General features: G+C 44.7%; 2 protein-coding genes across 3 annotated transcripts; one reads left to right on the top strand and one right to left on the bottom strand.

The window, feature by feature from the left end:
* Positions 1–5,182: 5,182 nt before the first annotated feature.
* On the bottom strand, positions 5,183–17,259 carry NOLC1 (nucleolar and coiled-body phosphoprotein 1). Of its 2 annotated transcripts, none has more exons than XM_068398671.1 (14): positions 17,134–17,259; positions 16,981–17,036; positions 16,714–16,835; positions 15,064–15,179; positions 14,145–14,280; positions 13,516–13,619; positions 12,675–12,825; positions 11,657–11,797; positions 11,149–11,238; positions 9,677–9,823; positions 8,864–9,451; positions 8,087–8,199; positions 7,615–7,695; positions 5,183–7,329 (listed from the first exon to the last, which is right to left on the bottom strand). In XM_068398671.1, exons 1-14 carry the CDS (start codon positions 17,242–17,244, stop codon positions 7,171–7,173), a joined length of 2,115 nt encoding a protein of 704 aa, XP_068254772.1. In that variant the 5' UTR covers positions 17,245–17,259; the 3' UTR covers positions 5,183–7,170. The 2 variants fall into 2 exon arrangements, with proteins under 2 accessions (XP_068254772.1, XP_068254773.1); XM_068398672.1 differs by having other exon boundaries at positions 8,885–9,451.
* Positions 17,260–21,559: 4,300 nt separating this feature from the next.
* PIK3AP1 (phosphoinositide-3-kinase adaptor protein 1) lies at positions 21,560–68,910 on the top strand. The gene is made up of 17 exons (XM_068399412.1): positions 21,560–21,643; positions 27,466–27,882; positions 43,877–44,025; positions 44,875–45,019; positions 46,584–46,726; positions 50,425–50,557; positions 51,281–51,477; positions 53,783–53,972; positions 59,422–59,517; positions 60,963–61,142; positions 61,839–61,901; positions 62,893–63,098; positions 64,694–64,766; positions 65,104–65,259; positions 67,004–67,074; positions 67,261–67,370; positions 68,438–68,910. Exons 1-17 carry the CDS (start codon positions 21,631–21,633, stop codon positions 68,490–68,492), a joined length of 2,397 nt encoding a protein of 798 aa, XP_068255513.1. The 5' UTR covers positions 21,560–21,630; the 3' UTR covers positions 68,493–68,910.
* The last annotated feature ends 1,633 nt before the right edge of the window (positions 68,911–70,543 follow it).

Below are 70,543 nucleotides of genomic sequence, written 5' to 3'. Positions count from 1 at the left end.
ACATCTCTGCTCCAGTACCTTGTATTGCCTAGTTCCTGCCAAGGACCAGGAAACCCATATCCATGGGGCTGAATTACTTCCCCTCCTGCACCTTAGTCTCTATCCAGCTCTTGTCCACAGTAAGAAGTGTTTTCACTGTAAACATCTCAAGAGTTAAGAAAGCAGCATGATTCATTTGAAGCCAAAAGGAAAAGGCATCTTCACTTGGATGCTCAAAACTCTTCCTGGAATAAGAAACCAAAGTTTGCCTCATCTGTTGGCTATGATCCAGAAAAAACAGGACCCTCTGCTACCACCAAGTTGATGACAGACAACTCAGTTGTGGCTAATTGATGGAAGCCAAAACTCCGTTCAGGCAGGCAGGTGTGCAGCTCTGAGAGCAACTCTGCCACTGCAGGAAGGTGTCGCACTACAAGCAGGAGCTGCCCAGGAGAATCTCTAGTAAAAACCTAGAAGATACAATGCTGTATACAGTAAACTTAATAAAGCATATACTGAAGTAGGGAAGTCTCACTATCTGTCACGGTTCAAAGCTGGGCTGGCTACTAAATGGAGGAGAGATGGTTTCTATTAACCCTTTCTTTCCCCATAAGGGAAAAGGAAAAGAGAAAAGGGAAAGAGACTTACAGGTTGGAAAATTAAAACAGCTTTAATAAAACAATAGCAATGAAAAGGAGTATAATAATAATAATGGAAATAATTAAATGTACACAAATATACATAAAACCAAGATCGAGCTACCCTTATGATGATAATGTCATCACTGATGCTGCAGGGCAGGCACTGGGAAGTCCCAGACTGGACTCGGTGGCAGACGGGAACTGGACTCAGGAACACACAGATTGGGATCAAAGGCAGAAGAACAGAGTCCTCTTCAGACGCTGGCCACAGAAGAAGAGAGGATGACCCTTGTGATCCCTCAGCTTTATACCAAGAATGACACGTATGGGACGGAATACTTCGTTGGTCAGTTTTGGGTCACCTGTCCTGTCCACTCCTCCCCACAAGCGCAACCCTTTTACGGTCTTTCACTTGTTGAACATAAGAGATTTAGCAGTGACCTTGGTTTCTATAGGAATAAGTATGAGCTAGAGCCTTTCTGCATACCATTCATGCTGTTACCTTAGTAATAACTATAAACTTCAAGAGTTATCAATTCTAGGAGTGGACACTGTCTGACAAACATGTAGTCAATTTCAGAAAGTGCAGTTACTTAGAAGAAACTTAACTGAAAGGAAAAAAATTACTGAAATGAGAATTGGTTCTGTCCCAGTCCAAACCAGGACACCGTCAATCACATCCAACCCAGTGCTTGGTGGGCTTCTGTGCTCTGGTTTTGGATTATCACAGACTTGTGCTTCACCAGAGTCACCTGGGTAAACAACACTAACACTAAAATACTAACACTCATATTATGGTATACTAATATTAGTATTACAGTATACTAATACAAGTATTAGTATTTTAGTATAGAAAACACTGAGCAAGAAAAAAAACCTCCCTTCAAATATAAGCCTTCCCAGGCAGCCTACAGTCCAGAGTTTTTTAAAACACTGTTCGCACACAGAGCGAATAGTGCACAGATGGTCTGCTCAAAACAGCGTACCTTTCTAGCATTTTTCATTCCACATCTTCATGGCGGCCTGCAAGAAACACAGAGAGTAAACAAAGCCCAGATCCCTAAAAGACCAAAGAGAACAACCACAGCAGTGATGAGGTCAGCATCAGAATAACTCATACTTTGCACCACACTTGGTGCTACTGCTTCCACGCAATGGCGTCAGAAGCACTCTGCTCATCCTCATCCATTTTGGACAAAGATTTGATGTAGTCCCAAATCAGTTCCAAACTTTTGGGACCTTAGGCCATCTTCAACATCCTTCCTGGATCATTGGAGTTTTATGGAGGAAGCTCTATAGGCAAGGTGGGAATCTGCGGGCCAGCAGGAGGTCAGCAGTCCACGGTACTAAAGAAAATACTGGTCCATAACAACTGACAAAAGAAATACAGATCTGTATCTCAGCTTGTCAAGGCATTTGAAACTACACACATCTTCAAGAACTTGAGCTGAGGGATGGTGTCAAACACCACACATCTGCATCCCCACCTGGCCTCTCATCATACATTAAATCTGTCTGGGTGATAAGCAAGATTCCCCCCACACCATATCCACAGGCTTCCTGGTGGTCTTCTGGAATGGACTGAGATGGTTTGTGACACCACAGTGCTCTGCAAGAGCAAGTTCTTCTGGATAGCCTTTTCCCTTCACTTGCAATAGGGTTGCAAGAGAGAGAAGTAGCTGATGTGAGGCTGTGCTCCTTGTGAGCAGTCTCAGGTCTGCAGCGTGGAAGCACTTAAGAACATTATTTGTAATCCCTGGACGCAAGAGACAGAAAGACTTGGGGCCATTTCCAAATATTCATGTGGGCCATAGACCTCGAGGTGAGAGCATACAACAGTTCAGTGCACATCTTGGTCTCAAGAAGGGGTTATGTCTGTACGACAGTCAAGTGGAACAAGTTCTTGAGACTGCAAAGAACACTGGAGAGATACAAGTCCACCAAACTTTAGAGAAGCACTCAGGAGGGGTGGGGAAGAAAAGTCTTCCATTTTCTGTCCTGTCATTTCAGCCCCTTTCTGCAGAGAAGCGCCGCATTAAAGGAGAGAAGTCATTAAACACCCCAGAAGGTTGTGAAACCTTGTGTAGGAAGCACTGGGGATTGATAAAGTCCCGACAGACAAGTCCGATCACATTTGACAGAATTACAGCAGTAGAGAAGCTAGAGATGAGTCTTATCTTCAATAAAGCAACTGACGCCCTCGCATTAAAAAAAAAAACAAAACAACAAACCAAACCAAACAGCTCCTTGGCTCCGAGCACACCGGAGAAACGAGACCTGGCTGAGATGCCATAAACAAGGGTTGAGAATGGATACGTAGGAATAGGAGGCAGAACAGGAGGGGAAGACACTCCTGAGATCTAATCGCCTAGAGGAAAACGAAGCAAGTTACACAAAAGCGCTTTGAACATTTGTTCAGGTGCCAAGGCTCTGATCCTGCACAGTTAAGCTGATGCTTAACTCGTGCCCTTCAGTAGCTCCGGTGAAGCTACCCAGGCTGTTCACACACGCGTCCCGGCAGAGCCAGGGCCGAGCTGACAGCTGGGAACCCAAACCGTTCCCCTCTCTCCAGCAGCACGGGAGCATCCAGGTGCCCCTGCCATGAGCTCAGAAAGTTCACCCCCGCCCTTCAGCGCTCACCCGAAGCGCGGCTGGCAGCGTGCAGCACCTGGGGCTGCTGCCACCGCACGCACCCACCGCTCGCACCGAGCCAACCCGCCTGCGCAGCTCACCGACGCCGTGCGGCCGCCAGCACACCGGGGCAGAGGGACGCTCCTCCTCGCACGGCAGCGGGCAGGACGGCCGGCGGCGGGGCAGACGCCGCAGCCCTTGGCCGTGCCGGCACTGGCGGCGGCGGGGCGCTCCCCGGGGCTCCCCAACAGGGAGGCAGCGCCGCACTTGCGAAGCCCACAGCCGCCCCGCCGGGACGGGGGGCGAGGAGCACCGGCCGCAGCCGCTCCCGTGCAGGCTCTGCTCGGGCCGCCTGACCCGGACCCGGACCCCTCCGCCGCGCCCGCCCCGCCGGCAGCGGTGCCGGCACCCACCTGCAGCCAGTCCCGCTGGGAGCGCGGCCCCGAGTGGCGGCGCCCGAGGCGCGGGCGATGGGAGGAGAGCGGCCACCGCCCGCCCGCCTTCCCCTTTCAGGCCGGCCGGCGGCGGGCGCGGGCGGGGCCCGGGCGGCGCAGTCCCAGCCCACGGGCCGCACCCACGGGCCGCCCCGCCCGGCCCGGGCCGGGCCAGGCGCTCGGCCCGCGCGGAGGCAGGGCGAGAGGGTCGGCGGGGAGGGCGCGGAGAGCCGCCCCCGCAGGCAGGGACTGCCAGCGCCCGCTGGTGTCTCCTGCCAGGCCAGTGCGTCCAAACGGTGTCAAAGCATCTCTCCAGTGCCCGGTGCTGGACCCTGCTCAGACACAGGGCCAGGACCCCCCTGCGGGCCCTGGGAGAGGAAGGGAACAGGGGGCTGCGCTGCTCTCAAGCTGCATGTGTATTGGTCAGGACAGCAAAATGGAAAGGATGGCGCACCGGGGAATGAGGTGGCTAGGGACAGTGTCCCAGGGCACCCATACAGGTACAGCACATGCCAGAGGGGGATGTCCTGTTAGTCGGGTTCCAGCATTAACCACAGCTGAAACTGCACCAGTGATGCACTGGGAAACTAGGCCTGAGTGCTCCACGAGGTGTTTCCTTTATACGAGGACAGCAGCAGGGAGCAGAGATGTAGGTTAAGCCTGCCTAGCAGCTGCAAAAGCTTGTGCAGGGAGCAATTTTTCCCTAAGTGTCAAACACACGGAAGAGCACATAGCTTTGGGAATCTCACAAGCCATTTCCTCCCGCCCAGTACTTGTTGCACTTGCTTGGTCAGGTGCTGATCTCCAGCGAGGCTAATGACATTCTTTGCATCTGTGCTGAAACTTCAGTGTTACACCTTCTCTTAGAACATCACGTTCGAGGTGGAAGGCTGTGGCAGACAGCATTGGTTACAGAGCAACTGACAGCCCAATCCACCTGGCAATTCATCCTCACCTTTCCATAGAGGCATAGCACAAGGGGTTAAAATAAGCATTACAGCACACAAAACCTCCACCAGGCCCTACCAATTAGCAAGTTTCTTTTCCCTGCACACATGGCTACAGCAGAGGAAGAGATCTAAGGGGACACAGAAATTACCTCTTTTAACCAGAATTTTTCAGTTATGCCTATTGTTTCTTATTCCCATGGGCTGGTGCTACTTAAGTTATATTGCCAGCTGCCACACAGCTAATTTGGTAGCAATATTTGAGAAGAGCTAACTAGGTATCCTGGTGGGAAGGGACTTGAGCAGCCTGTTTGTCTTGGTATAAGCAAATATTCTTCTAGAGTTTTACCCAAATTTCTTGCAGAGTCACTCGACAGCCAGCTGCCCCTTTCACTTCTGAAGGCCTGTTACATGCACATGAGCACGTAACTAAGGAGACAAGAAGTGGTTGTAGACAGACATAGAGACAGTGCTACATTACCCCCAGCACTGATACCCTCCCTTTTCCCACCCGCTATTCCACACCTTTAACTACCAGATCCACTTCAGGTTACAAAGGCAGCAATCTTTATTTTCTGACACGTTAAAATTCTCACACTTAAAATACCCCCCAAAATATAAAAGTTTTTTAAAGTTTAAGAGTTCCAAAAGTAAATTCCTGACAAACAGAAGAAAGAGGGCAAATGACAAATCAGAAGCATGATGCTCAAATCCCCAGGCAGAAAATACTCTCTTCCCAACATCCTTTGGCCTCTAACCTTTAATTCCTTCTAACAGCTGTGGTCTCCTGGGCCCCTCTGCGCTGTAGCTTAGAATCCAAGCACAGGGCGATTGTGCAAGCCAAAGGGCAAGTCCTGAAAAATGCTCCCTGGAACAAGTTGCAGCTCATGTATATGGGGGTGGCTTATCAAGTCTCATCCAACCCTCAATTAGGTGACACTGCTTTGCACACAGATGTAGCTTCCTCTGACAACAGGGCTCTTCTCATTGTTGCCCTTTGGGAAGGGAATGGCAACATGGAAAGCAGGCCCTGCATAACCTCTCTCAGTGGCCGGCAGTTTCATGAGATGGGGTGGGCAGTTCTCACAGCTCACTACCCATTTCCCAAACATGCACTACCGCTGTTGAATTCATACTGGCTATGGTCTCACCACACTGCTCAAGAAACTAAAATTAACTTAACCAACCCAACAGGGGGAAAAAAGTAGTTGGGAGAACCATTTTCTACCAGATGCGATTGCACCAGAAATAAGGAGGCAGTCACACAACTGGACGGAAAGCAAGCCCTCCTCTCAACAGCAGTAAGCAGTTATCTCAGTTGCTCATTAAATCTGTTTAGGCTGCAAGTTACTGAACTTGTTTGAGGCTCCCCATACCGAACATGTACTTGTAGCTAACACTTCAAACCTTACAGCACCAGGTCTTATTTGCCTTACTGCTATGGGGAAACTGGCATTTTATGTCTTGAGAGGGATTTAACAGATGGAAACCAGCTGAAAGAGCAAGTGATCCAACCCAGAAAAGACATTTAAGGCATTAATGATACATTCATCTCGACTCCTAACAAGCTGCACGGCACATTGCTGGGAGTAAGCGTAAGCTGGCATGTTTTATGTTCAGAGAGAAGTAAAGCCACACTGCAGTCAGAACCTCTGAAACAAACACTGCAAAAAGCAGAGCTGGGTAGAAAAGAGGGCTTTCTCTCCTCTCCCTCCTTACCCATTCCCACTGAGCCAAACACCACAACCTCTATGCAGTCAAGAGCTTCTGCACATCTCCACGCCCCCGCTACATTCCCAATGAACGTGTTATCAAGAGTGCCACAGCAGTACGATAGACCTTGGTCTTTCTGACAAGAGGCCCCAACTTGCAACTGCAAGCAATACAGTTACTCAACTACTAAGGTGTATTTAGACTCTGCTTCTCCAGGTATTCTGGTTAGTGGGTTCAATAGGAGTGGAAGGAAGAGGAAGGTAAGAATTTATTGCAAGGTGAAATCATAAAAGGAGGAAACAGAACAGAGGAACCCTGTAACACTGCAACTGTGAACTTGAAATGTCAGGTGGGGATTATAGCCAGAGGGTTCAAATCACTTGTTGCTCTTAGAGAAACTAGCCAAAGGCAAGTTACAATACTTGCCATGTCACAGGTATCCAAGTTAAACTGGCTAAAGAAGAAGCGGGAGCTTAAGACACAGGAGAATGATTTCTTTCTTCTACTAGATGGGCAGGAAACCGAAATGAAAAATCACTGCCAGCCTTTTAAAATAAGACTGTAGAAATGAACGGCTTGGAGGTCACCCTAGTGATGCCAATAACACCAGCTCAAGGATGGTTCCAAATCAGGGACCTAAACCAGAATTAGAAATAAAAGGGGGAAATAACCAACCATTCTCCCACAACCCCACGCTGGAGCTGCCTGCCCCACAATGGGCTAGGGGAGGTAGCATTCCAGGCAGGCTTGACATCCATAACATCCACATGCCCATCCAAGCCATTCTGGTGAGCAGATGGTTTATGAATTCCCCAGAAAACATTCTCAGTCACTTTCAAACTTGACAGAATTGACTTGGGTCGATATAGTGCCCCCACGGTAGCTGCCTCGTTTTTTCTTTGTCTTCTCATGTCGGAAAGATTTGCCTTTAGTGAATTTCAGGATATTGTTAGCCTTCTCACCCCAGTCACCAGCTGCTCCTTTCTGTGAGGGATGAAGGGGGAGGGGAAAAAGAAATTTAGGTCAGTACCCAAGAGAATAAAGGCAATGCTTTGCACTTCATTCTGCCCAGCAAACACCAGGACATTGACACTGCAGCCGATACCGCTCTCCCACGCACCCCTGCCAGTGCTCACACACTTCCTAACAGCACCTCCTGGTGGAGAAAGTTCCCACCAAAAGGACCGCCCACAAGCACTCCAAGGCTGCTCTGCCAACATGTATTTGTAGAGGCCAAGTGTTACCACTCTGGGCACTACCTAGCCATACCTTTGCTTCAAATGAGTTATCAGCAAAACGGGCATCCAGCTCAATCTCTTCTTCCCTTACTCGGCGGAATGGAGAGGCTGGCTGTTAAAGAAAACGACACAGTAAGCACATACACGTGCATGATATTCCCTTAGTGACAATCTCCTTCCCTCCTTGCCCTGCAAATATGGAGCCCTGTTCACATCACCTCAATCTTTAAGTGTTTCTCAGATGCATAATCCTTTCCCTTCTTCAGATCAGGCAGCACAGGGATGCTCCTGTGCAAGCACATCCAATCAGCCTTTGCCAGAATAATATGATGCACATACATGCACTCCCTAGGGTTCTCCAGACAAGGTTCAAGTGCTCGAGGAGGGAGCAAAAATACAAATAATCCTGTGGGCCCAACCTCCCCCAAAACCCCAAACACGCCTACTTGTTCAGGAGGCAGAGATGCCTCTCCCACCAGTCACTACAGTCTGCCCTCTCTCACCTGTTTCACCTTGGGAACTGTGTGTGGTGTTTTGGCTTTGATCTTTGCCTTTTTACTGTGTGGTGTCTCTGGCTCCTGAACATCTTCCCTCTTCTGCTTCTTCCTGATCGTGCCTGTTAGATGTACAGCAGTAAAACTTCAAAGAGAGTAACTGCAGTATTGGGAAACGTAATGGCATCTCTCTCCCAGAATGCAAACCCAGTGTTGACACACAGTCCCTGCACTACCTCACTCAGAAAACAGACTGTTGTAACAGACACTAATAGCCATTCTGGGTCAGCAAGGGTTTTGCCATCCTATCCTAATGGATAAAGATAATTTTGTGGAATAGGGTGCACTTGAGAAAGTTCTGCTCATTAAAATTTGCCAGTTCTTGGAATCACACAGTATGCACTTGCAAACACCACTAGTAAGTTCAAAGTTGTTTCCCTCCTAGAGCGATAAGGATTGAGACTGTGCATTGAGGCATCATCTATGGTGTCCCACTCAACACAGACAACGTCCTCAAGCAGTCTGCCTTGCTGTCACTAACAATTTTGTGCATGCACAGATGGCAACTGGCAAGAACTGTACAGAAATGTGTTTCATGTTACCACAAATTCCATTGCCAGCAGATATGCAATACAGACAAAAATGAGCACACCAAATTAAAACTAGCCCTTGTCTCTCAGTACTGCACCAAATGGCATAATCTAATAGCACACAGAGATTAGACTAATATTGTTTAGGAAAGGTCCCATTCATGCTTAGCTCAGTAACACTGCCTGACAGACTCACTTGCCAGGCTGTAGGTAATACCTCCATTGGCTTTTCCAGTCTCTTCTTCAGAGCTGCTTTCACTGCTGCTACTGCTGCCACCAGCTGGCTTAGACTTCAGGTTATTTGCTGCTGGTGTGGATGCTTTTGCCTCCTCTGTGGAGGCAGTGGTCTTAGAACTGTTCTGTGCCCCTTTCCCTGCCTTTTTGGGCTTCTCATCCTCTTCACTGGAACTATCAGATGAGCTGCTACTACTACTAGAAGCAGCCGCCTTCTTCCCCACAGTTGCTTTTGCTGCCCCTGTAGTTTTGTTGGTTGGTTTCACTGCTGGCTTCTTTTCTTTTTCTTCTTCACTGCTTGAGCTATCAGAGTCAGAAGTGCTTGCTTTGGGAGCTGGGGTAGAAGGTTTGGACACTGGTTTACCCACTTGGCCACATAATTTAGCTGGAGTGCCTTTCTTCTTCTTCTCATCCTCAGAGCTGCTGGAGCTGCTATCTGAATCAGAACTAGTTTGTGCTTTCTTTGTGGCAGCTTGTGACTTCTTTGCTGCAGGCGTTGCCGCTTTAGTTGTGGGTTTCACAGGGGCCTTCTTGTCAGAGCTATCAGAATCTAGAATGGAAAGGAAAAGAATAATCATGGCTAAGCCCCATTCCTTCAACATGAAGCTAACATGCAGATTCAATATTGATACACAGTGCACTTGATTAGCTGCTTGAAACAACACTGCAATGGGTATTGCTGTCCAATTGCACCCTCATACCCTGCCCAGAAACAGAGAGGTCTGGGCAAGCACAACATGCATGTGGACATTCTCATTTTCTCCCACCCCAATACCTGAGCTGTCCGAGGAGGAACTGGATTCTTTCTTTGCTTGTTCAGACTTGACAGCTACTTTTGCTGGTTTGGAAGTATTCTTTATCACAGGTTGTTTAGCTGGGAGCTTCCTCCCTACCTTCTTCTTATCATCTTCAGAGCTAGAATCTAAACAAAAAAACAGGATGTTCTTTAAGTTAATAAGCTTCTGATGCAAGTTACTTTAGTAATAACATGTATATAACTCATGGGGAAGTGAAAAGCAAAATGGGTTGTGGCCCAAGGCTGAGCCACCAGGTAACTGTTAATAAGCAGCATCTGATGAACACTTCCTGAATGGTGAGGGGACAGCACTCATCTTTCCATGGATCATCTTTGTTGGGAAGAAGTGGAAACAAGCAGTTTAAGTTCTTCACTAATGCACGCACAAGGAAGCACATATTTGGAAAATAGCGTAAGAGAAGAGGTGTGGAATAAGGGACTGGAGAAAGTACAGGTATCACCAAGAACAAACTCAGGGAGAAGAAACATCAAGAAAAGAAGCTATGTGGTAAAGATCAGGGAACAGGCAAGAAATTAGGAGATAAAACTGACAAAGCAGAGAAAGTGAGGCAGCAACAGGGCAGTATCTCGTTTCAGCTTTCTATTTCCTGTACCACAGATGTGTTTAGCAGCAGTTTGAGGATGGACTGGAGACTCCTGTGTACAAATATGCCTTTGTATTGTGTGTCAGCAATCTGGAATGCAAAGCCTGATCTATTCCAACATTTCTGAACACTTTAGTAACAGTAATCAAAACCTTGCCCATTTGTGAGAAACTAGGCAAAAAACCCAGACTCCTGCCACTTGTTGAAGGGTCACACAGTCTAGTGCTAGCTGTCAGCAGACAGACAGGCAGCGGCCACCCACAGTCCCTGCTGTGGCACCAGAGAGATGTTAAGAGACCCAACAGGAGCATTTGCAGAGGAAATGTAGCACATAGGGAACTTGCATGGGAAATACAGCATTGCAAACCTTAAACCTGATCAACAGAAGATACAAAGCACACTGCTACTTATTTCTAGCGTCACGTTAGGAGAATGCATCTTTTGAGACTATTTTGAACTTGGTACAGTGATAATTTGTTTATTTTGGAAATGTCTCCCAAAACCCATTTCTGGCAACAGAAACCAAAAAGCTTGACATAGATCCTCAAAAAGTGTAACCGTTAACCTTCCTGGAGAAACCTGACACGCATGATGCCCCACCCTTTCCATCCAGCAACATGCAGACCTTTCTGCACTTGCCAATGGTCTCCTTGGTGTCTTACGGTCAGGCTCCACTCTGCATAGCAGGACGTTGTTTTTCAATTTCACACCTTGTTAGCTATGGAGACTGTGAAGCTTTCAAGCTCACAGGCTAAGGATCTTGGCAGACACACCGCTATATAGCTACTTGACCAATAAAAACATTTAACAAAAAAAAAAAAATCAAAACTTTATTTCTTGAATTACCTGAATCACTGTCAGAACTGGATTCAGCCTTCTTGGTAGTCACAGCTTTGGTTTTGGGGCCAGAGACTATTTTAGCTACTACTGTTTTGCCTGCAAAAGCAAGTCTAAAATTAACAGGCCACATCCACACCAAACCTCTATCCCAAGACCCAAACCCTTCCAGATGTGAAAAAGCTCCCTCCCAAGTATACCAGCCATTCAGCCAGCAACATCACAAACAAAGCAAGGACCTGGCCAGCTGCAGTAATGGGCCTGGCTCATTCCCACTAAACTAGATCCCGATGACTTTTCAAACCAACATGTCCAAAGTAATCCAACCTGCACACAGTTTGGATCTTGAGGACATTGAGTGTTCTGTTCAGGATGCCTTTAAATTACTCGGAAGCTTCCCCAGAGAAGCAAACAGCAACACAGACCAAAGGCTTTATCGAGGAAAACCAAGAGATTGACAAAACACGGTCCGCATCATGTAGTACTTCCTTTGCAGCCTCCTCTCTTCACAACGTACCTGCTCCTCCCTTTGGGGTCACCTGCTCTGCCTCATCACTACTGTCTGAAGAGTCACTGCTCTCAGCCTTTTTTGCAGGAGCCTTGGCAAGGCCTTTCTTTGTCTGCGTAGCTTGAGGAGGTGGTACAGCACTGTACTGACCTACAAAGAGAGACACAGCATTCAGATACCTGTATGATAACACAAGCAACACATGTGAGATATTTGTTGTAGTTTGAATAAAGCACTTCTGCTATTTGGTTCCATTTATTCCTCTTCTGTAGGTATAGTGAAAGATACAAGATTATAATTTGAAAGGTTACACCCACCCCACTGCTACCTCCTGTTTCTGCTGTGAGTTTAATTCCCCTCCAGGGGTTCAGCTGACCCAAACATCTTTGCAGAAGTTTCCTCTGCAGTTTAGGAAGAATGGGAGCTTGTGTCACCAAACTTTTTCAGAAAAAAAAGAGAGATGTCAGTTGTTTTCTTTTACTGCCTCCTCAAATTGTCTGGTTAGAGAATCAGACTGAGTTTCGATGTCTGATCATCCACTCAGATCAGCTCTCTACCAGAATCCTAAAAGCACTATACTATATTGAACAGAGGCCCATTTAGCCCATCAGCTGGACTACAACTGAACACAGGATACTTCACAAAAAAACCTAAAAAAGCTTCAATTGCTGCAGTTACAGAATAACCAAGCCACTGGCAAGTTATTTCCCAAATCCTGGTAGACTGGAAACCTGCAAGAATGTCCCTAAAGGCTACGTGAATAGAAGACATGCAGCAAACTAAGCAGAGTCTGTCACAATCTCTCCCATTCCCCATGTCTTATGAGAGAGAAGCTGAATTGTAAGCTTAGCCCCAACAGCACACATGAAAAAAGCTGCTGTATTTCTGGTTCACGATACCACCACCAGCACTACCTGGAACCTTGTGTGCTGTAAGACTTGCCTGTGTCCCGCACACGCTTCTCCCGGGACAATGGGACTAGCAGAAAGCGCCCTCCCATACAGCAGCAATGGTATTTAGTACTTACCAGACTTCGGCTTTTGTTTTGCAGGTGGCTTTTCATCGTCTGAGCTGTCAGAGGAGTCCTCACTACTGGAACTTTCCTTGGCACGTTTGTTTTTCCCTGGACATGCTTGAGTGGCTGCAGGTTTTGGCAGAGGTGATTTCTTGGGAACAGCCTTATCACAAGAAGGAAAGAAATACACATTAACAAAAGAAGTTACAGAGATCTTGTGGGGACAGTTGGATGTGGATCTTGTTTCACTCTATACCTCAGTTAAGAGAACAAATTTTGAAGACAAAGACAGCACGATTCTCAAACGCAAATTTTAGGAAACACATGAGCATGATGATCTTTCCGGTCATTCTGCTGTTGTTTTCTGCTGTATGAATTCCTAATGAGGAGCTCCTCTGACTAAGGAGCACAGAACTGACTGAAATGGTAGCAACTGCCACTTGATTAAACACAACTATGATTATTTTTGTGTTGCAGCAAATATTTTTAAACATTTAAACATTGAGAAGACTCAAAGTTACAGATAACTAAGCACAAGAGAGTCATGCAAAAGTGAACATATAATGGAGACTATAATATGGTTATGGCACAATAGATGTTTTCCTGTAAAAGGAAGGAGCAGAGGAAGAAGGAACAAATTTGTATTAGGGAACAAAGCCAGTGCATGGAGAGGCACTAGAACACATAATCCCACTGTATAAAGGAGAAGGAGGTATAATAGCCACACACACTGTGCTCAGCATCTGTGTAGTCTGTGCCTTTGTCTACACATTTCAGTCCCTGCAAGACAGAGATACATCCAGTCTTACTAGAATTCTACAGCGTTCATGATGTTTTTCATAGTCTAATTTACCTTCTTCGGCGCAGTCTTCTCCTCATCAGAATCTTCACTACTGCTGCTACTGCTTGCTGCTTTTCCGTTCTCCACCTTGGTGGTCGCCTGGGCAGCTTTACTTCCTGTTGAGACAAGTAAAAAGAGAAATTAGAAAATATGCTATGGGAGATAAGGGGTAATTACATTCAGCATGAAGTATCATAGAGAGAAAAGAACCACAGGAAGCCAATAGGGCACATTAGGGCAGTACTGCAAAACCGCTGTTTTATCCTACTGCGAGCTTAGAGAAAGTTTTCAGAAAACTCTCTGTTCTAGGTCATCAGAAGTTCCACGACTAAAGGCTAAAGGTCTTCCCTGCTCTTTGAGGCGAAGACATTGACAAAAGCACAACTTCAACAGTTAAGGTTGCTGATTACAGCTACTTATGCAAACAATGCAGCATTTGGGACCAGATGTTTTATTTGCCATCAGTTCTACACATCTTCCATGTCAGAAGCAGACTGGACTGGAGTGCAAATGGCAGTGACAGCAGATTTTCAGACTGCTATGTTAATCCATATGCCTTTGCACATAGATACAGCCCCCATCACTGCTCCCCTGGCTTTTTTGGTTTTGCGCTTTGACCCATGATATTCAGTAAGAGGTACCTGATTTAGGTGTTGCTGGTTTTGGTGCCTGTTTCTTTGGCGCTTCTTCATCTGAGCTGCTTGAACTGGAACTCTCTGCTTTCTTCTGAGGCTGGATTTTGGTTCCAGCTGGCTTCACCACAGGTTTTGCACCTTTCTAAACAACAGGAGGGAAAACTGATTAGCCCTTGTAGCCATGAAAAGAAAAAGAGGCTAATAAGTGGGAATCATGTACAGAGAGTATAAACAGCTGTCTTTCACAGAGGTTACCATTTTGACTTGGAAACACCACTCTGCCTAATGGTTAGGGCCTGAAAATCCCTGGATAACAATTTTGCTCTGGGAAACTTCCCAGTAGCCCATGGGAGACTCCCTTTGCACCTCAGTCTCCAGTTCTGCCTCCTCAAAAGGGGGCAGGCTCTGGGGCTGGCACTATTCTCTTCCTTCTCCAGAGCACAGTAGTTTGAAGACTGAAAACACTGACTGGGCAACTCTGGTTGCTCTCCTCTAGCATACACTGACATCATTCTTCCTTCTCCTCACCTCTCACGACCATGACTGCAGCAAGAAAAAGGAAAGAAAAGATTCTCTTTTTATATATACACATATACGTAGAAAAAAGACGAAATTTATTTTAGCAATTGTAAATAAATCTTTCTCTGCAAAAAAGTAAGCCCTAGCAGTCTTAGCATAAAAGCAAACAGCAGACTTGGATATGAAACAAAGTGAGTGCTGGACATGAAATTAATTTTTCACAGGACCAGTCCAAATGGCACACTGTCCACTACAGAAATGTCTTCTTACCTCGCAGCTGCAGCAGTCCAGGCACTTCACAGTTCAGGAAAAGTGAGTCCAATTTCACAGAGAATTATGCTGGTCAAATTTGCTATTACCCATCACTGTTAATCATGCATTAAAGAGGCTGGAAACAAAAGCTGACCTTTGCTGGCTTCTTCTCCTCCTCTGAGTCTGAATCATCACTGGAGTCCTCGCTGCTGCTCTCTGCCTTCTTGGCTGGCTGAACTGCTTTTGCCTTGGGCACAGCTGCTGCTTTAGCTGCAAATAAGGTACAGTGCACATTGATGATAAGTTAATTCAAACTTTCAACTACCTACATCCTGCACTAGTGGGTATCAGGGCAAAAGGATATACTAAGGTCATTAAACCATGACTGGAGTTTGTAACACTGACTTTGTTTCTTGAGCAGGGCATGGCATGGCAGAAGACTCCAAAATGGGTAGGCAAGAGGATAAAACAAATTCTAGATTTTATCTTTGTCACGTACACAACTAAGCGCAGACTTCTATCACCAAAAAGGACACCCCACAAGGAATGTGTCCCCACAAACTGAGATACCATTAACTGGGTCTGCACACCTTCTGGCTTACAAAAACCCATTGAACAAGCACAGACTTCCAAAGTCTGTGTTAACGTTCCAGACACTTTGCTTAACGTGTTTTAGCCAAATCTACTCCTCCGTGGTTACTGACTGCTTTTTAATAACATGGAGCAAAAGAAATCATTTTGCCTCAAGTTATATTTGCAACTGTCCTTATCAAATAAAAATCAGACCTAAGTTCAAATTCAGCTTTAGGATGGCTCAAGTTGAAGACCAGATTTCTCTCTGTGTGTCTCTCTCTCCCTGTCTATTCCTTCTTTCCCACAAATCTGCTGCTAGATGCACACAAACGTGCGTACACCATGATGAAGGCAAGGCACAAGAACAAATCCAGATAAAAAGGGAAGAATACAGCTCACCACATGCCAAAGTGCAGTAGAGGAATGTAGCAAGTAAAGGAGGGTAGTAACCTCACACAAGCAGCAGGTGAGGATATTTGACATTTCTCTGGAACTCTAGGATACTTTCTACAACTACCCTGCATCGAACGGGTCATGGTGCCCACCAATACACAGAGAGCCTGATAAATCCTGGCCATGCTGGAGTTTTGTCAACTTATGCATATTTTAACAAATGTGAAACCACTTATAAAATCTGAATCAGTTTTCCTATGATAGCAAGATGAGAAACCATTCTTTAAAGCTCTCAGTAAAACTGAGAGTCATTGGAAAATAGCACAGGAAAAAATCATGAGGTACCCACCTCCCATGAAGTGAGTATCAGCCCAATCTACATGCACTCAAAAACCAATTTCACTCAATATTTAAATAAACACATAATTTGAATGTGCCAAAGCAAGTAGGAGTAACCCCATTGAGATATCCTATCAGTGAGTGTTTGGAAAGCAGAATCTCAATATAGACAAGGCAATGAAGGTGCTACTTCAATAGCACCTTCAAAACTCAATACAGCCCAATGCCTTCACCAGCCTCAGCCAAAAGAGACAAACTGAATGGCTAAAGCCTTCTAGTGGGTACAAACCTTGACATGCTTAAATTACAACTGGATAAAGACATCACCCTTAGCTAGGATGAACATATTCTACCTGCCATGGGCAAAAGACCTGCCAGAAACAAGATCCGTCAATACAAACCCAGTCCTTGATAGCCCCTGAAGCGGAGGTCTACATCCAGGTGAGGAGCCAATGTCAAACACAACCCTGGCCTGCCCGAGGGCGCGCACAAACCCCACCTGGTTTCTTGGCTGGGGGCGTCTCATCCTCCTCGCTGGAGCTGTCACCGCTGCTGGAGGACGGTTTCCTCTTCGCCTGGGGGCCGTTGGGAACGAGCTTTCTCTTCTTGGCCGCCGGAGACCTACAGGGAGAAAGGCTGAGCTGGGGACCTCACGAGGCGAAAGTCAGACGGCGGCTGGCGCCCGAGGGAGTCCGGCAGCGCAGCGGAGGCCCGCCCTCACCCCGGGCCCGGTAAGCGCGGCTCTCGCCGCCGGAAGGGCACTTACTTCAGCCAGTAACTGAAGATGTCCAGGAGGGAGGCGGCGTTGGGGTCCTGCTCCTTCTGCCGCAAGAGAGAGGCCGCGTCAGTCAGTCGGTCGGTCGGTCGGCCGGCCGCCACCGCCCCCCCGCCCCACCAGGCCGCCCCCCGCCCCGCTCACCGCCGCCGCCTCTCTGGCGAAGGCGCGCGCGGCGCCCTCGAAGCGGTTCTCGCGCAGGAAGGCGAGCACGAAGGGGAAGAGGTCGCTGGGCACCGCTCGCCACTCCGCCATGCTGCCCCGCCGCCACGTGCCCCCGGCGCGCACGCGCACGCAGCGCCACGTACCGCCGTGCGCGCGGCTCCGCCTCCCCGCCATGTTGGCCGGCCCGTGAGGGGCGGGGCGGGCCGCGTGGTGCGGGTCTCGGTGCTCCGCAGCGGCAGCCTGCAGGAGAGTCTTGCTGACGGGGCGGGCGCGCAGAGCGGGGACCGGCGAGGCACAGCCGTCCTCCCGGCGTGAGGGCATCCGGAAAGGCCCCGCTCAGTGGCGGCGCCCGCGTCTGTGTGAAGGCAACAAGGAGGGCGCTTGTGGCGCAAAGGCAGGCGTAGGGCCCGCAGTGGGGAGCAGGAGGGGGGAGCCCGGGACAGTCTCTGCAAGGAAACCCAGGAGCGTGCGTGTGACATCGGAAGACTTCAGTCCACTTAAACCCCTTCTTCCCCATATCAGTCTGTTCCTAGTTGTAATCCGTTTTAAATGATCCCTAGAAGGACAATGGTATGGAGCAGAAGGAGCAAGGCTGTTCCATGCAGGAGAACAAACCGGTAGCCGTGGGCAACCTCAGTGCTGGCAGTGCCCTCACCAACAGGGTGCAGTCCCACATAGCGTGAACACGACAGGCAGAGCCAGATGCCGACACCACAATTCATCATAGCCCCAGAAAAGGTGAGCAATGAACCAGGTCTAGAAGCCACATGAGGAACGTGTTCAGGAGCAGCAGGATAGGGTGCCAGAGGAAGGGCTGGGGTAAAAGTAACACTGTGGGTCTAAAGGGACTGTCTGTGAGATTGAGCCAGAAAGGGAATTAGGGATAAGGTTACTTACAACATATGTTTGAAGGGCATCAAGGAGGTAGGGTCAGAGATAGAACTTGAAACAGGTACACCTACAAAATGGGACAGGCAAGCACTGAAGCCCCAAGCCTGAGCTTAAATGGACCTCCTGGGCCTATGGGCAAAAGGTGGGTGTGGAAAACCCAGGTGAGGCTGATCAGGACAACCATGTCCTGTTAGTGTACTCAGGACTCTGATAAGTAGGAGATTTCATTCAGCTGTTGTGTATTGCCATGGCTTTAAATTAGTCATTTCTCCAATGAAGTTTTTTCTTCTGTGAAACAGAAGGTTGGCTCTGATGGATGTAATGCTCTGTTCTTGCCTTTGTGATGGGGTTTTTTTTGATTCTCTTTAACAGAGTGTATCATAAAGCTTGCTGAGGGTAAAGGAAGAAGAGAGTCCTATACTGAAAGTCCTGAATTAGGGCTGCTAGGGTCAAACAAGCTGCAGTAGGTAGGTAGTGTTATGCTTTTCACATTTCCCTTACCTAGCTCTCTGCTCTTAACCATCTCTAAATACTGCTGTGCCCTCTTGTGTGCAGTAGGGTAGTGCCTGCTGAGCACATGCTTGGGCAGGCTTTGTGCCCAGCAGAGTACACCTGGAGCTGGTGTCTCCGGAAGGTGACACATTTGCAGTGCTGGGGAAATAAAAGCAGCTCATGTAGTGGTAGATTGTACTGTAAGATTCTGTTATTTAGTACAGATGCTGTTGCCTGTAATGTAGAAAAGGGATGTTCAGCTGAGGGCTTGTTAAGTATGTGTACTTTGTTTTCAGATGCCCCTGATCTTGCCTGCGCCTGTTATGTATGGAATAACTCATGGCTGTGCTGCAGAAAGGAAACTGTTTCCAGGAACTAGTATTTCTTTCAGTTCTTGTAGCTTTCATCCACAGTAAGCTACAGCTGCAAGCTTCATCTGCAAAGCTCAGCACAAGTTCCGTGCTTTCGTCTACATCAGAAAGGAAGAGATGTAGCTATTGCTGGTAAACTGTCCTTAAGTAACTGCCATGAGGAACCAGGGAAATTGCTGGCTGTGTTTGCTTTGCTGGCTAACTTTGCTTCTTGCCTGGTTAGTAAGCATCTCCCTCTCCTGCCAGGCCTTTGCCAGTTAGGTCTGTTCCCAGATGCTGTGTGACTGCTGCTTTTCAGAGGTGTGTGGCTGTCTAGGTGTGTTCCCCTGTGTTGTGCCTGCAACTCTCCAGATCACCTGGCAGGGCAGTAACCATGCAAGGAAAGCTATTTTGTTCTTATATTCCCCAAGGCAGTAGCAGGAGATCCTGGGATCTAAAAAGCAAGCAAATTAACTGATTTATGCTACTGTTTGTGAATTCCTTTGCTCCTCTCACCTACTCCTCATAGGTCTTTTCAGTCCTTCCTCTTGGCTGGAGCATCTCTCTTGTTAAGGCTGCAGGGAGAGCTATTCACTGCAGAAGAGAACATTCCCGTGAGAGGTCTCTGCTCTTCCCGCTCTTTTCGTGGCCAAGAAAAAGTGAAGAGAGATGGCATGGGTGTTGAAACACATAGTGAATCCTTTCCTTGTTACCCCTCAAAAGTACCTAGTGAAAAAGCAGTGGCTCCAGAAAGAGCAATCTAGTCCTTTCCTTTGGACTGGGATAAGATAGAGCCTTGAGAATAATGCTGCGAATGCAACTGTGTTCACATGCTGCAGTGAATTGAAGGGAGGAAGATTAAGGCTTGTACAGTCAGTTTTGGGCAAGGGACAATGAAAAGCTCCCTCTGTTTCCTCATTTTGTTCTTAGTTCATTACAAGCTGTGTAAATCTTTCCTTTAGGCCAGCCTAATGTTCTAGGGTGTGAAGCGGCTTTCACCTCAATTTGTCATCTGATTTTTCAGGTGGAGGTTGCTGAAACAACACACTACCAGTTATTTTACTTAAGCTCCTTTGGGGAGGCAGATTAATTTCACTTTAGTGATTTAGGAAGTTTAAACCCTAAAGAGGTTTCCTGTGGGATTTGCATTGATTAGGTAAAATACATAGCATCCTCAGTGACACTGGTACATATGGAGAAGCCCCATGGGTTCTCACAAAGCAGGAAGCTGACTCTGCTACAGCCCTTTGTATGATACTGCAAGGCTTTAAAGAGTGAAGGAGTTTAGAAGCTTGTTCCAAGGAACATGTTGAAATCCTCATCTAACAACAGAGTTATGATTTTAGTTTTAACTTCTTGTTCTGGAATTTAGAAGATAAACAGCTTTACAAGCGAAATAATGTGGAACATTCATTAAAAAGTCATATATATGGATAACCATCTGTTTTACTAGTTCTTAATATATGTATATTATTCTATAATAGTCCAAGAATTTGGATAGAGACTAGTTTCCAACTAGTAAATTTTTGTCCCTCACATAAATCCCAAGTATATTCTGTATTTGCACACTTCCAGTGCCCAGGTGTTCTTTATTGTATTGAGTCAGGAACATTCAGATGGGAAAGTGCTGGTTTCTTTGCATACCTGGAGTTTCTCATAAGGCTGTATCACCAGGAAGTGGTTTTTATCCTAGTACTTTCATATTGTGGGAGCAAACATGTTTTTGGAAGACAGACTGTGGCACACAGTTTGTAAGCTTACAGTAGGTTTTTAAGTAAAGAAAGATTTGGAGGTAACAGGAGAATTTGACTAACTTCTAAGATAGAGTTGATTAGTAGGAAACAGTCGCTTCCTTACTGTTTGTAACCAGCTCTGTTCTAAACATTAGTGTTGTTACATTAAGTAAGCTGCATACAGAATGTCCTCTGACTGCTTGGGAGTGACTGTCTTGACTGGGAAACCAGCTTGTGAGGAATCTGCTTTTGCTTTACTGAAGTGCGTCAATGAAAGACTTTACTGGTTCTCAGCAAAGAAATCTGTCTGAAGGCAAATTGGTGTAAGTGGTTTTCCCAGGTTTGCAAAGGAATAGCCTGAAATAATTATTTAGGCAGAATCTGTTCCTTTCTCTTCAGTGATAAAATTACCTGGAGTCCTACTTTCTGAACTCCAGCAGTGTCCTTCTTCTGCTTATTTCCTGTGTACTCAAACATGAGTGTAGTCATAGGGAAATCTAAGTTAAAAGACTGCATCTTCTAGAGGAAAACAGAATATTGAGTTGCTTCATGCTTTATATGGAACAACTTGGTTTTTCCTAGGAAAAACTAAAACTGAGGAGGAGACAGAAGTCAAAGCGTAAGTTAAGGGTGTGCATAAAGCAGGTCTTGCCTGTTCTCTTCCACAACCGTGGCTCTCGAGTTTCTCGTGACTGAGGATGAGGAGTTTCTGTATCGGCCTCGGCCGTCTATGGAATATAGGGCTGGAGCCAGCTGGGAAAGGGAATGGCTTTCCTACGGCAGGAGAGCCCCGCCGCGTACCTGGAAGGCGATGCGCCGCCGGCCCGCGCGGAGCGGACAGCAGGAGCCGCCCTCCGCCGCCGAGCCCCCCCCGCCCCGGCCGGGCGGCGGGAGGCGGGGCCGCGCGGCGGGACGGAGCGCCCGGACGGGGTCGAGGAAGTGGCCGCGGGAGGGACGCGCCGCGGCGATGTGAGGGAGGGGAGCGGCCCCTTCCCCGCCAGCCCCAGACCATGGCGGGCCCCGGTAGGTGCCGCGGCTGTTCGCCGCGGGAGCCGGGGGGAGCGGCGGGGGCAGGCTGGGGGCGGCGGGGCCGGGCGGGCGCTGCTCCCCGGGCAGCGCAGCCCCTGAGCGAGCTGTGCCCGCGTTGGTGCCGGTGAGCGGGGAGGCAGCGGAGCGCGGCGCGCTGCCCGCGGGTCCCGCCCCGCTCCGCTCCGCCGGCCGGGCGGTGCTGTGGCACGGCTCTGCTCGCCCCTGGCGCTTCTCCGCTGCTGGGGAATGGGGAAGGAGGGTCCCCTCCCCGAGTTTAGGGGAGCCTTGGGGCTCTTCAGAGCAGCGGTGGCTCCTTCGTTCGCAGCCAGGTTGTTGCGTTTTCTACCTTATCTTGCTTCACTTGGCTTGTGCTCAGGGCAGGTGCTGGCAGAGCTCTCCTGTGTCTTGAGTGCACTTCGGGTTGGCAGCTCAGCTAGCTCTGAGGGAGGGTATTCTGGTGAGGAATCTGTCCCTGCTCAGCCTTTCCCACCTTGATGTTTTTCTGTGATGTCTTGTAGAGAAGTCAGTTCTTCCTAAATACTGCTTTATCTCCCTATATTTGCATATTTCCTTTTTGGGGTATGGCTTGATGCCCCTTGCCAGCGGATCACAAACAAACTGAGCTAGGTTGCCATCAATGAAAATGTTTTAGCTTACATATGTGCAGGTGAAACTGGTTAGAATAGAGCTGCAAACTCCAGGGGGAGAGGGGTTTAGCCTATATTGTGTAAGTCTTGCTAGTGCCCAGTTTGCAAGTTCCCCTGCCTGCAGGGAAGTGTACGTGTTTTATCTAAAAAAGGAAAAACGTGCTGTTCTCAGGGTGTGAAGTAATGTTAGTGTTTCACTTGACGCGTGTCTTCTTGTGATGTAAAAATAAGTAAACGCAGGCCTCGGGAGACTTGTGGGCAAAACTACTTTTCTCCTTATAAACAGAAGGTGATTTCACAGAGACTCTTAAAAGTAGAACAACTTTAGGTTCACATATTGTAATGCAAATCTTGTGTTCCTATCACTGAAGTTTGGTTCGTAAAACTTTTATCTACTTTGATTCTGCTATTTCCTCTTGCTTGTTTGCAGCACTTCATTTAAAAGGAACGTTTTCTATTCCAGTCAAAGTGAGAGGTCTCACTATGATGTTAATAATTATAGCATGTGATCACTGTTACTTTGTTATGCATTCCAGCTAGGCAAAGAATGCACTTATTTCCTCATACATCACTTAAATACACACACTTCAGACACTGAAATATGAAAGGTCCTGTGGACTTCTGTTAATGACCCACCAGCAGCTTCTGACACTTCTTGGAAGCACGCTCTCTCTTAAGAATTTGATTATTAAGACACCTTGGGTTGGGTTTCATTTATATCATAGGCAATTGTCTTTCATAGGAAGTGGATCCCCCTCTATCAAGGACTGATATTTTGGACTGCCATATTCGTGTATCCTCCATACACATGAATCCCAATGCAAACTGGTTAACAGGCTACGTAGCAGTTTTTCATTTAGTCAGAATTTGAGTTGAATTTGATCTAGCAGATTTGATCTAGAAGACAGATTTGCTTGCCACTGCATATGATCATCTGAGTTGGAGTAAAGATTTTGTCTGTCAGTTTTTCACCTGGTCTGTGGACAATGAGAAGTCATGGTCTACTTACGAGAGGGATGTGAAAGGTGACACAGAAAAGCTGTGTATTGTTAGAGACCTTTATAGGACACATGAGTACAATGGAAAACTATGATCTGTAAATTGAAAAAGGTCAAACCTTTTGGCTTGTAGGGTGAAATAATAGGTAATAACAGTTGATGACATCTGATTCAAATTCGGGAAGTGTTGAGTTGAGACTACATCTTGCCCAGACCTGATATGCCATCTTCCCGCAGTATTCTTTAGCTGTTTCAGTGGTAATTAGAACCTTACGATATAGCCATACACCACTTTCCCATGTTTGCTCTGAACTCAAAGATTGTCACCTCACTACTCCCAGACATGGTCCAAAGATGAGCCTGATTTATTTGCTTCCTAGAGAGGGACTATGAAGGCATGATATAGTCTATCACTATAGGATACTTCTCTTGCCATGGGCCTTCTGTGATCTTTACTGAATTGCTTCATCCACTTCCATTCTGTGTGCAGTTTATAAGCTAGGGAAAGCTTTGTATCATGTTCTGTCTGTGGGCCTTCCACCTCAGTTAGAGGTCTTAGGCATTTCTACAGTATTAGTTTGTAAATCATCAGTCTTTCATCATTGCTGTATAATGAAGCGTGCAACTAAGCACTGAAGAGGCAGTTACAGCTGGAAGGGAGTCCAAAGGTTATGTTTTATCATTGCAAACTGCAACAGAACTGCACCTGGATGTTTTGCTATGAAATAAAGAGTTAAACATGCCTTGCAATATTATTAATAGTGCTGACGTTTTGTAAACAGAAGCAAAAGTCACTTTTATACCCTAAGTTTACGAATGCAGAAACAAGGTATGTTTAAAATTTAAACTAGATTACACTTGAGAGTGTGAAAGATTTTTGAAATGGTTGGCTGGCACAAATCTTTCTTCATCTCACTGTTGCATATAATTTTCATATCTTTCTCACATGAATTGAAGGCTTCCTCCTGTTTGTTTTTCCCAAACCAGCCTGTTAGATGCATTGTGAAATCATCCATCTAAGGTGAGGGTTTAAAGAAGTAAAATGCTTGGTGTTCACCTAGGGATTTCCTTGTATGTGTACGATAGGCAGAGTTTACGTTGTGCTTTGAAGTGTGCTCTGTGAGTTTTTCTGTAAGTGATGTGTGAAGAGTTGTGGGAAAAACTGCTCGAAACATTCTGTATTCTCCATTTATTACACTTTTCCCTGAGGACTGGACAGTAGTTGGTGCTGCAAAGGGAGGTATTTGGTTAGACAAATAATAGCATGATCCAGAAAAGTGAGTCCTGTGTCATCCTTCTTTTAAAGGGGCATGTTGCAATCAAAACTATTTCTAGATTTTTGTTTTCTTTGAAACAGTCCGGTTGCGGACTTAAGCTGATTTAGCTCTTCAAGACCCACTTCCAGTATTTTTGCTTATGAACTTAGAGAGTTTCCTTGGCTCTAAAAGTGGAGTCAGTAACTTTATTTCTCAGTTCTCGTTTTAAAAGCATTGTTCCTCAGTTTATCCTGGAAGTGTAAAAAGGCTATAGGAGTTGAGGTAAGAGGGCCTGGGCAGAGCTGGCACAGCTCTGTTAAGGGGAATGACATGCTGGTAGAGCAAGTACTATCTAGAGAATCAACATCTTTCCTAAACACTAGGTGAAGTTCCTTCCTACTGGGTGCAGAGGCTGCACTGCTCTGGGTGATGCTGTCTCTGGGGATATAAATGCTGGCAGGGAACTTGCAGAGGGTCTGTCAAGTTTGCATCTTTTGCCTGCATATTGGAGCAGGGAGGCTTCTTGGATGCTTAGTGCCCCTATAGCACAACGCATGTTTAAAAACAATGACTCCCCCACCCTGTGTCCTCTCCAAGCACAGCTGCTTCCTTTCATTGAAAGACTGGAGAAGGGCCTGTTTGCTAACAGGTTTAGTTGCGGAAGCTGTGTTCTTTTTAAAAATGTGTGGTAGGATTAGGTGCTCCGTTTTACAGAATGTTAAAATGCCCTGGAGGCCACTACCGCTTTCCCCAGAGCCCAGAGGTGGGACTTCTCCCAGAGAGCGCCAGGGCAGGACTGTAGGAGCCCCGGGCACACCCCAGAGAGTCGCTGTGTTGTCTCCCCATTTGATGAGGTTGGGCTCAGCTGGCCGTGCTGCAGTGTGTGGGCTCCGTTCTCAGCGATAGTTGTGCTGCCCTTTCCCACTGTACTGCATGTAAACCAACATGTGGCACTGGAAGCAGAAGTCTCTGGTACTACTCTTTCTAGAATAATCTGACTGACCTGAATTCTGCTTGGTTTTCCTGTTTCTGCTCATGTGATTCTATCGTCTTTGTCAGGTGGTGTTCAGCCGTAAGCGATATTTTGGTGATAGTGGTGTTCTCACTGGTGTGAAAGCCATCTTTTTTCACAGCAGTTCTGCACTCTTAGCTTAGAGGTCCCAAGGCTTTGGATCTGTTTGTCTGCTTTATGAGTTTCCTGGATCTCCTCCATTGAGAATGCTGTCTCCTACAAGCTTCCATCTGGGGTTCAGGAGCTGTATTCACACAGAAACATGCAGCCATCCTAGCGAATACTGCTGAACTGCAGTGTCTATGTTCTCCATAGGTAGGGCATCATCCTTTCACTGCTAGAGACTTCCCATTTATGCAGGTAACCATAACACTATTGGTTGAGCACAGAGTGCATCTCCACACTTTACTTCTCAACTGTACCACTTCTGCTCAATTACAATTTAAAAGTTGATGATTGTATGGTTTAGAGCTGGGGCACTGTAGCCTAGACATCATTTCAGCTTCCATTTCTTAATGAAGGTTCTGGGGAAGCTGGCAGAATGGAGTCTTTGGAGGCTGGTCAATTTTGGTTGAATTTTGATAAGGTGACTGCAAAACTGTCATCTTAAATTCTGGTAAATTCACTCTCTGCAGATGCTCTTTTTGGCATGCCAAATTTTAGGCATTGCCTTCTACTTTAATTAGAAAAATCTGCCTTTGTTTGCTTGCTTCTGGATGGAGATGGGTTGGAAATGTTGACACTTTTATAAAGAATCAAACTGGAATTAGAAGCCGACAGTTTGCTAATAAGATGTGAAATGCTCAGCACTGAAATTTACCATGGGACCAGAGCCGTAATCCTCAAATTTGGGTAAACTTCTTCACAGGTCAATGGGAAAGTTAAATTTAGACTTAAAAGTTTTCTTGAGATTGGTGGGAGAGCACTGCATCATGTCATATTGGTTCAATCTGCATGTGATCTTCTTAGCAAGCCGGAAACAGTTTTAAAAGTGCTTTCATTCCAGAGCACAGAAATGCAGGGTTACGTAGGTAGGAGCTGTCTCTGGAGAATTATGCAATAAGTCAACTTTGGTGACTGTATTTTGGGCTGTGTTATGGCCACCACTATTGTATTAGTTCTATCCCTCTAAAGAGAGGGTTTGTCATGCCAAAATGGTTGGGAAACCTTTGTATGACAGTTCTGGGGGAAGGACTCTAACACAGTCTGGCAAAGTATCTGAAGCCTGAATGATAGAATTGCTGTGCTGTGAGCACTGGGGCTGGTGTACCCTTCAGTTGCATGCATACTTTGCAGGCAGTTTGCTTTCTGCTGCAATGAGAGCGAAAGTCTAACGCCATGGAGGCCGTAGTGACTTCCTGTAAGCGTTGTGGGACCTCATGTAAATAAAGGACTTTCTTATTTTAGGTGTGTGATGTTTAGTGTATACTCTGCTTGAGCATGTAATGGTCTGCAGTTGTGTTGCAGAGACCCTATAGTTGCCTAAAATGGTTTCACTTCAAACACAAAGGTGAACTCCCCTTTTCAGGCTAGTTTGTTTTGGAGGTCGGGTTTTTGTGGGTTTTTTTCCTATCAGCATGCTTTCAATTTGTAAATCTCCACGTGTGGTTTTTTTCACTTGAAACTACATAGGAAATCCCCTTCTTCATAGGAAGGTCTTTGCGAATGAAAAAACTACTTAAATTTTAGTGGGGTAAATGCAAGTAGGAGTTCAACCACCCTTAGAATTGCTCTGTGGCTGTGAACACCTCACTTTGGATATATCTACTGTTCTTTTGAAGCGCTTTGGAGCTTCTGATACGAATTATAGGGACAGGTCTGTGGGTTTTTTGCTGTAAAGCTGTGGATCAGTTCTTGCTTTGAATTTAATCCTCCTCCCTGTGATCATCTTGCACCTCTACAGGAATTCCTGGAGGATATGATGTGCTGATCGTGTATGCAAGTGACGCCACTGAATGGTGTCAGTACCTCCAGAACCTCTTCGTCTTTACTTGGCACGTTCGAAAGCATCGGATTCTGAGCTACCAGCTGGAAGGCAAGTCTGCCATCTCCCACCAGGAGCTGGACCTGTTCAACAGAAGTCGGAGCATCATCCTTTTGCTATCTGCTGAGCTGGTGCAGAGTTTTTATCTCCCTCCCATCCTGCAGAGCCTTCAGGAAGCTTTATGGCCCCCGTACAAAGTAGTCAAGCTGTTCTGCGGTGTTACAGACTGTGATGACTATTTGACCTTTTTCAAGGACTGGTCTCAGTGGCAAGAACTCACAAACGATGATGAGCCTGATGCTTACCTTGCAGCTGTCAAGAAGGCTATTTCCGAAGGTAAGGTAGCAGCCGTGGAGTTGCGCTTCCTGGTCAGGGGTTGGAGAAGGGAGATACGTGATATTGTTTATCCTTGTTTTAACACTGGTAACGTGTTTTACTGAAATAGAAAACTAAAGCAAATTGCACAACCCTTGTAAACTAGGAAGTTTTGCAAGCCAATTTTTCTATGCCTGGTCAATTGGTCCCTAATTCAGGAGAGACTACCAGTGACTCACAGAGAACCTCTGAATTTGGAGGTTATCTTAGGTGCCTGGTTTTGAATGCAAATCGAAAATAAAAACTGAGTGTCTTTAAAGTTCTGCCTGTAAATATTGTGCCCTGCAGTTCATTGACCTTAATTGATGGAAAATGATCTTATCCTTCAGACTTAACGCTTCTGTCATACCAGAACCAAAATAAGATTGTCTAATATGTATTCTCTCACACTGGGCCTGAAGTCAGAGATATAACCCTACTGGCAACAGATCAGCTTGTTACCTATGATAGAATAGCAGAGATTAATTGAAGAATTGCACTGGTGGCCTTAAAAATAACTCAGCCAGTCTGAAAGTGGTCACCTCGTAACAAGCACAGAGGACTTACTAGTGCAAAACAGCTGGAAACTACAGAAGCCCAATGTACTGGGTTTTAATTGAGTCTGAAATTTTCTAAACTCTAGAGGAGTGTGTGGTACTCCTTTCTCATAGTTTCTGTTGAAATGGAGGTGGAGAGCTCTGGGGAGTTGTGCTGGTCAGGATGTTTTTATGACATTGCCGTACTTAGGGTCGTAGTGTTCTTTGTCAGCCTTAGCAGGATTGGACTCCTGTGGTTGCATCTTGGATTAAGATTTATCTGTATTTAGTGGCATAAATGAGGCAGTGCAGTCTTCTAGCGTGTCTGGTGTTGTGTGTATAATGGTGCTTTATGCCAGGACAGCAACAGCAATAATCATGATGACAAATTTATCACAGTAAAAATAAATTTTGGAAGTCATAATCTTGGCCAAAACAGTCCCCCTGCAAAAAGATGACTTAGGGATTGTGCTGAAGATGGTACGTTTTAAAAATATGCATAAACTAATGTTTGCATGTTCCTTTCAAACACTCCTAAAATGTCTTGGTTTCCCAATGGATAACCTAGAGCTAAAGTAGGCTGGCTCCTTTGCTTTCAGCCTGGGAGAAGACAGAAAACAGTGGCTGAGCTTTTGTACTCTGAAGAACAAAACTGACCAGAGATTAAATTAGATTTTCTGACACTTTCTGGCAAAAGTAAAAGTTTAGTTACTGTTTTCCTCCAAACTTGGGTCTAGAGCAAGGCACCAATATTTTATTGATTTTAAATATGCTATTCAAAGTTAGGGAGGTTTAAACAACATCTCCCTGGATTACTAGTGTTAATGGTTTTACTTAACACGTTCGAGGACTGTCAGAGTTATTTTAGGCCAGAGTAGGAGTAAGTTCTATTGTAGCTGAAGAGTGTGTGAGAGTACAAAGGGATGTTGATCCTGAAATCTCTTCCTGGAGCCAGCTCTTGCCAGTCTCTTCCAGCTTGCTGCATTCGGAGTGCAGAAAGCACAACATGGGGCAGAAGAAAGACTCCTGCTTCCTGGGCAGCAGGTGGAGCGGGAAGCACGAGTGTCTCTGTTCTTCGTTAGATGGACTGGCTGTAGTGGGAGGTTTCACATAGCCAAGTGGATACCTACTCATGAGAGGCTTTCACCCATCTTGCTTGTTTTGGGTGCACTAAAAATCAAAGAGAGTTTGAGGTGAAGGGAGGGGGACAGGCATGGGAATGGATCAACTAGAAACCACTCTGGATCAACTACTTCTTTCTATAGAGAGAAGCGTTGTTTGTCAAAGGGAAGCACCCAAAATCTGATTTTTATGCTGGGAAAGCATATCTGTTGGCAGCGGTGCTCTGAATGCAGAGCCTTGTCAACTGAAGGGCAGCCTCCACTCTCTTTGATGTCGGAAGCAGACCATGAGTTGTATTAAGCTAACCTGGCCTTTCTTCCTCCACTTCAACTAGTGGTTCTCCACAGGTGAGCTAGCTCTCTCTGTGTACAGCTGGCTGCCCCTTGGCACACAGGGGGCTGTACCTGGGGGACCTGGGTGCTGGATCTTCGTAGCACTTCTCAGAGCCTACCCAGGGAGGGAGCAGAGGTGAGTCTTACTGGTAGCGCTGTGCTGTTTGTCTGAGCAGCCAGGGAATTACGTCTTGCGTGCCTGGCTGTTCAGTGGGCTGGGTGCCATACGTCTATGGCAAAACTTCTTTGGGGTAAGGCACTACAGTCTGACTTTTCACAGTTGGATGTAGAGTCCTTCTCCAGAGGTGTCATCCCTGCTGAAAGTTAGCATGTGCTGAAAAAACCCGTGCTTTAGCTTTATGTAAATGGTGTTTTGAAGGGGAGATTGTGCTTTGGATTTTTGTTGCTGTTTCCATATAACAAAAAAAAAAAAAGCTTATTTTCTGGTTTTTTTTCACTTGAACAAGCATACATTGATCTCAAACTGATTTCAGTATATCTAGAAAATATTTGACTGAGAGAAAAAATGAGATAAAAACAAACTCATTTGCTGTGGAGTCTGCTGTAGCATTTTCAAAATAGTCTTGTACACAAAGATTCAGGATTTCTAGACTTCTGTTACAGTTATGGGAGCCCTACCTGATGTGAGCTGTCAGCTGCATGCAAGAGTTGGGTAATGTCAGGCTGTTTCTTCATCCACATCAGAGTAGTTGCCAAGTCAAGCCATCCGCTGTTACGCTGACTCTGTGAAGGAAGAACCTACTTGAGACAGGCTGGTTTCATGGTAAAGTATTTGGATGAATGTATCAAATCCTACCTCTGTGTGGGAGAAAAATGACTAGGTGACCTCTTCCATCGTGTGATTCTACAGACCAAGTTTTGTGAATGGCCTCAAATGCAAATGTTCTGATGCTTCCTCCAAAGAGAAGACAACCCCAGGTGTACACAGTTCCCTTTTTTGGGTGAAACTGAAAACTTTCTCCTTGGTAATAAAAAATTAGCAGCTGCCTTATAGTTTGGTTGCAGCCAACCCCAGCATGTGACTTAAAGTAAGATTGTTCGTGACAGCAGACCTCTGCCGTAGAGAAACACAGCCTGCGCTCTGCTCCTAGGACATCGTTGTTAGGATTTTAGATGAAGGCTTTGAAGTCAGGAGCTCTTAGAAGGTCTCAGTTAAGTCCATTCCCTACGGCAGACTGTGAACTTTTCCTAAGTAAGGCAGCCCTCAATTCCTACAGCACTTAGCAGATGAAGTTTATGACCATATTTGAAATTATTTGTCTGTGTGTCTTCTTCTGGGACGTACTTCTCTCCACACATGTTCACCAGTACTTCTAACAAACAGCAGTGTCAGCACGCATTGAAAAGCTAATCCTGATGCAAAAATGACCAAGCTTCAGCTTCCTAATAGCTGAATTGTGAGCTAGTGGAGCATATGACACAGGACATGGAGAGGGCAAATACCTCTCCAGAGCCTGCACTCTGGCCCTGCTCAGGCTGTGCTGTTGCCTCTAGTGCAGCTGTTAGGCTGTGGTTTGGTTAGTGCATCATGGGAACATGACACCCCCAGACATCACATGCTGAAAGTTATTTTAATTTTTATTAGTTTAGTACGAATTCAGAAAAGGGGAAGCACTCATCTAGCCTTGTTGAGAACTAACTGTGTGCTGACACTGACTCTTGTTCTTTTGTAGATGAGGCATTTTTACTTCTATAACTTCTCAGCCCTGGCAAACTACAGAGGGCATGAAGGTTTCCATTTGCAGGCACTCCTGTTATCTGTGGGGAAGTTTTTCAGGCTATGCAATAACTGTGCTAAGGACATGGAAATGCTCAGGATGGCACTGTACAAGCCAGCTCAGGTCCGGCAGGGTATAGTCACCAACCAGGGTGCAGTGACCAGCCTGCTACTTAAGCCCTCTTGTCTGGCTTGTAATACCACACCATGGTGTGCTGTGTGTGTTGGGCAGCTGGGAGTCTGCTGCGCAGTTGGAGTCAGTGACCTTTCTCTTCCTCCTGTGTTCTCAAAGCTCAGCTGACATCCGTTTTGTATTATGCACGTTTCAACTGCTCCAGTTTTATTTCAACCCCTACCTATGTGTTCTTGAAAAATTTCAAATTACCTGCTTTAAAAGTTGATGTTTCCAAAGCATTTACTGATTAATCAGTGGCTTTGAACTTTCTGTACCCAAGCAGACTCTTGCAGGGAAAAACCCAGGGAAGTCGACATCTGCCTGAGATTGCTAAGGTGATAACTGAATGTAACAGCAGCTGTGAACCGTGCTGTTGAAGGACAAGTGTAGCCTTGGCTGAGCAGAGCTCTCATGCAATAAAATTGACAAGAACGAATGAAAGATCGGTACCAGCAAACCTCTTGCAAAACAGGAGAGTCAGAAGTGGGTGTAAGGAAGTATGTGGTGAATATGGAGGACAGTGGGCAGTTAAAAGGAAGATGAGAATTTTGCTGGAGCCCTGTAGATGAGGAAGAGCTGGAATGTTACTCCACCTAGTGAAGGGCTCATTGAGAGATGCCAGAGACCAAGGCTTTTGTTGGGAGGGAAATGGTATAACAGAAACTGCATAAGCTGTTATTGTTCTCCTTTACCTATCAAGGAATTAAATTACCTTCCTGGCTTTCTTCTGTTGCACTGGTGAAACTACGAATGAAACTTGAGAGCATATCACAGTATTATTCAGGTTGGAAAGGACCTCTTGAGATCATCTAGTCCAACCTCCCTGCTCAAGCATGGTCAGGTAAAGCAGGTTGCCCAAGACCACATCCAGTCAGGTTTTGAACGTCTCTGCAGGTGGAGGCTTTACAAACTGAGCAACCTGTTCCAGTGTTTGACCACCCTCAGAGTAACAGTCTTTTTTTTTGTTCAGATGGAATTTCATGTGTTTCAGTTTGTGCCCATTGCCTCTTGTCCTGTCAGAGAACACTATGGAGAAGAGTGTGGTTCCCTCTTTTTCATTCCCTCCCATCAGGTAAGATAAGATCCCCCCGAGTCTTCTTTTCTCCAGGCTGAAGAGTTCCAGCTCTTGCAGCCTCTCCTCATACGAAAGATGCTGTGGTCCCTTAATCATCTTTGTGGTCCTGTGCTGGACTCAAGCTGTAAAGATAAAAGTAACCTTGGAATAGGCTGCTTGGAGTTTGAGGTCAGGTTGGACAGATACATGAGATGTTCTCAAGTGTGTCTCAACCCACTTCATGAAGTGGTTGGTGGGAGGGCTATGAAGTGGTAGTATGTGGGAGATTCCCTTCAGCCTGACACTTCTGTGCTAATTTGATTGCTAACTTTTGCTAATTGCTGCCATTTAGGGCTAGAGCCCTAAATTCACAATGAATTTTGAAGTTGGGCAGGAGCTGCTCTCCTGTTATTTTGGGGGTTAATGATAAATGATCTGTTCAGTGGTGATACATAAACTAGTATTTGTTATGTATCTCGAGATTTCTGCTGAAAGGCAGGTTTTTCGTGCAGTAGCTCATTGGCCAGTAGTCTTTCTGTGGAAGGGTGTCCGAGTTTGTTCACTTGATTGCTCAGACAAGCTCCATGTTAGGTCTTGATGCGCTTATGACCTTCTGCTTTACCGTGTAACTGTTTCAGGACACAAGCACCGTGAAATCCAGTGTTATCTAGTATGTTACCCTTATACTTGAGATGTCCTGAGGAATGACAAAGCAAATACCATAACGTAGAAGAATAGTCTATGGCTTTTGTGGATAAATTTGAACACTCTTTCCTTTCTTTCCTCCCCTTAAAAATATGTTAACTCACATTAAGTACTTTTAAGAGCAATTTTTCACTAGAAGCCACAAAAGCCACCAGACAGTCACAGAGCTGCACACTTTAGCATAGGACAGTGGTGATCTTATCTCAGTTGCCTACTACAACAATTCATTGAGGTGCGGGTGCTTTGTACTGTATAGTGGTATTAGTAACTATTCCTGACAGTAACAGCTGCTGTATCTGTTGTGCTGTGTCTGTTTCTGACAGGTAGCACTTCAGTCAGGACTAGTCTGTCAGCCTAACACTGAGACTTGCAGGTGAGGTAGTAGTGAAGGGGATGCTATAAACTGGGAACTGCAACCCCCCTCCCCGCAGAGCCATTCTGTCCTGTGTTGGGAACGTGTTCCTACAAGAGGGAGTGCTGTAGTGTGATTTCCAGTGCCTGTGGAGTTTGCTGTTGCATGCGGAGGCAGAACAAGACCTGAATGTTTTAGCAGCTCTTCCTTGTGCTGCTTGTTAAATTTCATAAGGCATGGCCATTGAGGAACATTGGATGCAGAAAGTAATCCTGCTAGGAAGAGGCATGACAAGGCCAAGTACTTTATGGGAAGGTTGTGCCACCCCCTTAAAGGATACATCCGGGAAATAAAGCAGCCAAAAAGAGTTAATTTGACATCCCAGGTCATCTTAGAGAAGGGTCATGAAGCTATGTCAGATCAATGCCTCTGTGAAACTGCCTCCTTAATCTTTGGCCTTACAGTAAATGGTGCTTTGGGACCTGTTATGTTGCTAGAGAGCTAATACTGTATCTCTGAGGCTCCAGCTTGTGAGCAGACCCCAGTTCATGCAGCTCTAACTTACTGCAATGTTCCTCTAGCCCTGCTGGACTCTCTTTACTTGTCTGTATGAGATCCTAGATGGCATCCTAGCATTGTATTTTCCTCACCAGCTGATCTCTTCAAGCCCTCACTGTGGTCCCACATCCTCACAATGTTTCTGAAGAGTTTCCAGTGCTATGCATGCAGTTGCCATTCTCTGCAAGATCCATTTTGGCCCTTAGGAGGTTCTAGAAACTGCAGATGACTGTGCCAAGTTTGTGATCTCTGCTTGCATCTTCAGAGTCTGGATATCAGAACTACAGTAAAGGGAGCAAGCTGGAGGTAGGAGGGAACAGGATTCAATGTACGTACCTAAAGGGACAGAGAAATGTGAACCTGGGGACCATTTGGTGTTTACTTCTGGCTCTCAGTGCTCTGTGGAGGAATACGTTCTGAGTAGTCCTATCTCAGAGAATTACATCCAGCGTACATTTCTGCTATCTTGTTGGAGTGGCCTTGAAGACATGAGGTAGCATGATTATCTACTGTACTGCAGTCCTCCCTCCCTCCCCTGCTCCTTTTTTTCCCCCTCTTTGAAGGGGCAAAATTAAGTGAATTCTTGAAACTGTATTTTTCTCTGTTATATTGTATTGAAATAGAAGATACGCTTCTTTGACCCTGTTCTTTGAAGAGGAACGGGTGAGGTATTAGTCAGTCCTCTGGGTGCAATGAGTCCGCTTCATTATATGGGAGCTCTGCAGCCTGGCTGGTTCTCACTGCCTGTCAGGGAGAGGAAACTGTGATGCTCTTGCACAGGAGTTAAGGTTGAGAGAACATACTGGTAGCACGCCCTTGCTTGCAGATGTTAGTATGGTTATAAACGACTGATGCTGGAAACGCAGAGACTTCAGAGGGCTGGTTAAAGCAGTCAGAGAAACCTTAACTAAGTCCCCAAGTGATATTGAGAGAAACGCCTGAATGTCCTTATCTATCTGGAGCAAATGGGATTGAGCAGTTGAAATGGTCTTCCCAGCTGCAGGAGGGGTGCATTGTTTGTCGTCAAGGTGCTTCATAAAGTCCCAGTTTGTGCACATGAAAAGCAGTACTTCATGGCTCGTCTTTCATGACAGTATGATATTCCAGCAGCGTTAGCATAGGTGCGTACTAGCTTTCTAGACAGAGCCGATGAAATGATAGCCCGGAACTAGTAAAGTAGAGAAACTGGTGTGGTTAGGAAGCATTGGGCTATAATAGACTTCAAGCACATTGCAAATACTGATCATATTTCTCTGTAGCTTATAGTTCTGATAATCTCCCCACAGATTGCTTTAAGGTAGTGACTAAGCCTAATTCTAAGTATCTGCCAATGTGAATTGCAAGGCTCTGAAACACCTGCTTAATAAGAGCCCAGTAACCATCACTGATGGCTTCTTCCAAGTTTAGAACAGCTGAAGTCATTTCTGCAAAATCTTTGCAGAAGTGTGTGGTCAAACCAAAGATGCTTTACAGAGCAGGTCTGAAGAGGTGTGTGGGGCAGACTTCAGGTTGTTTCAAAGACCTTTGTTGCGGTCAACAACCACAAAAAACCTTGGACAGTTTTTTTGCTTCTAGGGTTGCATTTTGTAGGATTTTCATGGCTGTTCGTTATTACCACAGAAAACTTTTGATGCATTTTTCAGAAGTGACTTGAGAATAACAATGGATCTTGAGTTTCCCAGGGGGAAGTTTCATCAGTGGCATAGGCTGACCTTAGCATGGACTGCTGCAAAAGAGAGGGGTCTGCCTCATTCTGCATCTCTCATCTGGCTGGATGATCTGGTGTGGCATTGGACTGCAAGGGTGGTATTCCAAGAGAGACTATTTGAAGAAGAGAGGGCAGGACTGCCCTTTCAGTAGTAATGTGGCCTGAGATCTGCTGAAGCCAGTTGTAGAACCACATCTTCAGTCAAACAGTGATCTCCTCGTGGGATATTTCCAAAGCAGCTACCCAGCTCTCTTAGGTGGAATTCCAGCTTTGTAGGCTTTTATGTGGATAGTCTTTTCTGTCATGCAAGTGTTATGCATTGTGCTTAAATTGAAGCAAGGAGATACTGCAAGAGGAGAGATAATTAATCAGCAAGTTGGATGTTCATGTTTCTTGCATGCGGTTGCTCAGGAAGACTTGAATCAATGATGGATGTAATGTGATTCTTGGCACCCTCAAAAATCATCAGCCATGCTTTGTAGTATAAATAGGATTACTATGCTTTTTCAGTATGTGTTGTCTCCTCCTGGCACAGGTGGTTGAAGTGAACTATTCCAACCTCTCGTTCTTGAGATTGTTGTCTGGGTGGCCAGAACTCTGCATTTTCCTCAGAAGCTCTTTCCCATCTCTATCCTGTCCCACTGTATCCCAGATAGTTCTTTAGGTTTATACACTTAATCCTGTCACAAGTTGACCACTAGGCCTGTGAGACCCTCAGGCTAACTGAGAGCTCAAAGAATTATAAGTTGGCTTGCAGTTTCTGAACCATAATAGCCAGGCATGCTTTTAGCTTGAGGCAGGCAATGTGCTACATGTTTGCTTGAACCTTAGTGAAAGAACTACAAGCTAAATGTACTTTGCATTTGTAGCACACTCTAGACATGCTCAGATAAACTATGTTATCTCCGTGTTATAAGGGGGACTCTGCATTTCACCCCTGAGGTGGCAGCTACTGACTTTGCCGTAGGTATGAGTGAAATGTATAAATGTTCCTCATCCTGAAGTTCAGGGACTGGCAGCTTAGCTTACATCTCCGTTGTCAGCTGCTGAAGCAGAGATCCTCATCCTGCATCTCGCTGACGCAGCCAAATATGTGCTCTTTTCCACTGGTTCTGCTGTGTGGGCTGTAGCCTCTGTTGAAAATAAAGACAAGAAGGGGAAACAGGAAGGGGAAGGAGGGCTGTGGTGGGTGCAGTTGTATTTTAAACTGCTATAGCTCTTTCTGTTGTGAACATCTGCCTGCAGATGAATGCACAGATTTTTTTTTTTTTTTTTTTTAAGCTCAGCAGATTCACTAAGCCAGGATAATTTACTAAGCCAGGAGTGAGGTGTGCGTTTGAGCTGAAACAAAGTCTCTTCTGGACAAGTAACAGCTCTGTAGGGGCAGTATTAGTACTCGTGTGCTTTATTAGGTAATGGAAGAAGACATTTCTTCTTCAGGACTGTGCAAGGTCATCTGATGAGGTTTCTAAGAGCAGAATTTGGCACAATCTCAGAACAGTATTCTGAGGGGTCTGTATTTGGGAAATGTCTATCTGTTACTGGGGTTGGAGGGAAACCTGTGCTGGATTCGGACTGTGTGCTTTCCCTGAAGTCTTTCACGTTGCAGCTATAAGAGTCACTGTTATCTCAGGTGCATCCAGTTGTTTACATTAAAGGTCCTGCTCTCAGCTCAGGGCTGCTTGTGAATGAACAAGAGCTGTTAAGTTTGAAAGAGTTTTGCAGGAAGTCACAAGTTGCCATTTCCTCTTTAATCTGTGATAGGTTTACTGTGTGTTATCTTGTCATCTTAGGGAAATTGCTGAGCTTCTGTGAAACTTCCCTGTGTTTAGATCTTTGTGGATGGTGTCTTCATACAACCTGCAGCTTTATAGATCAAGAGTGTACCTTCCTCAGCTACTGAAGAAGTGGGGGCTGCAGACCAGTCATCCCAAACTGAACTATAAGAGCCCATCCAGCAGTCATCTGCAGTCAAGGCAGAGGAGACTGAGAAGCGTTGCTGGGGCAGATGATGTGTGGTAGGCAGTTTCCCAGCTGTTACTTGTGTGGCATATCCATGACAAGAATTCCAGAGGCATGTTAATCCAGTTCCCATTTCCATCCATTGCTAATGCAGGAAGGACTTCCCATCTGGGATTCCTACCTGTGCTTCTACACATCAGAAAGTGTCCTGTGAGGTGTGGCAGTTATATGCATCACTCTGATCACAGTTGCTTTGCAGCTGACTTTGCCTCCTCAGTGCCATTTCTCATCTGACATTAATAATGAGTACAAGGAATAATTAAAAGCTGAGCCCAGCCCAAGCAGCCAGTGGAAGTTACTGGTGACATTTGTCCCTAAACAGGAATATTCCCACAGAGGGTACCTTTGATCATGTGGGTTACCTTCCTGTTCTCTGCCAATTCCTCACCTGCTTGAGGTTTTTATTTTACCATTCTTTTCTAATGTCTGGTATTTTTTGTATTTTTTCTTCTTGCTTTCTCTTCAGTGTCCTCTCTACTCTTGCGGCTTTTTAGACTTTCCTTTCTTAACCTCACTGTTTTCAGAACTATGTGCTGAGTTTCCCGTTCCTGCAACCCAAGTATGGTATTCATTGGCCACTTTCTCATCCCTACCTTCCAGTATTTACAGGAGTGACATGAAGTTGCCCTTGGCTTTGTAAACAACTTTTGGTGACTCAGCTTTCTCCATATCCTTTTTGTTTCAAAGATGAAGTTATAAAATAACTTGGAAGCAGCACTTGAGAACACTGAACCAAGAAAAGTGAACAGATTCATTCACTTGGGTTAAATTTTCATGAAGATCATGAAAGCCTCTTGCACTCCACTGCAAAGACATTTTTCTCCTTTCGGTTACATGTCTATAGTTTTAAAGTATAACAAAGGATACTTGTTCCTTGAAGTTTGGATGAGATGTGCTTTATAGAGGAACTGTGGAGTAACGTATGTTTTTGAGTATTAAGGATATATATTGTCTTAGTAGGTTACAAAGGTAAACACAACTTACCTTCTGGCTTTTCACGATTTGCTGAAACATGGGTCCTGTCAACAGGTCTCTTAATAACCCAGTTGTGTTCTTTGTAAGGATACAGCTTCCCTAAGGGATGCACAAGTATGTGTGCGTGCATTGGCTCAAGCAAAACTTGGCATAGTAAAATACAGCTTGTTTCCTCGATGGAGGATGAGAACTAGTTTATTGTTAACTTCCAGCTTCCCAGGACAAATGAAACGTGACCACTTCCTTTGTAGAACTGAAGATCTGGTTTTAGGTGCTATGCTTGTAGATGAGCTGCTTGGAGAGGAGGGGGGAGATGTCCCATACTTTATTTGTTCTGTATGGACAGTTTTACAAAGTCTTACATTTTCCTGTGTTTTTTTCTTCTCACCTGCTGCTTTTCTGCATGCTTCTCTCCACTCTGTTCAAAGGGGAAATGTTGCTACAGTATAACCCAGTTTTGAGGGGTTATCACAAGATGTTTCACTGCTGAGTATGTATCTCCTTGATAAAGCAAGGGCTCTGAGGTTAGCATGATGAAAGATAACTTTCCCTGCTTTCCCTGACTACATTGTCAGTACTCTGCCTGCTTCTTGCAAAAGCAGCTGTGTTGCTCTGAGAGACTTAATGTCCTTGTTTGCACTTGGAAAAGGAGGCTGGCCAGTTGCAAGCTTCAGGTGCTAGCAGGAACTCTCTTTGAGGGCCTTCCCTCTTGCTCTGAGTGTACTGAGGTGAAAGCCTGAGGCCTCATGAGAGCTAGTTGTACCAGCTGGTGAGATGGTTGATGGACAGAGTGGGAAGTGTTCACAGATGCCAGCAAGGGGATAGTCTGCACATATGGAACCTATAGGGACAAGCTGTTGCCCAGTCATGCCATTTGCATTAATATCTGGATGACAGAGTGGTCGGGACAGGCTGCTGACTCCTTCCGAGCGTTCACGTGTCCTGTGGTGTAAGGGCTGACTTCTGAGAAACCACAGCTGTCGGCTCCATGCCGATAGCCTGCCAGCTTCGCCAGGAGGAAATGGATGACAGAGCGAGCTGCATGCACTGTACTGCAACAGGTCAAAATAACTGGCTGCTTCATATTAGTTTCTAAAGCTGCTAAATGGCTTGTGAAGCGTGTGGCCATGCCTGCATTTTCCCTGGGCTTCTTCTGGGGGTGAGTTTCTGCAGGGCAGCTGTGGGGGGAGCCTGGCACGGCAGGTGAGAAGGGGCCGGCGCAGGGCTGCTCTCTGTAGCTCAGCTACTGACGCTTCCTGGAGGGGGGCATGTTCTTCAAGGGGAAATGTGGTTGGGTTTCTTGGACCGCATCTCCTCCCCTTGCTGCTACGCTCACAAGTATTTCACAGACTGTCAAGCGTGGCCTGAGGTAGCCTTCTTTTAAAGGGGAACAGAAAGGCCCTACAGTCAAGGCAGAGCCCTTTATAACCACGAACTGTTGACCTACAGCAGCTGCTCATGGAGAAGCTCAATTCAGGTATTCACTTAACTTTCTAATGAGTCTGTTAATGTCCTCAGTGATGGCCTCTCTAGCCTGGGTATAATTACAATGATATAATTGCTGAATCTGTGTATGCAAATGGGTTGTCATTACTCAAGTATCTCAGTGGGAAGCCTGATCTAACAACATGTCCCTTTAGAGCATGGGTATTATTGAATCTAATGGGACGGTTTCCTCTTCCAGTGCTTGCACGTTCACAGGTCAGTAGCACATGACTGGAATTTGCAAGATGACCATCGCATCACTTCACTGCTTATGTGGGAAGTTGGTAATTTGCAATTTTGGAATTTTCTGAATGAAAAAAACAGATGAATAACTCATACCCGAAACTCCAAGTGCCTGTTCTGTCAGCTGTTAATCCAATTACTGATTAACATTGCTTGCATCTTCCTGTATTACCTAACAGCTCTGTTCTTGCATATGACCTCTGTGCAGTCAACTCTGTTACAAGAATGCGGAAGTGCAAGACAGGATCAGACAATGCCAGAACTTCTTAAAAGCTCAAGTTATTCTTTATCTGCTAATTTGTTTCTAGTATCAAATAACATCAGTAGAGCAGAGAGACCAAGGCGTTTGTTCTCTCCATGCTCCCCTCTTATCCTTGCTTACTGTAGATGTTGTAGCTGCGATCCACAGCTTTAGGTTTCATTTTCCCCTGAAATGGACCATATGTTGGGCGAGTGAGGTACAAATTACCACACTTATGGTTCCGTATTGGGGTCAGGATGATGCCCTTAGTGTCAGGATGCTGGCAAGTGTCAGCTTGTACATACGTTGCAGGAACATTAATGCTTTGCTGTAATTTGGCCATTATTGGCTCTCTCTTATCTGCGTGGAGCTTAGTCTTTCTGATTTAGTCATATTGGAAATAACCAACAGAGATTGCAGAGACACTATTCTAGTAACACTTGCGTCTTCTCCTCCTCCCCAAAAGACATGGTGTCTTGCTCTGCATATGCCAAATGCCTGACATGATAGTTATCACGTAAGGGAAGAACATGGGACCAGTGCTTTATTTTCTTCTGTGCAGCTGGGCAGCCTGGCACTCCCAGGTGGGAGCAGTCCACCTTTCTCTAAGGAAGCATTCCCAAAATTGGGGTCTGGCTCTTGCAGCTGATGACTTTAGACAGTATCAATTAAAATATTGAGGTAAGGAATTTAAAACCTCAGTCCATTTTCTATAATAGTTAGTACCACTGTCTGAAAATCCAGAAGTACCTTCAGTACATAGCCTTGTGTCAAAGTATTTCTTAGTTAAATCTGCAGATTTGTGTTGGTGCAGTATTAAAATCTATTTGCTAAATTACATGTACTGTTCTAGGTTTGTTTAAGAAATGTCGATGTTGGTGGTGATGCCTTACTTGAACTTTATAGAGCTGCAGATTTTTGGCTGTACTCTTTCTACAGCAAAAATGAAAGCAGCAATCTACTTGTACTCGTGTGAGTAGGCTTATTTGCCATGTGGAGTGATTCACATACTTGAAGTTAAGCGTATATGCGCCACTATTTGTGACAAAAATTCCACCTGAATGATTTGCTAAAACTTTGTGGCTTAAAACCTGTTTCCTGAAAGCAAAGTTGCATTCATATAATTCATAAGATCCCATTTAAATGCGTAGAATATATTACAAAAAAAAATGTGCATGACAAAGAATTTCAAATACCCTAAGTTTAAGTCTCTGGTAATAATAATAATGATGAAGAAGTCTAGATTTAAATTCCTGACTGACTTCTAGCTTTGCTGTTTGAAACTAGCAGGACGTGAACTCCTAATAGAAACCTGCTTTAATAACTTTGGCTCTCTTGATTTGTGGAAGCTTGATGTACCCAGAGGCTGGGGAATTCGGAGCAAAACCTGGACTGTTGGCACCATCGCTGTATGGATGCCACAGATTAGATGGTGTGGTTGGTCACTTAGGTCTTTCTCATCAGGACTGAGCATTTTAAATAGAACCTTTCTTACTAATACAAAAACGCTGCCAGTCCAAATCTGAGATTTTATCTAATAAATAATTTGTACTGCTCTTTACAGATGTGTTTTACAGTAAGTAGCAAATAACAAATAACTTCCAAAATGTTGTCTTAGATCCTTGACTGCACCACAGTTTTCCAAGGTTTGGAAAATTTTGGCCATGGGAGATAAGTGTTTTAAGAATTCATGCTAGTTTTCCTACAAGGGGAAGTCAGTGACTTTCACCCCATGTTTTGGGAGACAGGGGAAAAAAGGTGTGAATCATGGGAATCACGAGGCAGAAACTAGATAAGAAAGCGCTCTCTACTAAGTAGATACAGAATCATCTGTTGTTTCCTTTCTCTAGTTGGGAAAAGTATTTCCTGGCAGGGGTAGGAGATGTGTAATCTATTTTAATTCTTGCTAGGTTTTTTTTTGCAGCCAGTGACATCAATTAAGTTTGTTTGCTCTTCCATAAATATCCATGCTGTTACAGAGGAACAGGAATGAGAACATTGTTTTATACACACAGATTGTAGGGTTACAGGTGTTTACTTCTACTCTTGGGTCTGTTTGGGTAGAGTACTGTTATTCTTCAATGCAAAGGCTCTGGCGCGTTTCAATTTCACTCTTGTGTAGATACAGGAGCTTATAGTTCTTGCTCAAGGGACAGGATCCCTTCAGACTACTGCCTCATATTGGATTTTGTCGACACAATAATGAACTTGGGAGTTGGGGTGAGCAATATAAGCAGGGTCCAAAAAACTAAAGATACTACTGAAATGAAAGAAAAGTTGGTTTTCTTCATTTACTTTAGGAGAGGAAGACTAAAGGCTGCTTCCCATCCTACAATGTACTCAGAGCGCAGCTGGAGTCAGACAAGTCCAGTTGCTGATCATTCTTATATTAGACATTGATGTACTAATTTTCCTATCTAACATGAGAACGGACTGTCCATCTCAGCAAAGAGTGGCATTGTTGTTTGTTTCATAAGTATGTTCAGTGCTACTCCAGCCCTTTTGTGTCTTTGTGACTATTCCACAGCAATCCTCTTAAGGGAAGAAAAAAAAGAGGAAGCTCTGTAGTTTCCCTTTCTTCAACTAGATCCCCTTTTCTGACCATTACTTTAAGAAGAATAGCAAGTTCCACCCCACGACCCCCCTGGCTGTTTCTCAGGATGGATGTGTATGATATGCATTTTCAGCAAAGGGGAGTGACGTAACAGGACTCTGTATGCTTTATTTTAGACTCAGGCTGTGACTCTGTGACTGATACAGAAACAGAAGACGAGAAGAACCCAGTTTACTCCCAGAGACTTGCCATGAGTGAAGAACATGGATCATCCAAGAGCACCGGGGACCATCCAGTGGCGCAGCCTGACCGCATACGGTGTGGGGTACTGTATGTCCACTCCTTGGGCTACATTCTTAGTGTGGGCTGGTGCAACCCATTATGCTGCTCTGTAATGGACAGCTTTACAGGCCTGGGAGTTAGTCCCTAATTCCTTTTCTGTCACCTTCCCTCTCAGCCCCCTGTTCTCAATGTCTCTGTTTCATGAGCTCGGTTCCCTACGCCCAGAAGTAGCTTGATAACATGCAGTGCCCAGAGTTGTCTAGGCTGCAATGTCACTTATTGACAGATTGTCTCATTAACATAGCTGCTTGTCTTGTGTGCTGTGAGGCAGGTTCACACTCTTGACTTCCCATCTTCCATTCCAGTGAGATTTAAGGGTGACAAGTGGAGTAAAGTGATTGTAATGAACCAACTGATTCCACAGCCTGGATACAGTCTAATACGACAATTCTGGTGCATGTCCTGCAAGTGACTCCAAAGATCTTGGATCATGGCTTCCTGTCTGGAAAACAGCATTTCTTAGTATAGCATCCCCTCAGATGGAAAAAGTCTAAGTTTCTTCCTTTGTTTCTGTTTAGAACGGTGCTGTGCTGCTTGAGGGAAGAGACTGATAGAATTAAAGCTAAATAATTTTATAAATCTAGCTGATAAATCTGGAGTTTTATCAGGTTAATGCATGTATTTATGCTGGTGCAAGCTGTAACAGAAGCCCACCTGCCCAGTTACTCCTTGACTGGAAGATGCTTTTGAAATGATCCATTCAGGACCGTGAAAATGACACGTAATAATTTATGGGTTAGTTGCAATGACAACAGAATCCCTAGGAAAGAGACTTAACAAAGTAAGTGTTCTTAAGTTGTGAACCTGCATGCTGTAATGTCTTTTCTTTCAGGTGCAGACAACAGTTTATATTATCATGAAATGTAAACTAGATGGCGAAGTGAAAACTGAAGTTGAATTCTCTCCAGAGAATGCGTCATCTGTACGTGTGGTGGCCGAGATGGAGAATGAGTACACAATCTCTGTGGAGGCTCCAAGTAAGCTGGGCTGAGATTTTTACCCTCTCCTCCCCGCTGTTGCTTCCTTTCTATCTCAACCTGCCTGTCCTGAAAAGTGCCAGAGGGATAAGAGTAAAGGTTGCAATGCAGGAAAACTTGAGGCCAGGAAAACTTGAGCTTGCATTCTCATCTGTGATACTTTTGTGATGAGGAACTGAGACAGACTGCTGCTTGGGAGCTCTGTTTTCCCCTCAGCAGTGGCAGGGCTGCGGTGTGAAAACACCTTACTGGGAGTTCTCAGAGCCGATTGCAGCTTGTAAAGCACTTTGAACTTAACTGCATGTTATAACCACCACCATATTAGCATTGGCAGGGCACCAAGAGAAGGTAGGTAAGTGCCAGTAAATAATTGCATGACTATAAAAGCATGTTCTTAATGTGTGAGGATCTGCCTGTGATCAGAGCTGAAACTATTTATCCTGGCTTGACTTTTAATTTAGATATGTTCTGTCACTCTAGGTATTTACATTTACAAAACTGTAGGTCGTCTAAACTTCAGGTTCACTAAACTTTAGGGGCAAGATTTTGGAGCCTTACAGATTGATAGTAGTTTCCCAGCATGATTTTATTTAATCTACTTTGGTCTGTCCTCTTGAAGAGTCATTGTGACAGCTCTGAAAATAGAGACTAATAGTCATTATAGCAACTCCCATAAAGTCAGTGAGGTGGATTGATTTAAAGAATGTGACCTCACCCACATAAAAATATTCAACTTAATCTGTCTTAAATCAAGACTTATAATTTAAACATGGACCTGGAAACTAACTTGCACTTTGAATTATAAACCTGACCTTCACATTGATGGGGAGTACAACTATGTAAGTTCTGCAGTTTCTAACAGTAAGAGAAATATATTTTTAATTCCTTTTGCACGTGACTGTAACTATTTCATCATTTCCTGAGTTGTTAACAGCCAATCATATATACAAGGAAAGATTAATTTCAGTGGGATTCAAAATATTTGTGTTTCAAAGAGAAAGTTCAGACCTATGAATGCACACTGAACAAAACATCAAGAATCTTCCAAGGTGCAGGCAGGAGATAAATCCTGTGCGTGGGTAAAGTTGCAAAGCTGGAATTCTTTTATTTCATTCAGAGACTAGTGAGGCTGACAGGTGTTGCAAAATCCCTAGTGACTTTTTTGGTTTCTCTCCCCGTCTTCCCCAGCTCTCATATTTTATGGCACAGTTTAGAGACTGCTCCAGAGAAAGCCACAGGTGGAGAGATGTGAGGCTTTCTAGTTTGAGGTGGTGTACTGTTGACATTAGTGGTCCAGACTACTGTTAGCAGAGGACCTAGCATGTCATGGGTGATGTGCATTGACATAGCTATGAAGAAGGTAGTTCCAAAGTACTTTCCTACCTTGTGCTCAGACCAACATAATCTCCTTTTTTTCATGACTCTTCATGAACTCAATACAACATAAACTGTTTTGGTATCCAGCTGGCAGTATCTCCAAATTCCTCCTATCTTCAGGGCATTTGATGCAAACTCATTCCCATTGTTCATTCTTAATGGTGATTTCTTCTCTTTCTTTTCAAAGATTTAACCTCTGGGACAGTGCATCTGCAGATATATTCAGGGGACTTGATGGTGGGAGAAACAAGTGTCACCTATCATACCGACATGGAGGAAATCAGCAGTCTGTTGTCTAATGCAGCCAACCCGGTACAGTTCATGTGCCAGGTAATGACTCTAGCAAACAGCTGCTTTGGAAACCAGCTCTTTCAAAGGCTAGACAAGTGGACATAAGCAGAAGTGCTTGCTATGAAGTAGCTCTTCTGAAATGAAGAAATGCAAGATTATTTAGCGATTTTCACATAACCTTAACATCCCCTTTTAGTGAAAGCATGGGTGTTTTTTCTGTCTCTGGAGAAAATAGCTGGCTAAGGTGACTCAGGCTATCCAACTAACAAAAAAAATGCAGTCAATTAACACTTACAGAATCACAGAATCACAGAATGTTAGGGATTGGAAGGGACCTCGGAAGATCATCTAGTCCAATCCCCCTGCCGGAGCAGGATTGCCTAGACCATATCACACAGGAACGCGTCCAGGCGGGTTTTGAATGTCTCCAGAGAAGGAGACTCCACAACCTCTCTGGGCAGCCTGTTCCAGTGTTCGGTCACCCTCACCGTAAAGAAGTTTTTCCTCATATTTATGCGGAACCTCCTGTGTTCCAGCTTGCACCCGTTGCCCCTTGTCCTGTCAAGGGATGTCACTGAGAAGAGCCTGGCTCCATCCTCATGACACTTGCCCTTTACATATTTATAAACATTAATGAGGTCACCCCTCCGTCTCCTCTTCTCTAAGCTAAAGAGACCCAGCTCCCTCAGCCTCTCCTCATAAGGGAGATGTTCCACCCCCTTAATCATCTTCGTGGCTCTGTGCTGGACTCTCTCTAGCAGTTCCCTGTCCTTCTTGAACTGAGGGGCCCAGAACTGGACACAATATTCCAGATGCGGCCTCACCAGGGCAGAGTAGAGGGGGAGGAGAACCTCTCTCGACCTGCTGACCACACCCCTTCTAATACACCCCAGGATGCCATTGGCCTTCTTGGCCACAAGGGCACATTGCTGGCTCATGGTCATCCTGCTGTCCACTAGGACCTCCAGGTCCCTTTCCCCTACGCTGGTCTCCAACAGGTCTGCACCCAACTTGTACTGGTACATGGGGTTATTCTTGCCAGATGCAGGACTCTACACCTGCCCTTGTTGTATTTCATTAAATTTCTCCCCGCCCAACTCTCCAGCCTGTCCAGGTCTCTCTGAATGGCTGCGCAGCCTTCCGTTGTGTCAGCCACTCCTCCCAGTTTTGTGTCATCAGCGAACTTGCTGACAGCGCACTCTAATCCCTCATCCAAGTCATTAATGAATATATTGAATAGTGCTGGTCCTAGTACCGACCCTTGAGGGACTCCGCTAGACACAGGCCTCCAACTGGACTCTGTCCCATTGACCACCACTCTCTGGCTTCTTTCCTTCAGCCAGTTCACAATCCACCTCACTACCCGATCATCCAGATCACACTTCCTCAGTTTAGCTGCGAGGATGCTGTGGGAGACCGTGTCAAACGCTTTACTGAAATCGAGATAGACCACATCCACAGCTTTACCATCATCTATCCACCGGGTTATGTCCTCATAAAAGGCTATCAAGTTGGTTGAGCATGACTTCCCGTTGGTGAATCCATGCTGAGTGCCCCTAATGATCCCCCTATCCTTGATGTGTCTAGAGACAGCACCAAGGACAAGTTGTTCCATCACCTTTCCGGGGATGGAGGTGAGGCTGACCGGTCTATAGTTACCCGGGTCCTCCTTCTTGCCCTTTTTGAAGACCGGAGTGACATTCGCTTTCCTCCAGTCCTCAGGCACCTCTCCCGTTGCCCACGACTTAGCAAAGATGATGGAGAGTGGCCTAGCAATGACTTCCGCCAGCTCCCTCAGCACCCGCGGGTGCATCCCATCAGGGCCCATGGATTTATGGACGTCCAGATTGCTTAATTGGTCCCTGACCCAGCCCTCATCTACCAAGACAGATTCCTCCTCTATCCTGACTTCTTCTGGGGCCTCAGGGGTCCGGGGCTCCTCAGGACAGCCTCCAGCAGTATAGACAGAGGCAAAGAAGGCATTCAGTAACTCTGCCTTCTTTTTATCCTCTGTCTCCAGTGCCCCCACCTCATTCATCAGTGGGCCTACATTGCCTCTAGTGTTGGCTTTACCTGCAATGTATTTGAAGAAGCCCTTTCTGTTGTCCTTGACCTCTCTTGCAAGGTTTAATTCCAAGGAGGCCTTAGCTTTCCTAGTTGCCTCCCTACATCCTCTGACAACAGACTTATGTTCCTCCCAAGTGGCCAGCCCCTCCTTCTATGATCTGTACACCCTCTTCTTCCACTTGAGTTTGCCCAGCAGTTCCCTGTTTAACCATGCAGGTCTCCTGGTACCCTTCCTTGACTTCCTACTTGTTGGGATGCTCTGATCTTGAGCTCGGAAGAAGCAGTCCTTGAATGCTAACCAACTATCTTGAGCCCCCTTACCTTCTAGTACCCTGTCCCATAGGATTTCCCCTAGCAATTGCTTGAAAAGGCCAAAGTTGGCCCTACTGAAGTCCAGGGTTGCAATTCTGCTAGCTATTCTGTTCCTGCCACGTGAGATCCTGAACTCTACCATCTCATGGTCGCTCCAACCAAGGCTGCCCTCAACCTTCACCTCTTCAACCAGACCCTCCTTGTTAGTGAGGATAAGATCCAGCAGCGCTCCTCTCCTAGTTGGCTCATCCACCATTTGCATCAGAAAGTTATCATCAATGCACTGGAGGAACCTCCTGGACTGAGGATGGTTGGCTGAGTAGGCCTCCCAGCAAATATCAGGGTAGTTGAAATCCCCTATGACAACCAGGCCCTGTAATTGCGAAACTGCTCTCAGCTGCCTGTAGAAGGCCTCATCACCGTCCTCATCCTGATCCGGTGGCCTGTAATAGACACCCACAAACATTTAGACCTTGATGACTTGAAAAGATTGGTACGACAGAACTTGATATAACAGAAAGTACCATAAAGAAATAAATTGTTTGGAAATTTGTACCTAAGGGTTCTTGGAAAAGATGTGAAAAGGTAGCAAAGATTCATACTAGCTGAATGAAGTAGAGTAACATAAAATTATTTGTTTATTCTTAGCAGTTATTTCTTTAAAGCCACTCGCCAGTTCTCATATCATATTTTGCACAGTTGGGGTACCTGAACCCTATTAGAGGGGTAAAGCTTGCACAAGCAAATTCTCCAGATATGTTGTCTTTGCTGCCTCCCTGCATGTCCCTGATCAGCCATGTAGTAGAAGCCTACACAGTATTGGTGTTAGTCACCAGCATACCTGGGGCAGGGGAGACTCTCTTTCCCTTTCGTTTTAGTCCCAAGTTGTGGAGCAGTTGGTACTGGGCTGTGCCTCTGCTTGGGGAATAGGCATGCTTCCCAGTCTTTGGCTAAGAACCAGTCCAAAAGCCAAACACGGAATGTAGACCAGAGTAATTCAAAATGGACTAGTTCATACTTAGCGCAGGAGTGACACTTCATTGGAACAGTTTCAGAACTAAGATTATACATGTCAAGGAAGTGGGAAGTAACAGTTTCCTGTACTTCCAGTTGCATGAGTGACTTTCTCATTATACATCTTGTTGTGGAGTGTATGGTTCTCAGCTGCTCAGATTAATGATACTCTCTTTCTGGACCAGGAAGCTATTCATGTTCTTTGTTTGACCTGAACATTGCTACCTTCAGTGCTCATGCCTACTGTTTTCTGATATGTGCTAAATAAACAAACACCTTATAAATCTCACCTTAACTGAATCTCCAGACTCCCCCAAACAAAATCACTTTGCATTTATCTCTAGGCCTTTAAAATTGTGCCATACAGCATAGAAGCACTGGACAAACTATTGACTGAGTCACTCAAGAAGAACATTCCTGCCAGTGGCTTACACCTGTTTGGAATCAACCAGCTGGAAGAAGAAGATATGACAACAAGTAAGTTGAAAGATTTTTGTTTTCTTTTTAAATTTCATCTGTATCAGTTGTTTTACCTTGGACCGCCTTAACAGCGCAGTGTGTGGTACCTCCACGGGCTGTCTCAAAAATCTCGGATCTCAGCCAGAAAGCGAAATTTCTGATGATGTGGGTGGGGTGACCCTTTTTTTAATTACATGCATCAGTCTCACTTCCTTGCACTGTGACAGATACAACTATGTAGACAGCTTCAAACACAACCAAAGTGAAAAGATGATGCTCCCCAAAATGTCTCTCATATTTTTTCCCTTGTTCTTCTCCCAGTCCCATGTGACGTTTCTCCCCAGCCCAGTCCTTTTCCCCCAATCTCATGACTCTGCTCTAAGGTGCACAGGTGGGCACTCAGCAGTTGGACTGGTGTGGCACCATGACATGGTTGCCTTACAGCAGCTGGATCCTACTGGAATGATGATCTAAGAGGTCCTTGCAAACCTGTGATCCTACATACATTACGCTATTACAGTGCCAGATTCCCCACTAAAGGTCATAGGACTTAAGCATGGAGATGCACTAGATACCTCAGTTAATTCGTGCAGTTATCTCCATTTTTAAACTGTATGTCTACTTTTCAGGGCTTTCACACCTGCTTTGGTCTGTGTGTTTACTAGGAATTTTGTTTCTTACCTACTGGCTGTGTTGTAACTAGAGAGAAACTTAGATTCTAACAGGCTCCTGTTCTTATAGATCAGAGGGATGAGGAATTGCCAACACTGCTTCACTTTTCTGCAAGATACGGGCTGAAGAACCTCACTGCCTTGCTGCTTACATGCCCTGGAGCACTGCAGGCCTACAGTGTAGCCAACAAATATGGCCACTATCCAAACACCATAGCAGAAAAGCATGGCTTTAAGGACCTCCGCCAATTCATTGATGAATATGTGGTAAGAGGAAGCAGCAGTCCTTCTGCATTGTCCCACAGCAGGTGTGGGCAGTGGCATCAAGCTTGGCACTTAGTGTTGTGGGAGCAGGAGTGATGGGGTAATAAAAGGTGCAGTGTGGTGTGGTAGGATGTAGAAGACAGACATCCAGCCACACTGAAAGCTTCCAGGCTGGAGGGTTGGGTGAATCTCTGTGGAGTTGGGGAAGTTCTTGGGGCTTTTGCACAGAGCAGATAAGATGGAAGTAGAGACTGCCATGCTGGGTTTCCTTATCTCCTCCATCCATCTAATGAAGTTTCTGCACGGATGTGGTTGGTGCCTGGTGTACTCTTCTAACCTCTGATCTTGGGAAAACTGCAGCCCCTTCATCCCACTTCTTTAGGGAGTAATATGGGTACAGAATATGTTTGGGCAGGTACAATCTGAGGTGCTCTCTGATTAGTCATAGTACAGTCCGGATTGCTTATTAGCTCATTCACAGCTGATCTGTGTAGTCTGCCTGCTCCACTTGAAATCCATTTCTTCCTGCGTTAGGATAGCTGTCCATTGTTCTCTCTGGGAGCCCAGTTCACAATTCAGTTCTCTTTAAGCTAATCCTATCCGGATCAGTGAGGTGGGTGTCGGTCTCTTCTCCCAGGTAACAAGCGATAGGACTAGAGGAAGCGGCTTCAAGTTGCATCAGGGGAGGTCTGGATTGGATATTAGGAAAAATTTCTTCACAGAAAGGGTTATCAAGCAGTGGAACAAGCTGCTCAGGGAAGTGGTGAAGTCACCATCCCTGGAGGTATTTAAAAGACAAGTAGATGTGGTGCTTAGGGATATTGTTTAGTGGTGGACTTGGTAGCGTTAGGTTAATGGTTGGAGTCGATGATCTTAAAGGTCCTTTCCAACCAAAACGATTCTATGATCCCCAGAAAACAGCACTCTGACTTCCAGATTGTGACATGGACCTGGCTCCAGCTGCACCAGGCAATTGTTTCTGTGGGGTCCTTCGGTGTGCCTGGGGTTTGTCCTTTCTTTTCCATTTGTTTCCAGCCTGTATGTGTCAAAATACCAAGCAGCTCCTTGACTCAGATCACGTGAATTCTTGAGCGGATTTTATTTGCCTTTGCTTTCGGTTGAAAAGTTGTGCGTAATTGTCCCTAACAGTTGTCTGAGAGGTGGGTGATTGATAGAGCTGCCAGCCTTAGTGTGGTTCTGCCAGCAAATTAAGTAGTGTTTAAGCCCAATTGAGGAGGCATGGATGGTTCTTAAACTTGGAGCTTGCTTCTTGACATAAGCCTGAATTTAGGGTTATACATGAGAGCTAAATAAAAGTCATTCCCTGTTCTGAGATTAGGAGGGCTGCAGAAACTGTAAATTCCGTGATTAAAATCTTTGCATTGGGGTAAGCAAGAGATGCTTAGGAAGTCCTTCCAACTTCTTTACTGCCGTACTGTGCTCCTCCCATGTCCTCCTCTCCACCAGCACAGTAACAGAGCTGTTAAGAGTAGGTCATGCTTACTGACCATCAAGCTGTGTGTGCAGCTTAGTACCAGAGTACACAAATCATCTGCACCAGTGTGTCCACTGCAAGGTAGTGACTAGAAGCACCACTAGTACAGATATCTGAGAAATTTTGCTCCCTTGCATGGTTTGGTGAAGATCTGCACTGCCCTCCCCCCACTTCTCCCACCCCATGTTGCAAATATGTAAGAAAGGGTTCTGCTGTCCTGTGAATCGAAAGTTGCCTGTACTACATGAACAGCTGCCTGCTGTGAGGTTTCCTGTTAATCTCACAGAAAAGGGTCTGTGTACTCCCACTCTGGGTGTTACTTGCTGCTGCTAATGCCAAGAAACTGAAACTGAATCTACGCCAAAGCTAAAACTTTGCTTTCTTGTAAGTGCTCCGCATGTGGCAAGCTTTCCCCCTTATGGTCAGCTACGCTTATGCCAAAGTAGCCTTTGACAAGCATTTGTATTTTTAGAATGAGCTTTGCTTATGTTCTAGGAGTTTGCAGACATCGAGTAGGACATGAAGTTGAGGGAATGAGAGGCTATAATGTCTATTCAGAATGTGTCAGCACCAACTTGTTTCACCTTCATTACATACTATTACAACATAGATCTTGAAGGCTGAGCCCAGACAGCTGTAGTGGAGATTTAATTCCTTTGAGAAGCCTTAGTCTTTGGGAATGGGCTGCTTTTAGAAGGTTTTTTTCCATCAGTGATGGGAGAGTGAGAAATATTTTGCTTGCTTTGATTCTCCAGATTCTTTATTTAAATGAGACACTAACATTTCTTTTTTCTTGCCCTCCTTCCTCTCCAGGAAACTGCAGATATGCTGAAGAGTCACATTAAGGAAGAGCTGATGCAAGGCGAGGAGGATGAGTCTGTTTATGAGTCCATGGCTCATCTATCCACTGATCTGTTAATGAAATGTTCCTTGAATCCTGGCTCTGATGAAGAGCTTTATGAATCCATGGCTGGATTTGTGCCTGGTGCCCCAGAAGATCTTTGTATGTATATTCATAGAATTACAGAATTCTAGGATGGTTTGGGTTGGAAGGGACCTCTAGAGGTCATCTAGTCCAACCCCCCTGAAATGACCAGAGACATCTTCAACTAGATCAGGTTGCTCAGAGCCCCTGTCCAAGAGGCCTGAGCAGATCTGTCTCTCTTATACATAGTAGCACCTCAGCTGAGTTTGAGTAAGGGCTGGTTATATCTTTACTGCTCTCACCACAGGGAAACTATGCTCCAGTTCTGATGTCAGCTGGTTGATAAAAATGCTCTAAACCTTTCTTTGGTTGCCAGTGTGCAAGATCAGGAGCTATTTCCTCAGTGCTTTGAGGATTCCCTGAACCCTGAGCAAGTGAATTAGCATTTGGAAGACACTAAATTTTCTTCCATGTGCTGCTTCTCCCTCCTGAGATCCAGGGAGGCAGAGACACTGACTTACAGACACTGGTGGAAAAGAACACTATGTAAGATGTGATTTTACTGACAACTGGGAAACTGAAAAACAAGAGCTGAGCTTCTACCTCAACAGCTTGAGAACAAAAGAAAGTGAACCTCTAGAAATATGTGTACTGAAAAGATTCTAATTGAAAAATCATTATTCTAATCCACTTGGTTTATTGCTAAAAATATAGAGCTAATTTTGATAAATATGCAGATGTTTAACTTTTTTCACCATTCGCCATTAATATTCAGTGAGGCTGACTGCAAATATCAAATTAAATACCTATGTTAAGCAATTGTAAATTTGCTGTTCTTACTTGTCTGGCTTCATCCCACTGATATATTTCATGATTCCCATGATGAGCAGAGAATCTAGCGTTTCTGCAGTTTTAAGTGTGCTGCCTCAAGGGAAAAGCTTTCTTACTGAAACACTTTTGTTGTAGACTATATCTGTCCCGGGCTGGTTTTCTCCTCTTTTAGATTAAATGACGTTATAAAACACATTTTCATTGATTGTGGAGTCCAGAAGACTTTGTTGATTCTCTGCCTGAAATCATAAACTCTTCTCAGCAAAGTTTTGTTTGGCTGCTGCAGGGATAGTTTTGCTACCGAAACCAGGATTATTCTGCCTTGAGGTGGAGATAAGCGGTAAGGCTGGTTGGACTCCTATGGAACAAAGCTGCTGTTGTTCGCAGTAATGGGGGGTGAGAGTTTCTAGATGTTTGGAAGCTCTGCCTGCAATCAATGCACCTCTGCATGTGGTTGATTGACTAAGTCTGTGGAGGGGGGAAAAAACACGCTTAAAAACACTAAGCCCAACTTGTCTTCTTCCACCCCTGAAATGTCCAGAACTCCCAGAAACTATGCAGGGGATATTCCTTTCTTTTGTGGATGCAAATCAAGCTCCCTGTAATTTACCACTTTTGAACTGGACTCTGAAAAGCCTGAAAATGATCTCATATTGGTTCAGATTTAGTTTAGAATTGCTTCCTGTCAAGAAAACCATTTGCCAGCCCTGCAGACTGTTGGTGGAAGAACTAATTGTTTTAAGGCGCTTGTTTCTTCTTCCCTGCTGAAGATCACCACCTCCCTCAGTCTGCTGTCTCAGTTGCTTGTGTGCGTGTCCCCTTGCCTGCGTGTGTTAAACAAGCCACATTAAGTTAAATAGTTCAAATACACAGGTTTTCCTGCTTTTGCTTACTCTGATTGACAGATCTCAGGAGGGATTTTGGCTGGTGTTTTGGATGAATACACGAAACAGAGCCTGCTTGGCTGACAGGCGTGGAGATGGAGAGTGAGGAAAGGTTGCCATGGGATGGGAAAGGTTGTGCATTTGAAGCCTAAGTCAGGCTGCTTTCCTTAAGCCTCCTCAGTAGCAAAGGCCCATCAGGCATATGTCCTTTTGGAGAAGCTTCTGCAAGCACAGCTGCATCAGCAGGGTGGCAGAGGTCTCTGGGATCAGCACCAGAAAGTTCTTCTGGTGTGCAAATGTGCTGCAGGCTTTGCAGGGCTAGTAGGACTAGAAAGGTAAAAACCCAGGCTGTCCCTAAAGTAGGTACTTGTGCTTCCTTTACTGAAAAGCAGAGCTGAATGAGTCTGCATTTTAAAATGTTTTCCTCGTTGGTGAGATGCTGTGTATGGCTTATCTGTAATACCTCAGCAAGTAATGTGTGTTTCCTGCTGCTTCTGGAGTTTTAGTGTATTGCTCCTACACACAAATCTCTCTTACCTTCTACTCAGGAGTCTTTTACTGAAAATCTGTTTTTCTTATGTAGTCTGTTAGTCTTTGCCTGAAGAATATTTACAGCTTGTCTGAACAGCGCTTAAAATTTACCTGTGTCATAACAGGTAAGGTTAAATTGGCACAATGCTTGACACTTAGATTGGTTCTCTCAAAGTACAGGTGTTTCAATGTTATTTAGAATACCACCACACAGGCAAACCCTCACTGACATTAGTGGGAGTGCTGGCTGGTTTAGAACTGCCATCACAAATAAAGGCTTCAAGCTTTTGTACTGACCTAAAGGTTTGTGAGGATGAAAAACTCCCTAGGAAATCATAATCAACTTCTACTGAGGTACTTTCTCCAGGTCAGAGTGGACCTTATGTGAGTAGGTATGGCTGTGGTGTAGAGGACAATACCTGGGCTATTTTAAGTGTAGCCATACTGTGGCAGCATGCCCATTTATTGTGATCAAGATGTACTGCTTTAAGAGACTGATCAAAGGAACATTAGATACCACAGGGTCACTTTGGCAGGAACTGGTTTGAGAATAAGGTAACACAGGACTAGAGCCATTGTAGTGAGTCAAAAGTAGTAACAAATACTTGAATACCAGAGTGTTCTGTTAGTTCTCATATTCTTCATCCCACTTCTGATTTTCCAATGCATTTTTATGTGTTGGTTTTTTTTCTCTCTGCATTTGGTCCTGGGGAACCACTTACAGAAAAAGTACAGAAGCTGCGCAAGAGCCCAATTTTGCCTAAACTGATGCTGCATGAGAATTGCACACACCTCTGTTGAGCTGCTAGTTGCCCCTTTTAGTTTGGAGATAAGTGGTGGAATTTAAAAAAAAAATGGAAAAGGTTTTGTTTATCTACAGAACACTGCCTCCCCTTCTGCTGGAGGGGAGCGTTCTTTACCAGGTAGATCTTAATGCCCTGAGCAGTGTAGATCATAAAGTACTCCTAACCAAATCAGTGGGAACTTACTAGATCCTGCTGTTACCTTCTTTGCTGTTCTTTAATGAGGTTGAATTGCCTTATTTTATTTCTTATCATTAATCTAATTGTTCCCGCTTCAGAAGGGCACTTCCCTCTTATTACACGTTTCAAATACCTGTAAAGTCAAACATAATTTTCCAGAATATGCTCCAGGTAGTGCAGGTTGCAGGTAAATGTCATTTAGCTGAGTCACACACTGTAACAAACAGCAGCTGAATAGCAAAAAAGGGAGAGTTATCTCCATCATATCAGTCTGGTAGTATGAACTACTGCATCAGATAAAGTGCTTTGCTTTTCCTGCTTTCCTTTCATCAGCACCTCCTGCTGATTTTTGCAAAACAGAGTATTTTGAGTAGGCTGGAGTTGTGTACAGGAGGTGCTGTGAGAGCAAGGACTGTTGAAAGTGCTGAAAACCTGTTTGATTTGTGTGAAGATTAAACTGCCTGGTTTGTGTGTGTGTGTGTATGTTATTATGCTGTTTTACTTGGGGAAAGAGTTAGGCTGTATTTCTTCTGTTCAAGGTCAGACAGTGGCAGCGGCCAAGGGCTGGTGGAAGCAAGTCTGGACTCTTAGCACTGTTCCCATATCTATGAACTGTGTGGACACTCAGACCCTAGATCGTGTCAGTTTCATGCAGAGATTTAATCGTTTATCCTAGAGAGTTTCATCTGACTAAAATCTATTGTCCTGTAATTTGCAGACCTCCAACACCTAAAGAGTAGATGTTAGTTCACATATAAATAATTGTGATGCCCTTATTCTATTCTCTTGCATATCTTCTCCCTCCTCCACCATTTTTATTCTCTTGAGACCAAGCTTTCATCACTGTCCTCATTTTTATTTTTTCCTTAGTTGATGCATGAAAAAGCAGCCTCCTTGTCATCCTTGAGCAAACTGAGAGAATTGTGCACAAAAATATAACCACTTATAAAGTTCTGAGTTGTGATTTATGCCAACACATTGAAGCCTTTGTCTTGAATAACAAAGGACTGGTCTCTGTAAAGAGGTAGCTTGCTTCATGTGCAGGAATACCTGGCATCTAGTGTTTGCAAATGTTTAAAGGGGGAAGGGTGTTATTACTTTCTAAAGGGTGCCCACACATGGATATTTTAGCTGTTGTGAAGGGTCTGACTTCCATGTAGTGCAGCAATACTTAAGTGAACTTTGTATTAGGTTGGTGGTGAGCAGATTAGCTCCAGCAGCATTCAACTTGCCATGGACTGCAGAGTTCTTGAGAAGCTGCTGGTGCGATTAGTCCACACAGCACGCAGTATTGCTGTGGCTATGCTGGAGGTATGCCTGTGAGGTTAAAGCTAGGTTGGGTGCATTCACATGACTGTCAGTGGGTTCTTTGACAATTATTGTTTAAAAAAACCCCACAACATTCTAACAAAGCAAAATCTTGCTAGCATATCCTTATCTCTTTCTTGTAATCTCCTCATTTTTGCAGAAAAACAATAAGAAAAGTCAGCAAATATTGAAGACATTTATAGAGAAATATTTTATATTCTCTCATGTCACCCAAACCATCTAGTTTACATAGTAATAAAGATTTCACAATATGCCTCAACAATTCGCTTATATCAATAAGCCTCAACAATTCATTTATATCACTCTTGTTTTTTAATACCATTAGGAGCATGGTTACCTAATATTTTAGTTTTAGGATTAGTTTTAGGGTTACAATGAGGTTGACCCTTTTTTTTAAATCAGAATTAAGCATGTCAAAACACTGACTTAACAAAGTATCTTATTGTTTTCTATTACTCTTTTCCCAGTATTAAATTATCATCTGACCCTCTAAACACCTTCCAGTCCAACTAATTAACTCAATTTTATCCAATAATCAAAACAAATACTATCTTCTGTGTCCTGGGCAAAATGCCCTTAATGTCTTGTTTTGCCAAGTCACAGAGTTTTCACTTGGTTTGGCCTCTCAGGAGCACTGTGCAGAGGCCAAAACCTTCACCTGGCCAACATGCTCTCAATAATAGCTAATCCTCAGTGCCTGCTTGGAGCCTCGTCAGAACTTCTCAACAAACAATGTTATCACCCTCAAGTGTAAGCATCAGGCAAAGATTTGTGCCAAGTGGACTGAACATAGCAACTTAGGAGCCTTTTTTGAGGCAAATGTCTGGTCAGTTGCCTGGCTTCCTCTTTGATTTTAACCATAAACCAAAGGTCCAGTCAGAAATATCACATCATTTTATTATATTATATTACATAGTTCCACGTGTTTAAGGGCATAATCAACACGTTCATTTTTCTGATTTTTTTCAGATGTAGAAATGCTTCAGTCCAAACCAGACACTCCAGTTGCCGGAGATGAAGTTTCTCTAACTACAAAAGACTCAATGCTCCGCAAGTTTTTAGAAGGTGAGACCTGTTTGGAGAGAGGGATGGCAGTAGCACAGTTAAGCAATTAAATGGAACTTGAGATTTCTCCTTGATCTGTTAAGGATAGGAGCTAGTCCACACAGCTTGACATGGACAGCTTTGCCTTAGTGGGTACAAACGAGGCACAACAGAAAAAGCAGCTTGTGAGGTGATTTCACAAATGCAGTTAGTTTCTTACCAAAGAGGAGGAGTGATTTCTAGTTCCAGTCCCTGCCTGCCAGTGAGTGCAAGCACACAGCTGGTATCTCTTCAGGAATGGCTGTCTTTTGTCCTTATCTTAGTGTTGGGAATTAATTCTGGTGTCCTGATGTGGGTGCAGGCTCTGCTTATGGGCAGAGGCTGAGTATAAAGTAGAGCAGCACAAGCTAGTGATGAATTTTAATGTAGATGCTTTATTCAAAAGTCCATCCATTGAAAAAAGCAGCCTGGAAAGAGGAAAAGAGCTGCTGGCTCCCAAACCTGACTTATGCTCTGCCTCTTCAGTGCTGCCTCTGCCTTCTCTGACTAAAGCCAGACCTTAGCTCCATACTATCCCCACTGAGCGTGGTCAGGTTGTTCAAGCCTGCTCCGGACTCACTAGGTTCCATGGGATACGGGCTCACTTTGGGTGACCCAGCTGGACTCAGAGCAAGATTAAGTCTGGGGCTCTTAACAGCTTGTTCTGTTTTCCCTGGCAACACTGATGCTCTGGCAGTCCCATTGCATGGACTCAACTAGGTGTTAGAACATCACTAAAGGAAAGTCAGTCCAGTGGTTAGGGTATCCACTTATGACTTGGTACAGAGTATGGAGTTAGTCCAGGGGCTTTTAATTCTTTTTGCTAGCATGCAAACAGAGGGAAACTAGCTTTTAAATCAGGTATGACAGCATTTGATGATTTTGCAGTCGTGTTAGGAGCGAGAATATAATGGAGATGATGAGGTGGTATAATGGTAGCTGGGCTTGTTAAGTACAGATGTGCATACCCAGCTCCCTCTGAGACACATTGTTCTGAGATTGAATATATTGTCAGCTGATGGTGATTGCTCATTTCAGACAAAGGAATAAATCTCTGTAGTACTTTGTGGACCACCACAAGTAGCTTTTGGAAACCAGTGCTCTGATTTGTTAACTGTTATAATATATTCATTAACTGGAATTAATTGAACTGTTTGAGTTCTTAAAAAGAGTTATGAGATTTTCCACTATGGTTTCTTCACTAAAACAGATGGTACAGGCTTAGTGGCAAACACTTACATGCTACTAGATGTTAATATCCAGTCCTGTCTTGAAGGGCTTTGGCACTTTAAGTCACTGCAAAACTGGATGTTTTTGTGTGTGAAATGGCCAGCTTGGTAAGAGTGTGGCACATAGTGCCTCTGGAGGGATCCACTGTTCATTGAAGTGGCCAGGTTGTTTTTCTTACAAACTCTACTCTGTTGCAGGCAGTAGCATGGATGTGCCAGATTCAGAGGAAGGAGTTTACCAGCGGTATGGGGAAGATGTATACTACTCAGTGGAACAAGATACTTTTCCACAGGAAATGGCTAGCAGACCTCCAGTTCCTGTTCCAAGACCAGAATCCAGCTCCCCACAGCCAGACAATGAGCTGTACATCTCCAAAAGTGAGTTGAGTACCAGGACCAAACTGCATTACCTTTGGGATTCAATTTCAGATCTGTTTTTCAAATTCTGCCTACTCTGAATGTGGGAATGTTGTATCCTGACATGTTGGCCTGAGCTTGCTCTTAATGAAATCAGTAGGATGGCAGATTACCTTCAAATGGTATAAACAAATCCAACTAAATAGGAAACATCCTGACATTATAAGGGTGCAATCAAGCTAATAAATTGAGACATTGCTGGTCTGTAATGGTATCATTTATTCAATGGCATTTGTATAGGACATGATTCTATAACTCAGTACCTCCCTCTGAAGTGGGGTTTAATTGAAATTGAAGAAATTGTGCATCTTAGTTTGCTAGGCAGTTTTGGAAATCTTCGTCATATTTCATGAACATTCTAACAAGAACTACAGTAATGTGTGGGAGAGTAATTTCAGTGACTCCTCCTTCTCCCCATGACAGGACTGTGTGGAAAGCATGTCCAGATTTCTCTTAGAGGTGGCTGAGCTAAATTCTTTGAGGTCAATAGAAGGGGAGTTCTACTGTACAACTCCTTATCTTGTTTTCTTCAGTGGACTTAGTAGGGTAACAGAAGCTGTAATGCAGTGCAGAATTGCATATGCTTCTCATATTCATCCTTGGTCTTTCTGTCTTCATGAGATGCATTTCAGTATCTAAAGAGTGTTTGTTTTACAGTTTTTGCACAGAAAGCTCAAAGACCTGAGAATCTCTATGTCCCTAGAGGAAGGGTTAAGAAAGGTAAGTCAGAAGTTCACCCTGAAAATCTTTCCAGTAATTGAAAAGCACATCTGCTGAGGCAGCTTCATTTGTGTGAAATGTGACAGAATAGTCTGTTTTAGAAGGCTCTGGGGATAATAGTCCTATATGAATGACCCAACCTATCTGACCTTATGCGACATTGGAAACTTTTTATAACTGCAGAGTGTGAGGGGGGTACCCTTTTATCACCTACTGTACATATCCCCTGTCTTGGAGTTTATGCTCAGTCAGGATCATAATGATCATTGAAGTCCTTTTTTATGTTTTGACCCATATTACTTTATGGAGTCGATGTCCCACTTTTGATCTTCTAGATGTGGCCACTGCCTGTTGATCATTATTTCCTGGTATTTAACCTTTAGTGAACTGCTTGCCATTGATCTCTGCACTTCCAGAACTGTGCCCTTATTCTTTCACCTCTTATTCTGTGCACTGTCAGAGTGCCAGGAACCACATCTGAGCTTTTCTCTCATGTGTTGGGAATGCTTCTTTATGTTGCAAATGAATTACAAAGAGCCAGCATCAGTAGGATGAGTTTTCACCTCTCAGCTTCTGGAGTTACACTGCACAGGTTACTTAGGGAGAGCCTAGCTTTGTGACTGCCAAGGTGAAAGCTCTGTTTTGTGGCTTGCTGAGGAGAAAGAGATTTTTGCAGTGAGGAAGCAGAGCACTTTAAGGAGTACATTCTGTGCCGTTCACTTAAATTATGTTTTTAAGAACAGAGATGATCCCTGGGACACATTTGCATACAAGGCTACCTCTAAGCTGGGCTTTTAGGCCTGATAAATAGGATGGCATAAGGACAAAACACACTTCTGGTTAGGGAAACATTCAGTCTGTAATATTGATTTTTTTTTTTTTTTTTTTTTTTTTGCACCTCTGCTATATGAAGGGTCCTTCAATTTCTTTGTATTCAGTGAGAAGGGCAGATGCCACAAGTTCAATAATATTTTTGGTGTTCTCTCTTCAGAGACAATAGTCAGGCCTGTAAGGGACGTGTCTCAATCAAGCATATATGATCCATTTGCTGGAATGAAAACCCCAGGTCAACGGCAGCTGATTACATTACAGGAGCAAGTGAAAATGGGCATACTCACTGTTGATGAAGCTGTACTTCATTTTAAGGAGTGGCAACTGAACCAGAAAAAGAGATCAGAATCATTCCGGTTCCAGCAGGTACAGGATTATTCCACTGTCTAAGAAATACAGCTGTCTTTCTAGGTATATATCACAAGCTGTTCATTGTAGGTACATTTCTTTCCTGGTTGGAGCAGGAAGACTGCTATCACAGTCCCCCAGCTAGCAGAGTTCTCCCCTGACACGGAGGGGCTGTTCCCATGCAGCAGCAAGCAGGTAGCTGTTTTACAGATCTGTTTATCTTGCAGTAGTATTGTTAATTTTTGGAGATCTGTACACTAGGAATTGGGCCAACTCCAGTTGGCTAAATTACTTTTCTAGAGGTCACCTAGCACCTACCTGCTGGCAGGGGACTTCTGTAATGAACATTTAGCTTGTCAGTTCTCATCCATTTCAGATCAGTGAAGACTCAGCGTCCCAGATGGTGTATTGTCTTTAAAGTCCTATCTCATAGATGGTCTGATTCCCTCCCTGGGTGTTTGATGGCTCCAGGACTACCTGTTCTTTGCAGCTGGGCAAGGTCTAGCAACAGTCATTAGTGAAAGCACAATGTTTGGGTGGCTTAGCTGAATGAAGGAGTCATTATGTTGGCAGCAGCAATAATGACTGGTGGAACTAGCAGTCATAGTTTAAATTTCCATTCTCAAGTTAGAGTGGAGCTCCCTCTTTAAAACCACTGCCTGCTTCTTTTGGAGCCTTTCATTCATGCTGCAGCAGTCTGCTCTCACACTTGAGGTGCTGGTCTCCAGTGTGTGACACTGTTTTGGGAGCTCTCAGAACAAAGCCAAGACTTTTCTCCTCCTGATTCTCACTTGGAAGGGTCCTCTCTACCCAGAAACAGTCAGAGGAATCCCTTCTTCTGTCAATAAAGAACGCAGTGCTACTTTAGTAGATGTGTGTAGCAGAGATGAAGTGGCATGCTCTGTGCCCCATCCCATGAGCAGCTTTCAAAGTCTCTGCTCCAGATCTTGCCTCATGGTACAGCAGTTGTTCCATCTGCTTTTCCACCTATTCAGGGGTTTCCTCCCCTTACATATGTACATATTTCCCTGCTGGAAAAGTCGTCTTTTTTTTTTTTTTCTCTCCCCACCTTTCCTTATGCAGTATGCTGCCACACAATGGTGAAGAGACTTTGCTCCCAGTTACGTTTCCAGGTGTCTCCTCTTGCTTCAGTGGGGACATCCTGAGTTCTTTCTGAATTCTCCCTCACACTCTGGGATGCATGGCAGCCTCCTCTGTCCCTGCAGTCAGAATTATCTGTTCATTAGTACAGAAAGGAGTTTGCAGTTACTTGATCGTGGGTCTTGTTTCTGTGCCAGTGTCACAGTGGAAAGAGAAAATAGAGGGAGTTCTAAACCAAACGTGCTGCTTATCTGCAACTGCCAGTGAGTCTGTGAACTTGACCTTAACATACACAATAAACATCTGAAAAAACTTGGCTTCTGAAAGGCACACATGGATTTCTGAAGGGAATAGATTAAAACTTGTTGACATGGTTTGGACTTCAGCCAGGTCTAGCAGGCTTTGTTACAGCTTGGTTGCAAAGTTAGCTGAAATACAATATTGGTATTGTCAGAAAGCTGCTTATCTTCCTTTATCCAAAGTCCTGAAAAGAATATCTTGTGATATTTTAGGAAAATCTGAAACGGCTACGAGACAGCATAACCAGGAGGCAAATGGAGAAGCAAAAAAAAGACAAAAGTGCAGGTAACAGTCTCTGATTCTGACATTCTCTGGTAATGAAGCAGCTAACAATATTAATAGGCTGTTCAGGCAGAAATGTATGCGTGTGTATTGTAGTTATGTGATATTTTAATATTCACATCCATGTGCCTGTTGACTAAAACATAGGGAAGTTGCTTTACTCCTCAGTTTCCCAGACTGAGGAAAGGATGCCCACATATGTGGAGTGAATCTTGATTCATTCATGTACAGTTATGATTGCCCTTACGTGATTGTGTTTAACTTTGTTCTCGGGTGCAAAGCTTTCTCTCGGAGGCTATACTTGCATAGACCTTTCTGAACTGTTCATTTTCCCTTCCAGATTTGGAAATTACAGTACCCATTCGACATTCTCATAATACTTTTGGGAAACCAGAATGTGGAATATATGAATATGCCCCCAGGAAAAACGTTTTCCCACCAAAAAAGGAGTTAAAGCGAGGAGACTGGAAAACAGAAAGCACATCCAGCACAACAAGTAAGCAAATCCTGAGTGTCACCCTCTCTACAGGAAAGCTGGATGGAAAACACGTCCCCAGCCTGACTCTGGAGTCAGCTCAGGGGACAGGACTCCTGTTCCTGAATCCCAGTACTGACAACATCATCCCAAACCCTGCATGCCTCAGGCTGGCTGTTCTCAAAACTGTAAAAGGAACACCAGGTACATTAAGTGGTTTGGGCATGTTGTGTCTGCATCTCTGCAGGAGGAGAACCTGAAAGCTGAGGGAAAGATTCCCTTGAGCCTTCTCAGGGAAGGCATACCATCCGTCTTCGGTTCTTAAAAGTAGATGGCAGCTGCTCTCTTAGAAAAAAGGATGTTCCCTTGCTGTGACTCTCAGCAGGCAGTGTGCTCTTCTGGTCTGAAGGGCATAGTTATATTGCAGGCTGGGAACCCGTCTCTACATGTCATTTCCTCAATTGTTGTAGATAAAGGACAGCATTTTTCATTGGTAACTGTGGGACCTCTTGAGTGACTTGGACAGTCTACATATTTTTATTATGTTTGGTTTTTATTAGGTTTAATTTGTGCACATTTAAATCCCTGCATTCTCGCTGTTACTGCAGTCTGAGCAATTCATGCAGAAATCATTAAGATCATTTTGGTCCTCTGAAAGGAAAACTGAGTCTCAGTGAGGTTACTACCTTTGTGGCTCTTGGCAAGATATAGCTGGCACACAGCCACAGCAGGTGCCAGAGGAAGCTGACTGAGCCAGTAACTTGCATATAAGCAGTTGTGAGATTAATGCTAATGAGCATGCAGAGTTCACTGTGTGCAGCTTGGCTGTCTTTTCCATGGCATAATTGTGAGAGTGGACCCTAACACAGTATTTAGCACTCTTAAGTGCTGCTGTTTGTACCACCCGATAGAGAGTTACCTCACCAAGGCTAGGGAGGAACTGCACCTTATCAGAAGACCTCTCTAGCTTCCATTTCAATGTATAGGTTTCTGAACATTAGTGTCCCAGTATTGTACAGCCCTACAGAACATTATGTATTTATGATTGAAACCAGCCATAGCAGGGTAGGATATGTTTGTGAGTTGCTGTCCCCTTCAGAGATGGCATGACTGATCACAAAAACATTCCCTGTTCTGAGTCCATGCAAGTTAAATGGGTTTGCATAAATGGTTGCTGAAGGTTGTCTAAACAAATATGTCATTTTTAGCTCTGAAATAGACTAGGAACATTTCTGTGATGAGTAAGGATTGTTGTGAGAGGAGGTGGTGAACAGCTGTTGGGAACAATAACCTCTCAAGCAGTCCCTTATTCCAGGAATGAATGTGTGACAGTGCTCAGAGCCATCTACCTCCACGCAGTTGTTAAGGACATGGGGACTGATAATTTAAATAAACATAAATGTTGGGTGTGTAACACTTGTGAAAATATTTACGTGACTTCCCAGCTGATATTGGCACTGGATCTTTTCAGTTAGATTATGGTTGTGAGTATTTAACCAGAAGCCTGGACCTAGATAGGGCAGGAATCTGCAAGAAAGAAAGCAAAACTGAATGGTTTGGCCCTGTGGTCTGTGTTGTGTGAAATGCCATTGTTTGGATCCTGAACATGTGAAAAATAACAGTGGAAATAAATTAATCCAAACAAGCATGAAATGATGTGTGCAAGAGGTAAGCATGAGGTCAGAAGCAGTCCTGAGTTAGTGATTTGCAGTTAAATCACAAGGATTTAATAATCAGTTTGTTTTCTCTTGCTTACTCACTCCAGGTAGTGCAAGTAACCGCTCCAGCACTCGGAGCATATTGAGTGTCAGCAGTGGGATGGAAGGGGACAGTGAGGTAAGCTCTCACCTCTGCTATATACTGGTCCACTGTTCTTAAGTACATGGCTTTGTTTTTATGCAAAAGAAAAGGAGCTCAGAGATGGCGTTGCATTGCAGAAATGACAAAACGTAGCCACTTCTGTTGTGAAGCTAACAAGAACCAAAATCTGCTGGTCTGTAACCTCTTTTCTTCATTTTGTAGGACAATGAAGTCCCAGAAACAACGAGAAGCCGCAGCCCAGTTGCCCACCAAGCAGAGAGGCTGCCTTTCCCAGAAAGGCCTCCCAGAGTGCCTCCTCGAGGTGCAAGCAGGTAAAGCTAAAATGCAGCTCAAACACGAGCTTTCAGTGAATCAATATGGAAGCCTCAGGCAGAAAGCAAGGCAGGAAGTAAATGTGTCTTTCAACAAAATCTAACGGACTATTATCTATAAACTCACACTGTTAGGAATTGTAAGATCCTTGTTTCTCATCTGTAGTACTTGGTGGCATTCGTTTCCTAGTTGCTAACTTGCCTATTGCAATGCTGTTACTGCGATTCACACGTTGCAAGGGCCAGCTCTACTGAAGCACACAACGCTTGCCATACTACCCAGGTGGAGTAGCATCCTGCCCCTGGCAGAGATTCAGTACCTGATCCTCCTGAGGAGATCCTCTTGGAACATACAAAGTGTAGTGCAGAGCGAATTCCCTTTTGGTGTTCCCTTGGACTTTTTTTCTGTTTACAAATTTCAGATCTCTTCAAAGCACACTTGTTTACCTGTATGATTGGCCTCAAAGTAAGAACTGCACTGGTTTTATAAAAGGTGTTGAGGGGTTTTGCCTTGATTTGATCAGACCACCACAAACTGAAGTAACTTGTAAGCGTTCCTTCAGTCCAACCAGTGCAAGTCTATGAAGTCCAGGCCCCAGAGGTGTAAATGCTAATAAAATTCTCCAACTGTTAAAACAGTAATTACTAATGTGTGGGTGCAGTAAGTTCTGTATGTTGGCTTGGCTCTGGCAAGAATATAGCTGGAATATATCTGTAGTTAGTTTGAAAAAAGATTTTGACTCTTTTGATCTCTTCCTATTACTCTTCATCTAATTTTCAGGAGAAAGCTACTATACTATCAAAGTTTTACTCCAGCCAAATATTATAGCATCTCTTTCCAGTAATAGTAGAATTACTGCAGCTGAAGAGCAGAATTGACTTTGACAGGAACAGGGCTCTGGCACCTTGGCATCTGCTCTGTTGCTGAATCACTGATAGACTGTTTTTCTTCTTGTATAACTATTGCTTGTACAGTATTCTTAGATATGATGTCATTGCATGCAATGTGTTCTTCCAGAACCCTATTCTCTACTATTTTTTAATGCATTTGTATTCTCTTTTTGTAGGCCTGTGAGCTGTGAAGGCTTTTGTCCTCCACCTGTGCCCCCAAGAGGTCGCTGAATCTCTCAACATCTGTGGATTATGAGATTTTTCTGTGTGTGTGTGTGTACAGATATTTTTGGGTTGTCTTAAATTATTTATAAGTGGGAGCCAAATGTTTTCTTGCCCTTCTTCCTCCCTAAAGCTCTGGTGACTTTTCCTATGATTTTCACTGAGACTTCGTGGCCTTCTATAACTTTTTTGCTTGGAAAAATTTTGATGCTTTGGGACTTCAAGAACAAGTATCATGGTTGGGAGGGAGAACGCTGATGTGTGTCTTGGCAGCCCTGCACCAACATGAAGTTTCCTTTTGACCAAGAAAGAACACGTCCTTTTAGAAACTAAATTGTGATAAGCATTGTTAACAAAACCGTCGATACAACCTACTAGGGCTTGACTGGAAAACATGCTTGAAAAAGTAAAGAAAATAAGTTGTTCGAAGACTTTAAGGAACGCTCGTTACAGCAGGAGCAGGTGAATGTACTGCCATTTGGTGTAATGTTTTGAGTATGGACATACTGACCTTTCAGAAGGTGTAGAATCTCCATCCAGCAATCATTAAACCATAGGATGATAAGAAGTTGTCTTTATTCAAGAATGTGTTTTGCATACAGCCTTGAGAATGCCCTTTCCTTTCCCCTTCCTCGCTGAAGAGGACAGACATTAACAAGGTGTTGTGTGCGCTGCATTTATCATGAAAATTCCCAAGGCAGCTGGTAAGGGACCTGCTGTATCACAAAACAACTGTACTTAAACCTTTTTGGGGAGGGGGTGGATATGTTGTCACTTGAAATCACATGACTGACCTCTCAGAGGAAGGAATTGGCAGCAATGCTGTGTTCTGTATCTCTTATTGCTTCCACAATGAACACACATATGATGAGGGCGTTTCACTTCACGCTCTAGAATAGTACAGTGAGTCTCCAATCATGGATGCACACACCTCCCAAACACCAGCCGAGTAGTTAGCCTGCTGCAGTGGAAACAGGCAGCCTGAGGGCTGGGCTCTGCTTGCTCTACTCTTCCTTTCTAGCGATGTGAATCTGCAATAGCTGTGTCCAGCCTTTTTTCTGCCTGAGGGCTTACAAACTTAGAGAGCTTCCTGCTTTGGCTCTCTGTGTTCCAAATGTAGAAAGCGTGTAAAGCAGAAATTAATTTTGATTCCTCATCTCAAGGGACTCGAATGATGAAAGTGAGGTGTTTTGGGGTTTGGTGGTGTTTTTTTTTTGTCGTGGGTTGTTTGTTTTTTTTTTTTCCTTCCAGGCCTTGCAATCTTCTGTGCATATCCTGGCCCTTGGGGGACAAGTATAGGGTTCTGGTTGTCCATGAGTGATGCAGATGGGAATTCTGCAAGATAACATTCAGGGTAGAGAATTAAGCATCATTACCTACTTGGTTTTCAAGGCATTCCCCCTCTTCCAGCCCTGAGAGAGACCTGATACATCTGTATGAGGTGATCCCTCAGGTACAGGTAGGCCATGTAAAGCTTCTCTCTGGTCATGGAAGCTCCCCTTAATCTGTAAGAGAGCAGGTGATAGGGTTGTAGCTCCTTTCTCTTGCAGGGTTGCAAAGCCAATGTGCAGAGCTGCAGGAGTGACAGACGGCAGCTGTGACTCAGCCAGCACTGAATGAACGTGTAGAAGCCCTTGCTGCTCTCAGGGGTATAGGCATAAGCTAAATATCATCTACACATTAAACTTACAGGTGTGACTCCAAATGCAGTTCCTATAGCCTCTCCTTTTGATGGTAGAGAGATCAGGTGTTGTACCATAGGCCTATAGCTACAGAGGTGACCTTTTTTGTTTTTTCTTTTTTTTTTTTTGTTTTTTAATGGACCTTAGTGCCTTCTTCAGTAACTCTTGACACTGCAGGCTCTCACTGACAGTTTGTTCTTTGTTCCTAGTAGCCAGGGGAATGGTGAGGTGGGAGTTGCCTTCCTGTGCTCTTCTTGGAACGGAACAAAGTTCCCAGAACTATTTGGTCAAATTGGAAGCAGGGAAGGAGGTTTTGGTGCTGAAATGAGGAAAATGGTAGCATGGATAAGTGAAGGAAACAGGGATAAAAGAAAGAAG

The sequence above is a fragment of the Nyctibius grandis genome, chromosome 4 (assembly GCF_013368605.1).
Source record: "Nyctibius grandis isolate bNycGra1 chromosome 4, bNycGra1.pri, whole genome shotgun sequence".
Classification (NCBI taxonomy): domain Eukaryota; kingdom Metazoa; phylum Chordata; class Aves; order Nyctibiiformes; family Nyctibiidae; genus Nyctibius; species Nyctibius grandis.
This window is presented reverse-complemented; position numbering and strand designations above follow the sequence as displayed.

Coding starts and splice junctions, on each gene's coding strand:
- NOLC1 (XM_068398671.1), bottom strand. CDS start 17,244: ATGGCGGAGTGGCGAGCGGTGCCCAGCGACCTCTTCCCCTTCGTGCTC. Junction 17,037..17,133: donor TCGCCAGAGAGGCGGCGGCG/GTGAGCGGGGCG, acceptor CTCTTGCGGCAG/AAGGAGCAGGACCCCAACGC. Junction 7,330..7,614: donor ATAACTCATTTGAAGCAAAG/GTATGGCTAGGT, acceptor CATCCCTCACAG/AAAGGAGCAGCTGGTGACTG.
- PIK3AP1 (XM_068399412.1), top strand. Junction 27,883..43,876: donor CAAGAAGGCTATTTCCGAAG/GTAAGGTAGCAG, acceptor GCTTTATTTTAG/ACTCAGGCTGTGACTCTGTG. Junction 65,260..67,003: donor AAGCACATCCAGCACAACAA/GTAAGCAAATCC, acceptor TACTCACTCCAG/GTAGTGCAAGTAACCGCTCC.